Genomic DNA, 72,089 nt, shown 5'->3' with positions numbered 1-72,089 from the left:
TTCCCAATTTGGGAAAAAGAAGTTCAGTAATTACCAAAATAGAATCAGTTTTAGATGGACAATCACATGCATACACTTTGTCAATCAGCCATATCAAAATAAAAAAAATAGCAATGGGTTGGCTCGAATGAATATCTAGGGCCTGCCACTTGTGATTAGGCCCGTGAGACCTTATATGGCACATGAAGGTTTCTTTTTAATTTACCTTCCTGGCTTTTCTTTAACATCTGTACACTCACTTTATCACAAAGAAATGCATGAAATATACAGATGTGTTATGTAATGACCATTTTTAATGTTACTCCTAATGTCTAGTGCCCTATGGATTTACACACATCCTACATGCCTATATGTAGCTCAACAATGGATGCAATGTAGGGCCCAAATCCTATAATGCAAATTGTAGATATGAATAGTGTGCATATGTGGATTCAAGATCTGCCCAATATAAATACCAGATTCACATGAGTTAATGAGATAATAAAAAGAAATGAGAATCAACATACAAGCACACTATACATTCACATCTTCCTATGACAATTAAGGCCCAAGCCAGGGTGTAAGAGAGAGAGACACACAGGGAGAGAGGGATTAGATGGCTTGTATTCTAAATGGATGGGGGCTAGTCTGGCTAGAAGTCAGTTAAAGTTGAACAAGATAGCAGTAGAACTCATTATCAGCCCCCCCCCCCAATAACTATGCTTTTCTCAACCCCCCCCCCCCCCCTTCCCTCTTGAATCCACCACTCTTCAGCCAAATTCTAAAGTTTTCTCTTCTCATTCCCTTCCCCATGAACCCATTTCACAAGTGCAATTGATGCAAGGCCTAATCTAATGTGTACTATATATTGTGATGGGTGCTATACACGATTTACAGCTAGCAGCGCTCGTCGGTATACGAAAACACACAACATGCAAGCAACCCCAGTCCCAGACCCAGTGACACGCACAGCGGCTACACAGCCTAGCCTAGGTACACAAACACAGAGTTACTAATAACAACTTGTTACCTGTTATACCCCCATGTAGCCTTGTATATAGCCATGAAGTTCAGTTTTTGGACCTCTTGATGATTGAAACATGTATACTAGTGAAATCACCTGCTACTGAAGAGTTGGGCAGGTATTTAGTACTAGGGAATTCCCCATGTAATAGGCTATGGTCAAGGTACTTACAGGTCTCACAGGCCTAATTCATTCCCCATAGACTCATGTGTTAAATTGGCACTTTAAAAAATTCATAAGAAATAAGGATGAAATTCGGTGGTCGAATGTTTACTACCAGTGGATAGGATTTATATCTGGCAATCCATATCTGACCAGAAAAGGGTCCCTCGACCGGCTCATTTTAAAAATAAATTGGCGTGTTTGAAGACACCGTCGGGTGGAGCAGATTCATCACCTCAAACAGCAAAATAGCCCTAATCCTTCCGCCAGTCAAAATATAGTCCAAAATTGGTGATATTTCTTCCCAATTTGGGAAAAAGAAGTTCAGTAATTACCAAAAATAGAATCAGTTTTAGATGGACAATCACATGCATACACTTTGTCAATCAGCCATATCAAAATAAAAAAAATAGCAATGGGTTGGCTCGAATGAATATCTAGGGCCTGCCACTTGTGATTAGGCCCGTGAGACCTTATATGGCACATGAAGGTTTCTTTTTAATTTACCTTCCTGGCTTTTCTTTAACATCTGTACACTCACTTTATCACAAAGAAATGCATGAAATATACAGATGTGTTATGTAATGACCATTTCTAATGTTACTCCTAATGTCTAGTGCCCTATGGATTTACACACATCCTACATGCCTATATGTAGCTCAACAATGGATGCAATGTAGGGCCCAAATCCTATAATGCAAATTGTAGATATGAATAGTGTGCATATGTGGATTCAAGATCTGCCCAATATAAATACCAGATTCACATGAGTTAATGAGATAATAAAAAGAAATGAGAATCAACATACAAGCACACTATACATTCACATCTTCCTATGACAATTAAGGGCCCAAGCCAGGGTGTAAGAGAGAGAGACACACAGGGAGAGAGGGGATTAGATGGCTTGTATTCTAAATGGATGGGGGCTAGTCTGGCTAGAAGTCAGTTAAAGTTGAACAAGATAGCAGTAGAACTCATTATCAGCCCCCCCCCCCAATAACTATGCTTTTCTCAACCCCCCCCCCCCCCCTTCCCTCTTGAATCCACCACTCTTCAGCCAAATTCTAAAGTTTTCTCTTCTCATTCCCTTCCCCATGAACCCATTTCACAAGTGCAATTGATGCAAGGCCTAATCTAATGTGTACTATATATTGTGATGGGTGCTATACACGATTTACAGCTAGCAGCGCTCGTCGGTATACGAAAACACACAACATGCAAGCAACCCCAGTCCCAGACCCAGTGACACGCACAGCGGCTACACAGCCTAGCCTAGGTACACAAACACAGAGTTACTAATAACAACTTGTTACCTGTTATACCCCCATGTAGCCTTGTATATAGCCATGAAGTTCAGTTTTTGGACCTCTTGATGATTGAAACATGTATACTAGTGAAATCACCTGCTACTGAAGAGTTGGGCAGGTATTTAGTACTAGGGAATTCCCCATGTAATAGGCTATGGTCAAGGTACTTACAGGTCTCACAGGCCTAATTCATTCCCCATAGACTCATGTGTTAAATTGGCACTTTAAAAAATTCATAAGAAATAAGGATGAAATTCGGTGGTCGAATGTTTACTACCAGTGGATAGGATTTATATCTGGCAATCCATATCTGACCAGAAAAGGGTCCCTCGACCGGCTCATTTTAAAAATAAATTGGCGTGTTTGAAGACACCGTCGGGTGGAGCAGATTCATCACCTCAAACAGCAAAATAGCCCTAATCCTTCCGCCAGTCAAAATATAGTCCAAAATTGGTGATATTTCTTCCCAATTTGGGAAAAAGAAGTTCAGTAATTACCAAAAATAGAATCAGTTTTAGATGGACAATCACATGCATACACTTTGTCAATCAGCCATATCAAAATAAAAAAAATAGCAATGGGTTGGCTCGAATGAATATCTAGGGCCTGCCACTTGTGATTAGGCCCGTGAGACCTTATATGGCACATGAAGGTTTCTTTTTAATTTACCTTCCTGGCTTTTCTTTAACATCTGTACACTCACTTTATCACAAAGAAATGCATGAAATATACAGATGTGTTATGTAATGACCATTTCTAATGTTACTCCTAATGTCTAGTGCCCTATGGATTTACACACATCCTACATGCCTATATGTAGCTCAACAATGGATGCAATGTAGGGCCCAAATCCTATAATGCAAATTGTAGATATGAATAGTGTGCATATGTGGATTCAAGATCTGCCCAATATAAATACCAGATTCACATGAGTTAATGAGATAATAAAAAGAAATGAGAATCAACATACAAGCACACTATACATTCACATCTTCCTATGACAATTAAGGGCCCAAGCCAGGGTGTAAGAGAGAGAGACACACAGGGAGAGAGGGATTAGATGGCTTGTATTCTAAATGGATGGGGGCTAGTCTGGCTAGAAGTCAGTTAAAGTTGAACAAGATAGCAGTAGAACTCATTATCAGCCCCCCCCCCCAATAACTATGCTTTTCTCAACCCCCCCCCCCCCTTCCCTCTTGAATCCACCACTCTTCAGCCAAATTCTAAAGTTTTCTCTTCTCATTCCCTTCCCCATGAACCCATTTCACAAGTGCAATTGATGCAAGGCCTAATCTAATGTGTACTATATATTGTGATGGGTGCTATACACGATTTACAGCTAGCAGCGCTCGTCGGTATACGAAAACACACAACATGCAAGCAACCCCAGTCCCAGACCCAGTGACACGCACAGCGGCTACACAGCCTAGCCTAGGTACACAAACACAGAGTTACTAATAACAACTTGTTACCTGTTATACCCCCATGTAGCCTTGTATATAGCCATGAAGTTCAGTTTTTGGACCTCTTGATGATTGAAACATGTATACTAGTGAAATCACCTGCTACTGAAGAGTTGGGCAGGTATTTAGTACTAGGGAATTCCCCATGTAATAGGCTATGGTCAAGGTACTTACAGGTCTCACAGGCCTAATTCATTCCCCATAGACTCATGTGTTAAATTGGCACTTTAAAAAATTCATAAGAAATAAGGATGAAATTCGGTGGTCGAATGTTTACTACCAGTGGATAGGATTTATATCTGGCAATCCATATCTGACCAGAAAAGGGTCCCTCGACCGGCTCATTTTAAAAATAAATTGGCGTGTTTGAAGACACCGTCGGGTGGAGCAGATTCATCACCTCAAACAGCAAAATAGCCCTAATCCTTCCGCCAGTCAAAATATAGTCCAAAATTGGTGATATTTCTTCCCAATTTGGGAAAAGGAAGTTCAGTAATTACCAAAAATAGAATCAGTTTTAGATGGACAATCACATGCATACACTTTGTCAATCAGCCATATCAAAATAAAAAAAATAGCAATGGGTTGGCTCGAATGAATATCTAGGGCCTGCCACTTGTGATTAGGCCCGTGAGACCTTATATGGCACATGAAGGTTTCTTTTTAATTTACCTTCCTGGCTTTTCTTTAACATCTGTACACTCACTTTATCACAAAGAAATGCATGAAATATACAGATGTGTTATGTAATGACCATTTCTAATGTTACTCCTAATGTCTAGTGCCCTATGGATTTACACACATCCTACATGCCTATATGTAGCTCAACAATGGATGCAATGTAGGGCCCAAATCCTATAATGCAAATTGTAGATATGAATAGTGTGCATATGTGGATTCAAGATCTGCCCAATATAAATACCAGATTCACATGAGTTAATGAGATAATAAAAAGAAATGAGAATCAACATACAAGCACACTATACATTCACATCTTCCTATGACAATTAAGGGCCCAAGCCAGGGTGTAAGAGAGAGAGACACACAGGGAGAGAGGGGATTAGATGGCTTGTATTCTAAATGGATGGGGGCTAGTCTGGCTAGAAGTCAGTTAAAGTTGAACAAGATAGCAGTAGAACTCATTATCAGCCCCCCCCCCAATAACTATGCTTTTCTCAACCCCCCCCCCCCCCTTCCCTCTTGAATCCACCACTCTTCAGCCAAATTCTAAAGTTTTCTCTTCTCATTCCCTTCCCCATGAACCCATTTCACAAGTGCAATTGATGCAAGGCCTAATCTAATGTGTACTATATATTGTGATGGGTGCTATACACGATTTACAGCTAGCAGCGCTCGTCGGTATACGAAAACACACAACATGCAAGCAACCCCAGTCCCAGACCCAGTGACACGCACAGCGGCTACACAGCCTAGCCTAGGTACACAAACACAGAGTTACTAATAACAACTTGTTACCTGTTATACCCCCATGTAGCCTTGTATATAGCCATGAAGTTCAGTTTTTGGACCTCTTGATGATTGAAACATGTATACTAGTGAAATCACCTGCTACTGAAGAGTTGGGCAGGTATTTAGTACTAGGGAATTCCCCATGTAATAGGCTATGGTCAAGGTACTTACAGGTCTCACAGGCCTAATTCATTCCCCATAGACTCATGTGTTAAATTGGCACTTTAAAAAATTCATAAGAAATAAGGATGAAATTCGGTGGTCGAATGTTTACTACCAGTGGATAGGATTTATATCTGGCAATCCATATCTGACCAGAAAAGGGTCCCTCGACCGGCTCATTTTAAAAATAAATTGGCGTGTTTGAAGACACCGTCGGGTGGAGCAGATTCATCACCTCAAACAGCAAAATAGCCCTAATCCTTCCGCCAGTCAAAATATAGTCCAAAATTGGTGATATTTCTTCCCAATTTGGGAAAAGGAAGTTCAGTAATTACCAAAAATAGAATCAGTGTTAGATGGACAATCATATGCATACACTTTGTCAATCAGCCATATCAAAATAAAAAAAATAGCAATGGGTTGGCTCGAATGAATATCTAGGGCCTGCCACTTGTGATTAGGCCCGTGAGACCTTATATGGCACATGAAGGTTTCTTTTTAATTTACCTTCCTGGCTTTTCTTTAACATCTGTACACTCACTTTATCACAAAGAAATGCATGAAATATACAGATGTGTTATGTAATGACCAATTTTAATGTTACTCCTAATGTCTAGTGCCCTATGGATTTACACACATCCTACATGCCTATATGTAGCTCAACAATGGATGCAATGTAGGGCCCAAATCCTATAATGCAAATTGTAGATATGAATAGTGTGCATATGTGGATTCAAGATCTGCCCAATATAAATACCAGATTCACATGAGTTAATGAGATAATAAAAAGAAATGAGAATCAACATACAAGCACACTATACATTCACATCTTCCTATGACAATTAAGGGCCCAAGCCAGGGTGTAAGAGAGAGAGACACACAGGGAGAGAGGGGATTAGATGGCTTGTATTCTAAATGGATGGGGGCTAGTCTGGCTAGAAGTCAGTTAAAGTTGAACAAGATAGCAGTAGAACTCATTATCAGCCCCCCCCCCCAATAACTATGCTTTTCTCAACCCCCCCCCCCCCCTTCCCTCTTGAATCCACCACTCTTCAGCCAAATTCTAAAGTTTTCTCTTCTCATTCCCTTCCCCATGAACCCATTTCACAAGTGCAATTGATGCAAGGCCTAATCTAATGTGTACTATATATTGTGATGGGTGCTATACACGATTTACAGCTAGCAGCGCTCGTCGGTATACGAAAACACACAACATGCAAGCAACCCCAGTCCCAGACCCAGTGACACGCACAGCGGCTACACAGCCTAGCCTAGGTACACAAACACAGAGTTACTAATAACAACTTGTTACCTGTTATACCCCCATGTAGCCTTGTATATAGCCATGAAGTTCAGTTTTTGGACCTCTTGATGATTGAAACATGTATACTAGTGAAATCACCTGCTACTGAAGAGTTGGGCAGGTATTTAGTACTAGGGAATTCCCCATGTAATAGGCTATGGTCAAGGTACTTACAGGTCTCACAGGCCTAATTCATTCCCCATAGACTCATGTGTTAAATTGGCACTTTAAAAAATTCATAAGAAATAAGGATGAAATTCGGTGGTCGAATGTTTACTACCAGTGGATAGGATTTATATCTGGCAATCCATATCTGACCAGAAAAGGGTCCCTCGACCGGCTCATTTTAAAAATAAATTGGCGTGTTTGAAGACACCGTCGGGTGGAGCAGATTCATCACCTCAAACAGCAAAATAGCCCTAATCCTTCCGCCAGTCAAAATATAGTCCAAAATTGGTGATATTTCTTCCCAATTTGGGAAAAGAAGTTCAGTAATTACCAAAAATAGAATCAGTTTTAGATGGACAATCACATGCATACACTTTGTCAATCAGCCATATCAAAATAAAAAAAATAGCAATGGGTTGGCTCGAATGAATATCTAGGGCCTGCCACTTGTGATTAGGCCCGTGAGACCTTATATGGCACATGAAGGTTTCTTTTTAATTTACCTTCCTGGCTTTTCTTTAACATCTGTACACTCACTTTATCACAAAGAAATGCATGAAATATACAGATGTGTTATGTAATGACCATTTTTAATGTTACTCCTAATGTCTAGTGCCCTATGGATTTACACACATCCTACATGCCTATATGTAGCTCAACAATGGATGCAATGTAGGGCCCAAATCCTATAATGCAAATTGTAGATATGAATAGTGTGCATATGTGGATTCAAGATCTGCCCAATATAAATACCAGATTCACATGAGTTAATGAGATAATAAAAAGAAATGAGAATCAACATACAAGCACACTATACATTCACATCTTCCTATGACAATTAAGGGCCCAAGCCAGGGTGTAAGAGAGAGAGACACACAGGGAGAGAGGGGATTAGATGGCTTGTATTCTAAATGGATGGGGGCTAGTCTGGCTAGAAGTCAGTTAAAGTTGAACAAGATAGCAGTAGAACTCATTATCAGCCCCCCCCCCAAATAACTATGCTTTTCTCAACCCCCCCCCCCCCCTTCCCTCTTGAATCCACCACTCTTCAGCCAAATTCTAAAGTTTTCTCTTCTCATTCCCTTCCCCATGAACCCATTTCACAAGTGCAATTGATGCAAGGCCTAATCTAATGTGTACTATATATTGTGATGGGTGCTATACACGATTTACAGCTAGCAGCGCTCGTCGGTATACGAAAACACACAACATGCAAGCAACCCCAGTCCCAGACCCAGTGACACGCACAGCGGCTACACAGCCTAGCCTAGGTACACAAACACAGAGTTACTAATAACAACTTGTTACCTGTTATACCCCCATGTAGCCTTGTATATAGCCATGAAGTTCAGTTTTTGGACCTCTTGATGATTGAAACATGTATACTAGTGAAATCACCTGCTACTGAAGAGTTGGGCAGGTATTTAGTACTAGGGAATTCCCCATGTAATAGGCTATGGTCAAGGTACTTACAGGTCTCACAGGCCTAATTCATTCCCCATAGACTCATGTGTTAAATTGGCACTTTAAAAAATTCATAAGAAATAAGGATGAAATTCGGTGGTCGAATGTTTACTACCAGTGGATAGGATTTATATCTGGCAATCCATATCTGACCAGAAAAGGGTCCCTCGACCGGCTCATTTTAAAAATAAATTGGCGTGTTTGAAGACACCGTCGGGTGGAGCAGATTCATCACCTCAAACAGCAAAATAGCCCTAATCCTTCCGCCAGTCAAAATATAGTCCAAAATTGGTGATATTTCTTCCCAATTTGGGAAAAAGAAGTTCAGTAATTACCAAAAATAGAATCAGTTTTAGATGGACAATCACATGCATACACTTTGTCAATCAGCCATATCAAAATAAAAAAAATAGCAATGGGTTGGCTCGAATGAATATCTAGGGCCTGCCACTTGTGATTAGGCCCGTGAGACCTTATATGGCACATGAAGGTTTCTTTTTAATTTACCTTCCTGGCTTTTCTTTAACATCTGTACACTCACTTTATCACAAAGAAATGCATGAAATATACAGATGTGTTATGTAATGACCATTTTTAATGTTACTCCTAATGTCTAGTGCCCTATGGATTTACACACATCCTACATGCCTATATGTAGCTCAACAATGGATGCAATGTAGGGCCCAAATCCTATAATGCAAATTGTAGATATGAATAGTGTGCATATGTGGATTCAAGATCTGCCCAATATAAATACCAGATTCACATGAGTTAATGAGATAATAAAAAGAAATGAGAATCAACATACAAGCACACTATACATTCACATCTTCCTATGACAATTAAGGGCCCAAGCCAGGGTGTAAGAGAGAGAGACACACAGGGAGAGAGGGGATTAGATGGCTTGTATTCTAAATGGATGGGGGCTAGTCTGGCTAGAAGTCAGTTAAAGTTGAACAAGATAGCAGTAGAACTCATTATCAGCCCCCCCCCCAATAACTATGCTTTTCTCAACCCCCCCCCCCCCTTCCCTCTTGAATCCACCACTCTTCAGCCAAATTCTAAAGTTTTCTCTTCTCATTCCCTTCCCCATGAACCCATTTCACAAGTGCAATTGATGCAAGGCCTAATCTAATGTGTACTATATATTGTGATGGGTGCTATACACGATTTACAGCTAGCAGCGCTCGTCGGTATACGAAAACACACAACATGCAAGCAACCCCAGTCCCAGACCCAGTGACACGCACAGCGGCTACACAGCCTAGCCTAGGTACACAAACACAGAGTTACTAATAACAACTTGTTACCTGTTATACCCCCATGTAGCCTTGTATATAGCCATGAAGTTCAGTTTTTGGACCTCTTGATGATTGAAACATGTATACTAGTGAAATCACCTGCTACTGAAGAGTTGGGCAGGTATTTAGTACTAGGGAATTCCCCATGTAATAGGCTATGGTCAAGGTACTTACAGGTCTCACAGGCCTAATTCATTCCCCATAGACTCATGTGTTAAATTGGCACTTTAAAAAATTCATAAGAAATAAGGATGAAATTCGGTGGTCGAATGTTTACTACCAGTGGATAGGATTTATATCTGGCAATCCATATCTGACCAGAAAAGGGTCCCTCGACCGGCTCATTTTAAAAATAAATTGGCGTGTTTGAAGACACCGTCGGGTGGAGCAGATTCATCACCTCAAACAGCAAAATAGCCCTAATCCTTCCGCCAGTCAAAATATAGTCCAAAATTGGTGATATTTCTTCCCAATTTGGGAAAAGGAAGTTCAGTAATTACCAAAAATAGAATCAGTTTTAGATGGACAATCACATGCATACACTTTGTCAATCAGCCATATCAAAATAAAAAAAATAGCAATGGGTTGGCTCGAATGAATATCTAGGGCCTGCCACTTGTGATTAGGCCCGTGAGACCTTATATGGCACATGAAGGTTTCTTTTTAATTTACCTTCCTGGCTTTTCTTTAACATCTGTACACTCACTTTATCACAAAGAAATGCATGAAATATACAGATGTGTTATGTAATGACCAATTTTAATGTTACTCCTAATGTCTAGTGCCCTATGGATTTACACACATCCTACATGCCTATATGTAGCTCAACAATGGATGCAATGTAGGGCCCAAATCCTATAATGCAAATTGTAGATATGAATAGTGTGCATATGTGGATTCAAGATCTGCCCACAATATAAATACCAGATTCACATGAGTTAATGAGATAATAAAAAGAAATGAGAATCAACATACAAGCACACTATACATTCACATCTTCCTATGACAATTAAGGGCCCAAGCCAGGGTGTAAGAGAGAGAGACACACAGGGAGAGAGGGGATTAGATGGCTTGTATTCTAAATGGATGGGGGCTAGTCTGGCTAGAAGTCAGTTAAAGTTGAACAAGATAGCAGTAGAACTCATTATCAGCCCCCCCCCCAATAACTATGCTTTTCTCAACCCCCCCCCCCCCCCTTCCCTCTTGAATCCACCACTCTTCAGCCAAATTCTAAAGTTTTCTCTTCTCATTCCCTTCCCCATGAACCCATTTCACAAGTGCAATTGATGCAAGGCCTAATCTAATGTGTACTATATATTGTGATGGGTGCTATACACGATTTACAGCTAGCAGCGCTCGTCGGTATACGAAAACACACAACATGCAAGCAACCCCAGTCCCAGACCCAGTGACACGCACAGCGGCTACACAGCCTAGCCTAGGTACACAAACACAGAGTTACTAATAACAACTTGTTACCTGTTATACCCCCATGTAGCCTTGTATATAGCCATGAAGTTCAGTTTTTGGACCTCTTGATGATTGAAACATGTATACTAGTGAAATCACCTGCTACTGAAGAGTTGGGCAGGTATTTAGTACTAGGGAATTCCCCATGTAATAGGCTATGGTCAAGGTACTTACAGGTCTCACAGGCCTAATTCATTCCCCATAGACTCATGTGTTAAATTGGCACTTTAAAAAATTCATAAGAAATAAGGATGAAATTCGGGGGTCGAATGTTTACTACCAGTGGATAGGATTTATATCTGGCAATCCATATCTGACCAGAAAAGGGTCCCTCGACCGGCTCATTTTAAAAATAAATTGGCGTGTTTGAAGACACCGTCGGGTGGAGCAGATTCATCACCTCAAACAGCAAAATAGCCCTAATCCTTCCGCCAGTCAAAATATAGTCCAAAATTGGTGATATTTCTTCCCAATTTGGGAAAAGGAAGTTCAGTAATTACCAAAAATAGAATCAGTGTTAGATGGACAATCACATGCATACACTTTGTCAATCAGCCATATCAAAATAAAAAAAATAGCAATGGGTTGGCTCGAATGAATATCTAGGGCCTGCCACTTGTGATTAGGCCCGTGAGACCTTATATGGCACATGAAGGTTTCTTTTTAATTTACCTTCCTGGCTTTTCTTTAACATCTGTACACTCACTTTATCACAAAGAAATGCATGAAATATACAGATGTGTTATGTAATGACCATTTTTAATGTTACTCCTAATGTCTAGTGCCCTATGGATTTACACACATCCTACATGCCTATATGTAGCTCAACAATGGATGCAATGTAGGGCCCAAATCCTATAATGCAAATTGTAGATATGAATAGTGTGCATATGTGGATTCAAGATCTGCCCAATATAAATACCAGATTCACATGAGTTAATGAGATAATAAAAAGAAATGAGAATCAACATACAAGCACACTATACATTCACATCTTCCTATGACAATTAAGGGCCCAAGCCAGGGTGTAAGAGAGAGAGACACACAGGGAGAGAGGGGATTAGATGGCTTGTATTCTAAATGGATGGGGGCTAGTCTGGCTAGAAGTCAGTTAAAGTTGAACAAGATAGCAGTAGAACTCATTATCAGCCCCCCCCCAATAACTATGCTTTTCTCAACCCCCCCCCCCCCCCTCCCTCTTGAATCCACCACTCTTCAGCCAAATTCTAAAGTTTTCTCTTCTCATTCCCTTCCCCATGAACCCATTTCACAAGTGCAATTGATGCAAGGCCTAATCTAATGTGTACTATATATTGTGATGGGTGCTATACACGATTTACAGCTAGCAGCGCTCGTCGGTATACGAAAACACACAACATGCAAGCAACCCCAGTCCCAGACCCAGTGACACGCACAGCGGCTACACAGCCTAGCCTAGGTACACAAACACAGAGTTACTAATAACAACTTGTTACCTGTTATACCCCCATGTAGCCTTGTATATAGCCATGAAGTTCAGTTTTTGGACCTCTTGATGATTGAAACATGTATACTAGTGAAATCACCTGCTACTGAAGAGTTGGGCAGGTATTTAGTACTAGGGAATTCCCCATGTAATAGGCTATGGTCAAGGTACTTACAGGTCTCACAGGCCTAATTCATTCCCCATAGACTCATGTGTTAAATTGGCACTTTAAAAAATTCATAAGAAATAAGGATGAAATTCGGTGGTCGAATGTTTACTACCAGTGGATAGGATTTATATCTGGCAATCCATATCTGACCAGAAAAGGGTCCCTCGACCGCTCATTTTAAAAATAAATTGGCGTGTTTGAAGACACCGTCGGGTGGAGCAGATTCATCACCTCAAACAGCAAAATAGCCCTAATCCTTCCGCCAGTCAAAATATAGTCCAAAATTGGTGATATTTCTTCCCAATTTGGGAAAAGAAGTTCAGTAATTACCAAAAATAGAATCAGTGTTAGATGGACAATCATATGCATACACTTTGTCAATCAGCCATATCAAAATAAAAAAAATAGCAATGGGTTGGCTCGAATGAATATCTAGGGCCTGCCACTTGTGATTAGGCCCGTGAGACCTTATATGGCACATGAAGGTTTCTTTTAATTTACCTTCCTGGCTTTTCTTTAACATCTGTACACTCACTTTATCACAAAGAAATGCATGAAATATACAGATGTGTTATGTAATGACCATTTTTAATGTTACTCCTAATGTCTAGTGCCCTATGGATTTACACACATCCTACATGCCTATATGTAGCTCAACAATGGATGCAATGTAGGGCCCAAATCCTATAATGCAAATTGTAGATATGAATAGTGTGCATATGTGGATTCAAGATCTGCCCAATATAAATACCAGATTCACATGAGTTAATGAGATAATAAAAAGAAATGAGAATCAACATACAAGCACACTATACATTCACATCTTCCTATGACAATTAAGGGCCCAAGCCAGGGTGTAAGAGAGAGAGACACACAGGGAGAGAGGGGATTAGATGGCTTGTATTCTAAATGGATGGGGGCTAGTCTGGCTAGAAGTCAGTTAAAGTTGAACAAGATAGCAGTAGAACTCATTATCAGCCCCCCCCCCAATAACTATGCTTTTCTCAACCCCCCCCCCCCCCTTCCCTCTTGAATCCACCACTCTTCAGCCAAATTCTAAAGTTTTCTCTTCTCATTCCCTTCCCCATGAACCCATTTCACAAGTGCAATTGATGCAAGGCCTAATCTAATGTGTACTATATATTGTGATGGGTGCTATACACGATTTACAGCTAGCAGCGCTCGTCGGTATACGAAAACACACAACATGCAAGCAACCCCAGTCCCAGACCCAGTGACACGCACAGCGGCTACACAGCCTAGCCTAGGTACACAAACACAGAGTTACTAATAACAACTTGTTACCTGTTATACCCCCATGTAGCCTTGTATATAGCCATGAAGTTCAGTTTTTGGACCTCTTGATGATTGAAACATGTATACTAGTGAAATCACCTGCTACTGAAGAGTTGGGCAGGTATTTAGTACTAGGGAATTCCCCATGTAATAGGCTATGGTCAAGGTACTTACAGGTCTCACAGGCCTAATTCATTCCCCATAGACTCATGTGTTAAATTGGCACTTTAAAAAATTCATAAGAAATAAGGATGAAATTCGGTGGTCGAATGTTTACTACCAGTGGATAGGATTTATATCTGGCAATCCATATCTGACCAGAAAAGGGTCCCTCGACCGGCTCATTTTAAAAATAAATTGGCGTGTTTGAAGACACCGTCGGGTGGAGCAGATTCATCACCTCAAACAGCAAAATAGCCCTAATCCTTCCGCCAGTCAAAATATAGTCCAAAATTGGTGATATTTCTTCCCAATTTGGGAAAAGAAGTTCAGTAATTACCAAAAATAGAATCAGTTTTAGATGGACAATCATATGCATACACTTTGTCAATCAGCCATATCAAAATAAAAAAAATAGCAATGGGTTGGCTCGAATGAATATCTAGGGCCTGCCACTTGTGATTAGGCCCGTGAGACCTTATATGGCACATGAAGGTTTCTTTTTAATTTACCTTCCTGGCTTTTCTTTAACATCTGTACACTCACTTTATCACAAAGAAATGCATGAAATATACAGATGTGTTATGTAATGACCATTTTTAATGTTACTCCTAATGTCTAGTGCCCTATGGATTTACACACATCCTACATGCCTATATGTAGCTCAACAATGGATGCAATGTAGGGCCCAAATCCTATAATGCAAATTGTAGATATGAATAGTGTGCATATGTGGATTCAAGATCTGCCCAATATAAATACCAGATTCACATGAGTTAATGAGATAATAAAAAGAAATGAGAATCAACATACAAGCACACTATACATTCACATCTTCCTATGACAATTAAGGGCCCAAGCCAGGGTGTAAGAGAGAGAGACACACAGGGAGAGAGGGGATTAGATGGCTTGTATTCTAAATGGATGGGGGCTAGTCTGGCTAGAAGTCAGTTAAAGTTGAACAAGATAGCAGTAGAACTCATTATCAGCCCCCCCCCAATAACTATGCTTTTCTCAACCCCCCCCCCCCCTTCCCTCTTGAATCCACCACTCTTCAGCCAAATTCTAAAGTTTTCTCTTCTCATTCCCTTCCCATGAACCCATTTCACAAGTGCAATTGATGCAAGGCCTAATCTAATGTGTACTATATATTGTGATGGGTGCTATACACGATTTACAGCTAGCAGCGCTCGTCGGTATACGAAAACACACAACATGCAAGCAACCCCAGTCCCAGACCCAGTGACACGCACAGCGGCTACACAGCCTAGCCTAGGTACACAAACACAGAGTTACTAATAACAACTTGTTACCTGTTATACCCCCATGTAGCCTTGTATATAGCCATGAAGTTCAGTTTTTGGACCTCTTGATGATTGAAACATGTATACTAGTGAAATCACCTGCTACTGAAGAGTTGGGCAGGTATTTAGTACTAGGGAATTCCCCATGTAATAGGCTATGGTCAAGGTACTTACAGGTCTCACAGGCCTAATTCATTCCCCATAGACTCATGTGTTAAATTGGCACTTTAAAAAATTCATAAGAAATAAGGATGAAATTCGGTGGTCGAATGTTTACTACCAGTGGATAGGATTTATATCTGGCAATCCATATCTGACCAGAAAAGGGTCCCTCGACCGGCTCATTTTAAAAATAAATTGGCGTGTTTGAAGACACCGTCGGGTGGAGCAGATTCATCACCTCAAACAGCAAAATAGCCCTAATCCTTCCGCCAGTCAAAATATAGTCCAAAATTGGTGATATTTCTTCCCAATTTGGGAAAAGAAGTTCAGTAATTACCAAAAATAGAATCAGTTTTAGATGGACAATCACATGCATACACTTTGTCAATCAGCCATATCAAAATAAAAAAAATAGCAATGGGTTGGCTCGAATGAATATCTAGGGCCTGCCACTTGTGATTAGGCCCGTGAGACCGGTATATGGCACATGACTGCATGCATGTGCCGCGCTGCTGAAACGTAAACAACATACCGTAATCGGCTGATGTCCTCAGTGGTTACCTTACAAAATGTGTTAGTTGTGACAAAGAGGTTAACCCTATTCTAGTGCCCTATAAAAGTGCCACCGAGATGTTAGATAATTATCTGGGAGTCGACATCTTGATAGCAAAAGATCAGATGACGAGATCCTGGATCTCATCATGTTGACATCTTGTAAAAGAGATGATGAGATGACAAGATACCGGATTCATCATGTCAACATCTTTTAGAAGAGATGATGAGATGACAAGATCCCGGATCTCGTCATGTCGTCACCTTATAGAAGAATGATGAGATGACAAGATCCCGGATCTCGTCATGTCGTCATCTTATAGAAGAGATGATGAGATGACAAGATCCAGGATCTCATCATGTCAACATCTTTAGAAGAGATGATGAGATGACAAGATCCCGGATCTCGTCATGTCGACATCTTTTAGAAGAAAAGATCTTCGAATATCTTGTCATCTTCATCTCTTCTACATCTCTTCACAAGATGTCAACATGATGTCATCTCATTCTCTTCTCATCATCTCTTCACAAGTGTCAACATGATGAGATCCGTGATCTCGTCATCTACTTTTATATCAAGATGTGCTATCAAGATGTCGAGATAAGATAATATCTCAACATCGGTTTCACTTTTAAGCTTCCATACTATTCTGACTTGGCTTTTTGAAAACACGTGTTGACTGGGGGTTTGCTGAGGAATGAGGGTCTACATCTAATGTTTCTGCCCAGTTTCATTAACACATCCTTTGTATTTAATCCTATATTTTAACAGATTGGGCTACCTGCTACTCAACGCTCCAAATTCAAACTGTGCTAGTGCTCTGTTTGTACACAGTTGAACAGTGCATGGTTAGTATTTTGACGTAAAATGTAATATTTATATTGAATGATTGATGCCGCAGTAAATCTAAATTCCAACATATGATGAAGTTGTGGTTGAGGTCAGATAATCAACTCAGTGCTAAGTTCAAAACCCAAAATTAAAATTGTCTTAAATAGATTTGCTATTAACCCTTTTATTTAAAGGCAACTTTGATCAGATTTTCTTCTGCAAATTTGCAACACTGGCTACACATTTTTATTTGACATGACATCTAACACAAAACTCTGTTGTACATATGTAGATGTTAATTAAAAATGTAGATATGAATACAACAGTGTAAAAATGGTTTATCGCTTCAAACAGCCAATACTGTATATCTGTAACAGACATACGGGACCTTTTTTATGCATTATAACATGCCTTCTCAAATATTATGATCTTTTCATCTGTATACTGTTGTAGCATATCTTGCTTTTAATTAACATGATTATATTTTATACATTGTGTGTTATATTTTTATGAAAAAGACATAATATAACATACACGTATCAATTTATTTGAATGAAATTAAATATTGTATAATAATCAGTGAAGATGCCCATACAACTTTTAAAAGACACAATAATTCCATAAGATATACATTTACAGTGTACTTTCTGAGATTTTTATCAATCATTTCATGCATAAATATTTGCATCCAATATAAATAAAAGATATCTAAAACCTCAAAAAAAAAACTTTAATTAAAAAGCCCATGTAAGCCACACAAATCTTATCTTTTTATCACAATTAACATCTAAAACCTTTTCTCTCTCTCTCGCTCTTTTGTATTCTTTAATTTCTCTATCTCTCTCTTCATCTCTCTCTCTGATTTTCCCACTGTCTCTCACATTCATTTTCCCAATGTCTCTCTCATTTTCCCCACTCTCTCTCTCATTCATTTTCCCACTGTCATTCTCTCTTCTCATTTTCCCCGTGTGGATCTCTTTCATTTTCCCCTCTGTCTCTCTGTCATTCATTTTCCCCTCTCTCTCTCATTTTCCCATTCTCTGTCTCTCATTTTCCTCACTGTCTGTCTCACTCATTTTCCCCACCACTGTTTCTGTCTCACTCATTTTATCACCCCCCCCCCCCCCCTTTCCTCTCACTCTCACTTCTTTTCGCCATCCTGCCATACTTATATATGATTGAGCAACCTTTAATTTAAAAAGTACAAACAACCGCAGTTAAAGTACATTGTAAGGTACATGTGCAATTATTTCTGATACATGTAATATAACATTTTTATACACAACAATTGCCTCTTGACTGCTTACTGAATACACCGTGTTCTAATTATTGAAATTCTTCCTCCAGTTCAACCCAGATGCTTAACTTAATTGAACCTCCTATCTATATTAAAGTCTGCTATGAATCAGTTGTCTAAATATAGTTCTAATAAACTGCTTCGCTTTCAGTGTGAATAGGCAGTGTAGCTGTACATAGCAAAAATGTCACCCCTCCCCTACCACTTTGATAAAGAAACTTGACTCCTACCTAGCTGCCAAATTGCTGCTACATAAAAAGGCCACGTTTGCCAGCTCAATTTAGTCGCTAGTAAACATGTGTGATGGCCATTTTCAAGCTAAATATTTGTTTCAGATGTGTATTGTTTCACATACATTCATGGGCAATTGAGCCAATTGTCAGTAATTCATGTGAAATCTGAGCCAAGGATCAGAAATGTGAGGTAATGGAAGAGAGAAAGCTGGGTTGTATTGTATACCTGATTTTTTACATTTAATTGAGAATAAAAGAGACCTTCCGAATACATCCCCAATCCAAAACATACCAAATTGTGTCCTTTTATCAAGAACATTATTCATTGGCGATCAGTTGTTGGTGCCACAGCAGCCAAATTACTAACGTGTACATAGTGTAGTCACATAACATCTAACGTCAGGGGCAATCTCGTGTTTTTTTTTTTTTTTGGGGGGGGGGTAACTTGTTTTTCAGAAGGATAAAGTGGTCTGAATTACTAGCCAAGGATAGTACCTTGGACTAATCCATTGCGTGCCTTGACACACCGTTGACATGATTTTGTAACTCGTGCTAGGCTTGAAGCAAGATCCAAGACCTATTTGTTATTTGATTGTTAAAGTGTCACTATGTACACCGCGCGACTAACCATATAACACGTATCTCCGACAATAAGAGTACAAAATTACATAAACGGCATAACTATTTATGAAATCTCGTTTTCCTCTTTACTAGTTGAAGGTACTAATTTGTTAATATCCCATTAATGAAATATTGAGAATTTCGTCTTGCTACTATTAAATCAATGAACAGAATGAACTAAGTAATTGACGTATTTGGTATTAAGCACTATTTCTATTGAAACAAGACCAATAGGTTTTTGGACGAGAGGCCTGAGTTCTTTTCTTATTAAAAGAGCACCGTGAGAGGGCCCGATAAAAGAAACGATATCAAATTCAAATTCTAACGATTGGACAAGGATACAATGGCACCTACACCTATGTTAATATAATATTAAGAATATCAAGGAACAGATTGAATCTAAGAATTGATGTAGTTGGTAATTACTTACTTACTTACGCCTATCGCCCCTCCTGGGACATAGGCCGTCAACCAAGTTTCTCCAGGTAGAGCGGTCATGAGCCAGCGTCTCCAGATCTTTCCATGTGCTGCCCATCCTCTTAACATCTGCCTCCATGTCTCTCCGCCATGAGTTACGAGGCCTTCCCTCTTCCTTTTTCCTTGAGGACTCCAAGTCAATGCCTGTCTATTAATATTAGGCACGTTAGGCATTGGTTTCCGTAGGGTGTGGCCAATCCACCGCCATCGTCTCTGCACGAGCTCTGCCTCAATGGGTTGCTGATGAGCAATCTCCCACAAGCCTTGGTTACTAATTACCTCAGGCCAGAAAATTCTGAGGATACGCCTAAGACAAGTATTGACGAAGGTCTGTATTTTCCTAATAATGGTAACAGTAGTTCTCCATGTTTCTGCACCATATAGGAGGACCGGTTTGACAACTGTGTTGAAGATGCGTATTTTAATGTTCCATGGTAGTTTTGTAGATTGCCATACGTTATTTAGCTGATGGAATGCTCTCCTTGCTTTCCCTATCCTTATTCTTACATCTGCATCTGTCCCACCTTGTTTATCCACGTTACTTCCCAGATATGTAATGCTTTCAACCTCTTCCAGTGATTTATCTTCCAACCTGATGGCGGATTGATTTGAGGAATTGATTCGTAAAATCTTGCTCTTTGTTTGGTTAACATTTAGTCCAAGGCAACCTGACTTATATCTCTAATGATGTCAGTTTTATCTTGCATCTCCTGGTGAGTGTGTGAGAGCAAGGCGATGTAATCTGCAAAATCAAGATCATCCAGTTGCTGCCATAGAGTCCACTGGATTCCATTCCTCTTGTGAGTGGTGGAGGACTTCATAATCCAGTCAATGGCCAATAAGAAGAGAAAGGGTGAGAGGAGACACCCTTGTCTTACTCCTGTCTTCACATTAAATGCATCTGTTAGCTGCCCTGCATGAATTACCCTGCATGACAATCCCTCGTATGAATTCCTTACAAGATTGGTAACTTTTTGTGGTATCCCATAATGTCTCATAAGCTTCCACAGTGTTTGTCGGTTAACGGTTTCAAACGCCTTTTCATAATCAATGAAATTAACATAAAGGGAAGAGTTCCATTCCAGTGACTGCTCCAGGATTATGCGCAGAGTGGCAATTTGATCAGCACATGATCTACCTGATCGAAATCCTGCTTGTTCGTCTCTCAGGTGTGGGTCAACAGCGTCCTACATCCTGTTGAGAAGTATTCTGTTGAAAACCTTCCCAGGCGTTGACAGTAAAATTATTCCTCTGTAGTTTGAACACTGACTTAAGTCCCCCTTCTTAGGTAGCTTAACTAGATATCCCTCTTTCCAGTCTGACGGGATGCTTTCCTCCTTCCAAATACTCTCAAATAAAAGATATAGCATGTCCACACTGGCTACCAAGTTGGCCTTCAGTGCTTCTGCTGGAATGCCATCTGGTCCAGCAGATTTTCCATTTTTCAGCTGATTTATGGCCCTTCGAATCTCTCCTTTGGAAGGTACACTACAGTCAATGTCCAAATCATGGTTAGCTGGGTGTATGTCTGGTGGGTCATGTGGATCTGGCCTATTCAGTAGTTCCTCAAAATGTTCTGCCCATCTTTTCTTCTGACCCTCTCCGTCAAGGATAGGTTGTCCGTCCTTGTCTTTAATTGGTCTCTCTGACTTATTAAATTTCCCTGACATTTTTCTGATTAATGAATAAAGTTCTCTTAAGTTTCCTCTTTTAGATGCAGTTTCAGCTTCATCTGCAAGACCTTCAATGAACTTTACTTTGTCTTGTTTTATCCTCTGTCGCACAGACTTGTTAGCCTCCCTATACTCTGTCTGCGCTTTGGATTTCAGAGCTCTAGTGCGGCTATTGTTGATTGCTGCTTTCTTTTCCCTCCTTTCCTCCAATTTCTTCAGGGTATCCTTTGTGATCCACTCCTTGCGGTTTTGTTTTACAGGACCTAATACTTCCTTACACGTCTTTGTGTAGGTCTCCTTGATTCCTTTCCATGTCCCTTCAACTGTTTTCTCCTCTAATGTATCCTGGAGTACTTCAAATCTATTGGAAAGGTTGATCTTGAATTCTTTGAGTTTCATTGCCTCCTTTAACAAAGGAGTATTGTATCTTTGGCGTTTTGCATTCTGCCCTGCATAGTCCCTCCTAAGTTTTAACCTTACTTGTGATACAAGGAGATGATGGTCTGAAGCCACATCTCCTCCCTCCTTGTTCGAACATCTTGCAAAAAACTACGGAACTTCTTGATTACACATACATGGTCTATTTGATTCTCAGTTGCCAAATCTGGTGAAACCCAAGTAGCTTTGTGTATGCTCTTATGTTGGAAAAAGCTCCCTCCAATAACAAACTTATTTGCAGCACAGAAATTCGCAAACCTTTCCCCATTGTCATTCATCTCTCCCAAACCTTGTTTGCCCATGACTTGTTCAAAACTGGTGTTGTCACATCCAATCTTGGCATTGAAATCCCCCATCAGAATTGTAATGTTTCTTCTCTTTCTATTCTGCACTATTGTGTGAAGTTGATTGTAGAAGCTTTCCTTGTCTTCATCTGTCCCATTATTTGTAGGAGCATAACATTGGATTACATCCATATTGATCCTCTGCTTATCAGTTCTGAAGGATGCCACAATGATCCTTGGACCATGGGCTTCCCAACCAATAAGTGCTCCCTGGGCTTGTCGCGACAACATTAGTGCAACTCCCTGCGTATGTGTGGCTTCATCCTCTATGAGTCCCGAATACAAAAGTAGCTCTCCAGTAGATAATTTAAACTGACCAGCACCTAGCCATCTACATTCGCTTATCCCTAAGATAGACAGGTTGTATCTTCTCATTTCACTTGCAACTTGCAATGATTTCCCTGCTTCATACATGGTTCTTACATTCCATGTCCCTACATTTGTTGTGGTCCTGGTTGATACAACGGTTATCGGCCTTGCAGCTTCCAGAGACTGGCTTTCACTACACGGCGCCATGAACTCTCAAGTCGGAGATCCGTCCTTCCCCAGGTCCATTCTGTTTAAGTTTCTTGTTGACGTTTTCGTAGCAATCACATTTTTTTACAGGGTAGGGTCGCTAACCCGACGCCCAACCCTCCTCCTTTTCCGGGCTTGGGACCGGCATGGTGGTGTGTGCAAACCAAGGCGGAGTCTAGATGGTAATTAGCAATACTTTTATTGAGACAAGACTAATTGGCATTTTTCATACGGACAAAGGCTGGAGAGTTTTTTTTTCTTTCTTTAGAAAAATGATAAACATCACCATTAGAGGGCCCGATAAATGAAACGATACCAAATTCAAATTATAACGATTGGACAAGGATGCAATGGCCCCCTAATAATATTCATGACAGCATCTGGGTCGAGAGTGGCAAAGTGTGGATTAACGTCTTGCCTGAGGACACTAGACCACGGTGGGATTCGAACACACGACCCTCTATTTTCACGGCGAGAGTCAGAACCACTACACCACGGCTCTTCCCGATACTTCTGATACCCGAGTTATGAGATTCAAATTATTGACACTTTCAAAAATCGATAGACGGATGTTAAGATGTTAGAATGTTTTGATAGCTATCTAATTTCTAAACTTAATGATGGATCCACCCCCTTCTCTTTAGAGGCATAGCAGGATCAAGACCAATTTACCCCCCCCCCCCCCATTGCTGCATAAATATGTTATTTCAGTTTGAATAATTATGCTACATATTTTAAGCTTGAAACAGTAATTATTAATTCCTTGGTGTGATTAGTAAACCATTTAACCTTTTGAGGTGCCACGACCATCTACTATCATATATATCAATTTTCTTCTTTGTCTTTTCTACACCTACTACATACTAGCCTCGTACAATGTGTGAGTGACTACTACTACTAGTAGTAATAGTAGTAGTAGAAGTAGTAGTAGTTGTAGTAGTAGTAGTACTTCTTTTCTTCTCTTCTTCTTCTAATTGTTCTTATTATTTTTCTTAGTATTACTAATATTACTATTATCATTTTCTTCATATTTTCTTCTTTTTGTTCTCCTTCTTTTTATTTTTTTTTCTTCTTCTTCATCTTCTTCTTGTACTTCTTCTTTTATTTTTATTTTTCTTCCTCTACTATTTAATTTAGAAGGGCTTGAAGTTGAATCTTGAATCACTAGACTTATACTTACATGTCATTCGAACCTTCAGCCAGTAACTTAATAGCATTAACTTCTTATGCAATGTTGTAGGTTTGGATATATAATTTCAAGTCAACTTAGTCATTTTACCTTACTGTCACTGAAATACTTGATATAATTATGGCCGTTATGTAACAACATTATTCAACATTTTGTAAACAGTTAAGGACTGTCTTCAAGAGAAATCTATACTTGAATGAGCCGAATGACCCAACGAGAGATGGCCTAAAAAGATATCGAAATAGACAAGAAAACAAACCAAACGTGCATGGTGGGCATGGTGGTGAGGCTACTGCTAAAGAACAATTGTCACAAATATTTCATATATTTGTTTACTGATAAACAAAGTACCTTGCATGTTGTAATCTAGTTTCATTTCATTATTATTGTATTCATGAAATGCAGAAGTTTGCATATGGCATTACTTTATCAAACTATGTATTCAAGCATGTCAAATGATTCAGTTGTGAGCGTGCAGTGATTCTACATGCCACGTCATTTTATAAGTTCATTGGCACAACTATCAAAAATAGACTCCATGTTTGTTGCAAGATTTACTTAATACAAGTTGTACCTTTGAACTATTTTTTTCTACATATTGTCAACTATCGGAGATTTAACCGACTCGGCTAAACCTGTGACTTACGAAGGTAAGAACATCACTTTTGTGTTAGTTCGATGTAGTGTTTTCGTGTTTTTGATGTGATGGAATGATAGTTGTAATTGTCAAGAGTGCGTGATTTTGGTCACAAAAAGAAACACATTTTCTGTAGCAACGAATATCAGAAGATAATTTATGAGGTAAAAAGTTAAGGTACGCGTACTTAGAACTTTAAATGCAAGTGAACAGTAACCATGGTAACCCCACTACCCCCCTGGCTTTCTCTCTCTCTCTCTCTCTCTTTCGCATACTATTTATTTTGGCAAGGCAGTTTTTGCTGATAAAAAAATATTGTATTATCTATTATGCCTCTTGCTTTTTGCGATATCGAATCTCTCTCTCTCTTCCTTTTCTTTACAGCTCACATCCTTATCTTCCTTTAAATTATTTTCCCAATGGCGTCTGAATTAAGCTCAGTACAAGAGGGCGCTGTTTGTGAAGAAGCCGACTGTGAATCGATTACTGACGTCACCTTCTACGTGAAGGAGAAGAAGAAACTCTGTCATGACTGCGCCTTGAAAAAAGAATGCATCGGAATGTCACGAAGAGGTGCACCTAATCTGTTCTGTGCGAAACATGAGAAAGTAATGGATATGTACTGTAAGACGCATGGCGAAGTTTTATGTCTTTCTTGCGCTATGATAGATCATCATGAAAAACCTTGCGTACAGCAGGACATAGAGGACGCACTACGGGAAAACAAAGCAAAGCTCACCATCCTTCAGAAAGCAGCGATGGACAAGTTGGAGCTATTACGAGTTTATGGAATTGAGATTCATCAGTGTAAACAAGTCCAAGATGAACATTTGAAAACTATTCAGAATGGGGTATCCGAAATCGAAGAGGAGATCGAAAGAGACAGAGCCAAGGAAAAAGAAGATGCTGATAAAATCAACAAGGAGGTTGAAGGGGAAAATGAGCAACATCAAGAGGAGATTCGAAAGCTCCAGGATAAAATTAACCAGAACAACGCGAAGAGAGAGGAGCGACATAATGAAAATCGTTTAAAACGCAGAGAAGAGACGAAAACCGTTAATTGATAAACAGCGTATTCTTAAGAATGACATTCAGAAGATCGCTCAAGAGATCGAGAGAAAGATTGGAGAGCTTGAGAAATCATGGCAAGACGACACCAAATCAGCAGAGAAAGCAAAAGAGACACTGGACAGAATTCTTGAAGACGATAACAATATTGTCACAGATGGACACTGTGTGCATGCATCGGTGAGTGAGGAACTAAAGAAGCAACTGAATGAGGGTGAGGTGAAAGAAATAAATCGTGTTGTATCAGGTGTGAGGTTTGTGAAGGGTGTTGGGAGAGAGAAGTATGATGGAAGAATTGATGGGTATGATGGAGAGTGGAAGCTCATTGATACAATCAATGTCACAGATAAAATCAAATACCCGCGCATTGTTGGATGTATAGATGAAGAAAAGGTGATTATCACAGATTGGAAGATTGATGGACACACCTACATGTTAGATTTGAACAGTAAATCCACACAGAGAGTGATCAACAGTAGTGATACGTCCATTATATACTCATGTGCAACGCTGAATGGCGATAAGATAGTATGTGGAAGAATCACCACAGGTTGTACAGGAGACAGTCTACCTGGGTGCATCAGTGTATACGACAGACAGTGGAATCATATCAATGACGTCACAATACCAAGAAACACGACGCGTACTGATGTAGGGGTGCGCGTTGCAATCGATCAGGATGGGATGATCATCGCTGTTGAAGTGGGTCAGTCTATGATATACGTCATCAACCCAGCTAATGATAAGATTATCAATACCATCAAGTGTAAAGAGGAGATAGTAATGCGCGGTGTGCTGTCATCAGGTCACATCGTCGCTCAACCCAGAATAGCAGATCGCAGAGCACTCATCATTGACAGAGAGGGTGATCATAGGGAAATCCCCCACAGTGATGTCATCTTGAATGTGTGTGTTGATCGTATGACAGACGACCTCTACGTCGTGACATCAGATGATGAGTACAAGACGTGTGTGATTGATCAGGTGATGAGTGAGGGTGATATGAAGAAGAGAAGAGTAGCATCATTCCCTTTATCAACTAGACTGAATAGAAATAATAGATTCAATCACCTTGTCTTATCTCGAATAATGATGACGTCATCAGGGAATAGGATTGCATGTGATGGAGATAATATTCTCATATTCAAAAAGCGATTCATCTTCTAGATCCATGACAGATGATAATACCGAACAAACAAATGATATTGGGAATGTTGCTACATCTTACCATTATATGCTTTCAAAATGAAAAGAAAAACAACGATGGAAACGCATTGTAATCCATGGTTTGATTGTTGGTAAGCTTCATAGTCATATTGAAAACCTATCAGGGTTAACGCTCTTTTATTGTACACGTTGTTACAGAATTATCTTATACCAGACTAAGCCGTCGCTTTGTTGGCGTAAGTAAACATTAGTATTAAGTGTGTCTGCATAGAAGCTCTAAATTACTGTACCCGTGCATATTTCATTTGAGTTCAGTTCCATATGTTAAATTGAACAGTTAGAATGTTCCTCAATATGTAATCATACTAGGAACCACGGTCTTATCATGCCAATGAATCAGTAGTTGTTACTCTAAATAAATGTTCAGTGGTATCTTGATTCAGTAATGAAATTTAAAATTACACGAAGCGCTATATTCCTTTATAGATTGAAACTGTGTACTTTTGACTCCTTTGAAAGCGCGTTATACATGTTATATGAGACCATAATTGTTCTCATAATAATGTTGCGATTTGGATCGTGCTCACGTTTGCTGTATCTCTATGCGCATTACATCTAAGCATTGCTTGCTTGTTTGTATATTTTCACTTCCAACATCAGATCAAGATATCCCAACAAAGTATTTTTATGTGGCTACATACGAAACAGCCCCTGGAATGATCTCGATCATGACATGATATAATCACCTGGATTTACCGAGAGAGGGAGCTGTTACAATTATTACGATACATTTTGGTAAATTGCACTTTGAACTCTTACCAAAAAATTATACATAATTATGATAATATATAAGCAGTAGTGTATAACTTCACAATTGGGAATTCGTAGCCAGTATAGTAACCAGTATAGTGCACATTTACCAAACGGGATCTGTTGTTGCAAGAATGCGCATTTGAAAATGATTTATTACATTTTGGTCACGTATTTAGGATAAGAGTGAACTGGAAATTTAATTAAAATGATGACTGGTTTGATTTTGAATGTCCATGTGTATAAAGATTAAATTGCTTTTAATGAACAGTTGCATATTTATGATATTTTTTTAATACGTTCAATTCAAGTAGGCATATGTCAGTGACTGTTTTGCTTGCTAGAATGTTTATTAAATTTATGTTCAATTACTATTTAGTTGCATGCAGGCGCAATAAAATGATAACTTCAATTTGTTAGATTTCTTTAATTTTTATCCCACCGAAAATGGTCTTAATAATGGTTAGTGTAATCGAGACTGTTTTGCCTACATCAGTCTTTTCTTCTTAAGAATCTAAACAAATTCTGCAAAACAGTAACAGAAAATTTGTCGCTGATTGCTGGACGGTTTTCATGTCAACACATTCAGATATAATGATCAATTAATTCGCTTTAAAAAAAGATCAGTTAGATGTTTGTGGTAGACTGGTGTAAATACGTTTATTTCAATACTATATCGGGCAGTGACTGTGTTGCTGTAAAGTTATGTTCAATCATATATGAGAGGAAATTATATGTTGTCAGGCGCATTATTACGATCACCTAAAGAACTGATATTGGTTAGATTCGTATCGTTTTCCGTGCTTACAGAAATTATTTCCATCAATTCTTTGTTCATTCCAGATTGTTTAGAATACATCTTTTTATCTCAAGAACCTAAATGAACTTGATGTAAGAAAGATTATCAAACATTATTCAGAATTTGTTAGCGATGTAAGCGATAGTTTTTTTTACGCGATTCATACAATCATATTTTTTTGTTTCATGTATCATATCAATATTAACCAAAAGTTATAGAAGATCCTTTTTATATACTACAGCTATATTATTGAATATCTGAATCTATTGTTTAAAAAAACACCATGAAAACATTTTCAGAGACATGCATTTTTTGTTTTTTACAAGGATATTGCTTTACTTATATTTCCATTTACTCTAACCTATTACATTTACCAGGTGATTCTGCTATAGTCAAAAAATATATTGATTGCTAGTATATTTTTTGAAACACATGGACTATATTGTAGATGATTTTGCTTGAAGGGAATTATTCTGCCGCAATTGGTGTATAAACTGCTGTAAATATGGTTTTTGTTTTCAAAAAAACGCCTCAGACTCTTTATCTTGTCTAACTGAATATATATCTTAAATTTATAAACTTCATTCGTTTGACACGAATATTTTGTTTTATAATACATCCAATTCAATTCAATCTTTCTATCGCAAATGAAATAAATATACAAAGAAACATCAAGTGTGAGAAAATACAAAATCAAATGCGTGGCTTCCCATGAGGTTATGAAAAAAACCCTGTAAGGCTGGGTCGCCAAAACATGACATCATGAAATATTGTGTATGAAATTTGAATTTTCCAATATGTATAAACCAGTAAGAAAATGATGTAGTATTTCTATACTGTGACTATGATGATTATACATGTAATCACATAGGGGTCCTGAAAAGTTTGGTTTGTAATCGATTTAATTCGTTTCGTGTTTCGTACTAACAGGTGGGTGTTTCATAAAGCTGTTCGTAAGTTAAGAGCGACTTTAAGAACGACTGGTGATCCTTTCTTTTGGTAAATGTTATACACCATTGGCGATGGTTTAGCGCGTAAGAAAGGTTCACCAGTCGTCTTTGAGTCACTCTTAACTTACCTTACATGCGAACAGCTTTATGAAACGGCCCCCTGAAATGATTTTGTATTAATACTTAGGAGTATAACATGAAAATAGGATGTTGCGCTATAGTCTGCAAAAGGGGTTGTAAACGCTTTCTGAGACCGTCTATTGTTTTTATGAATTATATTTTTCTATGAACCATGAGTTAGCAAAATATTGCATATTACATTACACTAAATCATTTCAATACAAACCTGTATATTTGTATTACCAAAGGAGATTTTTAAAGTAAATTTGAGATGTTAGCGATAATTAGAGTATATTTTTTTTCAAACACAAATCCAAACACCTTTTTTTTGTTATTATTTTCATACAATATGATTAACCGGAAGGTAGCCGAGTTATTGATCATTAGCATGTTCTTCATGCACTTAACTTTTACATCTGTTTAATCTGCTTTCAAAAGATTTTCTAAATAAAGTTAGAATATTAGTGAAAGTTGGAAAATACGTCTTTTGAACGTATTATCCGGTGTTCTTTCTTTTTTGGCTGTTTTAAATGTATCGTTTTCATATACTTTATATTAGATAATTTTGATATCTAAATCTGCTTAAACATGTTAAAGGAAAAGTCCACCCCAACAAATAATAGATTTACGTAAAATGAGAAAAAAATCAAACAAGTCAATTTCGTTCGAGCTGGTAAAATGTCAAACAATAATAAAAGAGAAAAAGTGGGTGAGGGATATCATCGACTCTCTCGTTTGTTATTATTTACATGTATAAGCATATGACTGTTTTCGGGAAAAACTGAGAAATTGTAAGCATGTCGTACGTTTTTTTTTCAATCAGATTTTGATAAAATTTGTAAGCGTTATGCTTGCTTGACTTTTCTATATTGATTCAAATTTTTATTTTGGGTGGGCTTGACCTTTAAAAACAATTGAGAAAAATAAAATTGGGTGTCTATCATTGCGAAGCTTGGTTTTCCGTTTTAATAAATTTCATCGCTCCTCACGGAATCCTCTAAGACTAATTATTTCAGAAGTTAATGTGACCAATAAGAATCAACTGCAGACTTGTTCGAGAGTTTAATAACAAAAAACAAAGGTCATGACGGGAATGTAAATTTCATGCCATCCTTTAATTCTTCGTTCATTCTCTTCTGTGTAATCTGACATGAAGCAATTGCTAATAATTCCGTGAAAACTGTAAGGATAAACAAAATGATAGGAAAGTAATAAGTATGATAGCAATAAACCTGTACATCATAAATTAAATATTCTAACTGAATATAAATCATAATCTGTTTCAAGATACATTAACTAGCACCTGAGAAATTCATGTACTTTATATTCTCCTATCATCAATTACAATTAATACACAATAGCAATATCAAGTCAATCCAACCAGATTAAAATCAACCTTTTTTGCATTATAAAATTTGTATTTCTTAAATAAATGAATCAATGTTTCTACTGACCTCTTTGCCTCTTGAAATCTTCTTAATTAGGGCAATCCCATGTAGGATGCTTTAGATTTATGTTGATTCAAAAACTCAAACAGAATCTCCAGAACTGATTCCAATATCACATTACCTCAGTTTGCCAAGAGATGGCGCTAACAAAAGAAAATCTCAGACAAGGCATACATAGCACACATACTATACATGCAAAGTGTAAATACATAGAAAAATGTGTGTGTGCTCACTCAAGTAGTCTGACCCACAGACCCCATGAAATTTTCCAGTTTTAACACAATAAATCATTTGATGGCTTTTCAGATAAATAAAATATACAAAATTATCTTCAAAGCAGCTTTCATTACATGGCTCCTTTAAATTACTTTAATTTACCAAAATGCTTGTTCAGAAAGCTGTACTTCATTAGCTTCAGTATATAAAGTAAATGCATTTCATTACTGCTACACTAGCAAAGAACGGCCTGATATATCTTACAGCAGAAATAAACGTCAAATATTACGCACTGATACTACAATTTCCATTTTTTTTTTTTTTGTTTCCATCACTACAAATTTTATAATTTCTTTTAATAAAAAAGGCACAAGAAAAATAACTATTCGGTGCCCAACGTTAACATTACTTCTAAATTCAGCATTTTATCAAGTCGACAGAATTTGTTATGTTCAAATCAAAACCTGAATTTACGACACTGTATGATTCCGTAATTAAAAAGTGCTACGACTACACAGTTTATCACTTCAATTAAATACTGCTTGTTGAAGATATGATGCAAATACATTCTATTTCTCTACTTACACTATACTACCAACATATCATAGAACATTAGACAATCCAAGGAGTTCCTTGGGCAACTGTAATAGTCCAAAAGGTGAACTGTTGATATCATTAAATCATCATAGTGTAATTATATTATTAAGGTGATATGATTCATAAAATTCACTTACATACAAAAAAAATTCAATACTTTGGACAAAACCTTTGTCAATCATTTGAAAACGCTATATACATGTATTACAGATACCTTCATTAGATGCACATTGCAAGTGGAACGAATCTATGACATATTAGCAATTGAAAAGGAAGCACTATGTATTATATGCCACAGTATAACTAGTCTCAATATTCAGACCTGATTAAGAGCAATTCACAATTTTGTTGTCTTGTACTATACATGTAGATCATTGTGAGTTCAAAGTACAAGATCATATACACCACTGAACATGAACATGTAGTCTGAATTTCAGACCTTAAATTGAATAAGTTACTCTTAGAGAAATTCAAATTTATGTCAAATGTTCATCCTCCTTCAACCATAAATGTTCATACAGTCTTCTCTGTAGATTCGAAATGCATCATTGTCCAATCGGAGTATTGGAGTCAAAAGTACGTTCTCAAATATGGATGTCCTTCGGTTTTCGCAAAAAAAAAAAGGAGAACCTTTCCTCTGATTCACATTTTGACTATTTTCTGAGTTCGCTTTATACAAATATCAATTAATAACATATTTAAATAAAGGATAGCAAATCAAATTATGAAGTTTGCGAAAATCCTAATTAAATGTCTATAGGCTCTTTGGCTGGGAATTTACACTTGGTCTTCTTGCGCGATCAAAAGAACCAGTTTATGAATTGGGCGGTCGAGATGACACAGTGGAGAATCACGCTTTCCTTGATTGTTCAGTTTCGAATTACCTATTGCAATTTTCACTTTGCGAACATGAGTGTCACCGGAGGCATACGTTTCAACAATTCTACCCAGAGACCACATATTTCTGGGAACATTCTCATCTTTGATTAACACGATATCACCAATCCTCATGTCGCGCTGTGGAACAGTCCATTTATTTCTTGATTGGAGTTGACTAAGGAATTCCTTTCTCCAACGAGACCAAAACTCATTTGCTAGATGTTGAACTCTTCTCCAGCGTTCTTTGCGTATAAGTCCTCCCGATGAAAACTACCAGGCAGAGGAAGTATTACCCTTGATTTTTGAGTCAACAATAGATTTGGAGTTATGGGCTCTAGGTGAGATGGATCGTTCAGGAATTCTACAGACAGTGGACGACTATTCACAATAGCTGCTGCCTCACATAGCAATGTTCGCAGTGAGTCGTCGTCCAGTTGCTGACTATTTTTACACAGCAATGCTTCCAAGACTCTACGAACAGTACGTATTTGCCTCTCCCAAGCTCCTCCCATGTGGCTTGAGTAGGGGAAGTTGAAGGCGAAGTCAAAGTAATCGCATCCTTCTCTAAGCAAATGCTGTTTAACTTTCTCATGATTCATCTCCTTCCAGGCCTTCATGAGTTCATTCTCGGCACCAACAAAATTTGTCCCTCTGTCCGACCTCAGTTGACGAACAGGACCACGAACAGAGATGAAACGTCGAAGGGCATTAATGAAAGCATCAGTGGACAATGAGTTTAGTACTTCTATGTGGATTGCACGTGAAGACATACAAGTAAAGAGAAGGCCATATCTCTTTACCTCCTTTCTGCCTTCTCTGATCACCCATGGTCCAAAGCAATCCATACCACAGTAAGAAAATGGCGGTTCAGAGGCTAGACGATCCTTTGGTAGGTCCGCCATCTTTTGTATCTGAGTTGGTCGTCGTAGTTTCCGACAGGTAACACATCGAGAGATGAGCTTGGATACAAGATTACTGCAACCTAATATCCAATAACCATGGGATCTGATACAGTTAGTAGTCATACCTCTTCCCTGATGAGCAACCGCTTCGTGACAATGAGATACAATCAGATCTGCAACATGACTTTGAGGTATGATTGCGGGATGTTTGTTTGTGAACGAGGTTTCAGACCTTCTCAAGCGACCTCCTACTCTCAGGATGTTCTCACCATCTAGAAATGGGTCGAGTTGATGTAGACGGCTAGTAGTCTTAGAATGACGTCTCTTCTCACGAGATGTCTGAGTGGAATCGTTCATAACTTCCTGTCTTTGAATTTCATCATGGAATGCTTTTCTTTGTATATGCCTTATTATCTCCTTTTCTGCTTGGAGAAGTAATTCGGCAGACATAGGTTCAATTATTATCTTCTTAGCATCGCTCCTCTGGTTAGCTCTCTGATGCTTCTGTTCACACCGTCTTCGCAAGTAGGACTTTAGTCTGAGACAATTTGCTACAGCCCTTCTGGTTTGATGCCAACTGGAAAAGCGGTCTAGTCGTTCCAGCTCAAACTCATCATTCTTCTTGAAAGCAGCATGAGCTTGAGTTAGCTTCACTTCAGGGTCATTAGGAAGCATTTCACCGTCATTCTTACTTTCTACAGTTGGAATTTCCTTCTCCCACAGGAATTTGGGACCAGTTAACCATCTCGATTGCTCTATCTGATTGACAGCGAGTCCTCTTGAAGCTGTATCAGCAGGGTTAATCCTGGTGTCAATATGATGCCACTGTGAAGGCAGTGACTCGTCTCTGATCTGACTCACTGTATTGGCTACAAAAACATGATATCGTCTTGCTTCATTCTTAATGTAGCCTAAAACTACTCTGCTATCAGTCCAAAGGAAATGCTTGGCATTTACAAAATCGAGTTCATTTTGCAGAAAGGAACTCATTTTCACAGATAGCAGGGCTGCCGTTAACTCTAGTCGGGGCACGGTTACTGTCTTAATAGGAGTGACCCTCGATTTTCCCATCACCAGAGTACAGTGCACCTTGTCTTCTTGATTTGTAAGTCTCAGGTATGTGCACTGCCCATAACCGGCGTTACTAGCATCACTGAAGTGATGAAGTTGGACATCTTTGATTTCTCCAAAGTCTTTTGGTTTGTAGCATCTATCGATGGAGATGTACTGAAGTTGGAGAATGTCGGTCTTCCACTGCTCCCACTTAGCTTTGAGTGCATCAGATAAGGGGTCGTCCCATTCAGCAGAAGTTCGACATAATTCTTGGAGAATCAGCTTCGCAGGAAGTATTATAGGAGCTAATAGTCCTAGAGAATCATACACTGGCATGACTGTAGACAGGATTCCTCTGCGAGTCAGTGGTTTATCCTGAAAGTTGATCCTGAATTGAAATTTATCTGATTCAATGCACCATTGAACTCCGAGAGCTTTTTCCACAGTCAAAGTGTCTTGCAAAAGATTCAATTCCTTGAGGTCATTTCCTCTGTCATCAACTGGAACTGATTGCATTACCTTTCTGGAGTTGGATACGATCTTATGTAGGTGAAGACGTCCACGTTCACATATCTTTCTCGTCTTCATGATGAGATCAATGGCTTCATCTTCGGTTGATACAGATTTCAACCCATCATCTACGTAGAAGTCATTCTGTATGAAATCTGATGCATCTTGTCCAAACTCATCTGCATAGTCCTTTGCAATCTGCTTCAATGCAAAGTTCGAACAGCCAGGCGAAGATGCGGCACCAAAAAGATGAACGTTCATCTGGCAGTCACTAAGTCGGCGACTAACATCTCCATTTAACCACCATAGAAACCGGAGGTAATTTCTGTGCTCTTTGTTTACCTGGAATTGGTGGAACATTTCCTTCACGTCACACATGAAGGCCGTGACTTCTTTCCTGAATCGACAAAGAACACCGGTGAGGGTATTAGTCATGTCCGGTCCTGTTAACAAGTGAGCATTCAATGAAGTTCCTCTAAACTGCGAGCTACAGTCAAAAACAACTCTCAACTTGTTGGGCTGTTCACTCCATGATGGGGAATGTACCATACTTTACCCTCTTCTCCAGACTCTGATGCGACCTCTGCATAGTTGCTATTGAAGAGGGTATTCATTTGTTTTGTGTATTGTTCATGATATTCAGGATCCTTCTTAAACTTTGCCTTGAGGTGATTGAGTCTTTTCTCAGCAAGGACCCTATTATTTGGAAGAGTAGGGTTATCGTCACGGAATGGCAGGGGCATCTCATAATGACCACTTTCAGACACGTGAACTTGATGCTCCATTATCTCTAGAAATCTCAAGTCATTCCTCGAATATGGCCTTTGTCTTTTCTCTGATGCAAAGTCTGCTTCTAAAAGACGTATGACTTGAGATGGAGTAATCTCCTCCTTAATCCTTGATTGATGGCTGAAGGTAACTGTGGTTGGATGACCATCTATTTGCAATTCTTCTGGAATAACGTGCACCATAACGCGATGACTGATTCCAATATGATCATGCGCACTGTCATGATAGTTGGGTTCCATTGTACCGACAACACTCCATCCAAGATCAGTTTGTAATCCAAATGGTCCACCATCATTAGGGGAGCTTAACACAGCTCGCGGAGTGAGGGCCCTTGCACAATCATAGCCAATGAGAAGTCCAATCTCACAATCTTGAAGGGGGATCAAATGTTTGGCTATGTCGTTAAGATGAGGGTGCGCCTTAGCAATGTCTGGCGTTGGTATGTGTTCTCGATTTGCCGGCATAATATTCCGAGTGTAAGTTGGGGGCAAACAAATTTCTTCTCGTCCATTGAATGCTCGAACCTTAAGTCCACTGATCTTTTCACTCGAAATTCTCTCATTGGCCAGCGTCATGGTCGAAAGAAGCAAGTTGACTGCTATTCCTTCAATGCCCATTGCTTCCTTAGTCCTATCTAAAATGAAGCTAGTGTCTGACTGAGTGTCCAGCATAGCATACACTAACCTCTCCCCAGGTACTGATTCATGCGAGAGCCACACAGGAACTATAGTAGACGTCTTTAGAGATTTGTGATTGTCCTTCATGGTTGAAGCATGAGATCTTGTGGTTTGAGTTTCCTCAGCTTCATTCTTTATTTCAGCTCTCTTAGATTGTTGTCTTTCTGTCCAGTTTTCATCATGCAGAACGGTGGGGTGACGTCTTTTGCATGTTGAACATGATGACCTCTTCTTACAATTCTTAGATAGATGACCGGACCTTAAACATCCGAAGCACAGACCATGATCGAAAACAAATTTGGTTCGGTGATCTAATGTCTGTGACATGAAGGATTTACAAGTAGCAAGATGATGTTCTCCCTTACAGTAAGTGCAAAGGGGTTTCCATTTTCCTTTCCCTCCATTTGCTTGCTGTCCCTGCACACTGGTCGATAATGTTCTCACATTAGAAGACTGCTGTCTCCTATCTTTCAAGGACGTCTGATTAGAAGTGATCGGATCACAAGCGATATCTGCCTCATCGCTGATGAATGCCGTGAAGACAGAAAAGGGAGGAAAGGATCCTCTGTCTTGCCGCCATTTGACTACATTCCTGCCCCATCTTGTGATTAGCCAATCAGGCAGTTTGCTCATCATTTTTTTGTTCTCTCTTTCATCATCCAAATGATGTAAGTGATGGACATATCTGGCTGCTGTACAACACTGGTGAAGAAAATCTCCAAATCTCCGAAGACCTAAATAGTCCTTGGGGCTGATTTTAGGCCAGTCATCAAGTTTGTCCCGGAAGGCATTTGAAATAACAAAGGGATTTCCATACCTCTCTTGTAACACCTTCATGGCTTCCACATATGCAGCGTCATCTCCTAGCATGGAGTATCCTTTCACTAACACCAATGGTGCACCTTTAAGATACTTCAGCAGGAAGTAAAATCTCTCTCCGGCTGGAATACCGCGATGTTCAATGAGAGCATCATAGCTTCGCTTCCATGATGTGTATTCTAGTGGATTACCATCGAAAACTCCAGGCTCAGGTATTGGAAGTCTGTTCAAGCGAAGAAGTTCCGTCAAACTACTAGCAAGGGCAACTTCTTCTTTATGATGGCTTGATGTATGCGTATTCTTGTGTGACGCTGCTTCAGGATCATCGGTTGGTTCCTCGATCCTTCTCGTCGTGGTAATGTCCCTTTCCTTTGGAGAATTTACCTTCCTTGAATCATCTACCCAATCCTGGCACAGCTTTCGTGAAGTTGACGAGACGGACAAGTGAGAAGTTCCTTTATGTGAAGACATTTCGCCTCGTAGTGCAAGAAGCATCTTTAAAGTGTCCTTCATCAAGGAAGAATGTTCCTCTTCAATTTCATCCAATTTCTCCTCACTGCCATCGTTAACATTCATGGATGAAGACAATTCAGCTAAACTCTCCTGCACTGAGATGACATTGTCCATGGCTGCTTGCAAATTATCACGGCCATCTTTAATCACCGAAGATTCAACATCATCTTCAACTAGAAGCTCTCTAAGTTTGTTAGAAAGCCTTCTCCATTTAGTAATAGAACTTTTCCAGACTTTAAGCTTAGCATCCAACTGATGTTGAAGTCCCTTCTCAGTTGGCTTCCGTGTTCTTACACTTGCATCACCACCGCCATTAGCTGTGACTTGCTTAGATTCAACAGGCTCAGACATCTTGAATCTTCTTTGGTAATGATGATAAATCTTTGTAAAGAGTTTTCACTGTAACTGGAGACTTGTTCGAGAGTTTAATAACAAAAAACAAAGGTCACGACGGGAATGTAAATTTCATGCCATCCTTTAATTCTTCGTTCATTCTCTTCTGTGTAATCTGACATGAAGCAATTGCTAATAATTCCGTGAAAACTGTAAGGATAAACAAAATGATAGGAAATTAATAAGTATGAGAGCAATAAACCTTTACATCATAAATTAAATATTCTACCTGAATATAAATCATAATCCTGTTTCAAGATACATTAACTAGCACCTGAGAAATTCATGTACTTTATATTCTCCTATCATCAATTACAATTAATACACAATAGCAATATCAAGTCAATCCAACCAGATTAAAATCAACCTTTTTTGCATTATAAAATTTGTATTTCTTAAATAAATGAATCAATGTTTCTACTGACCTCTTTGCCTCTTGAAATCTTCTTAATTAGGGCAATCCCATGTAGGATGCTTTAGATTTATGTTGATTCAAAAACTCAAACAGAATCTCCAGAGCTGATTCCAATATCACATTACCTCAGTTTGCCAAGAGATGGCGCTAACAAAAGAAAATCTCAGACAAGGCATACATAGCACACATACTATACATGCAAAGTGTAAATACATAGAAAAATGTGTGTGTGCTCACTCAAGTAGTCTGACCCACAGACCCCATGAAATTTTCCAGTTTTAACACAATAAATCATTTGATGGCTTTTCAGATAAATAAAATATACAAAATTATCTTCAAAGCAGCTTTCATTACAGCTTGGTTTTCCGCTTTAATAAATTTCATCGCTCCTCACGGAATCCTCTAAGACTAATTATTTCAGAAGTTAATGTGACCAATAAGAATCAGCAAAGAGGTAAAGAGAGGGGGAGAGACGGGAAAACAAGTCACAGGCAGTGAAAGAGACAGAAAAGGAAGGGAAACAGGTGGGGGGGAGGGAGAGTAAGAAATAGAGACACATGAAACAAAATAGAGGGGAGAGGGAGAGAGAGAGATGAAGAATCGGACGAATTTATTCAAAGAACGAGACAGAAATAAAGTAAACTAGGGAGATGGCAAATTAACATTCAGAGACAGAGAAGGAACACCAGAGAGAGAGGGGGATAATGAGAGAATGTGACAAGCAGAAAGGTGAGAGAGACGGGGGATGGCAAATAAACATTTAGAGACAGAAAAGGAATACCAGCGAGATAGAAAGAGAGAGGGAGTGGGACAGTAAGAGAACGGGACAAGCAGAAAGGGGAGAGAGAGACAGGAGAGGGGGGTTGTAGTGAAGTTGACGTATTTTTATTCTCCGATAATCATCAAACCCACTTGGTCTACCATCAATGTGGTCTGGTATTAGTTTGGTACAACCATCCCTTGGTCTTAAATGTCATTTAGTCTAATGCCCAGATTGGGTATCGCTTTCATTAAGTCTATTGTACTTGCCTAATGGAAATGTGATCCATAATTAATTCATATAATGATATACCATAAATGCTGTTAGATCAAGTGGATATATAAGACGATATGGGAATGGCCAAACTCGACATTATACAAAGTGCTCAATTGGCTAAATAATAACTCAGCCCAGAATGGTTATTTATAGGACTAGTAATAACACAATTGAAGTACGAAACGCCTTGCAACTTGATTATGTGCTAAAATGATAGCGAAACCCATTGCTTTTTTTTTTGCTTTCATGAATTTCGTGAACAGTAGCGGAAACCCCAAACAATAATACATTTTGGGGAAGCAAGGTAAAACCCCATGATTCTTCATACTGTATTGTGACAAAGTCTAACCTGAATAGGATAGTCTGTGACGTGAGTAATGTTTGTATAAGAAAAATTAGATCACATATTCCAGGGTATTTATTCTCTTCATGCTAGATGATTTTCAATAAAAGCATTTATCTTTCACAATAGAAGCCGCACAATCTCGTGATTTCAAGAGTAAAAATACTGTGAATGATTTGAGAGACGATGAGAGAGAGAGAGGGTGGGAGAGATGGGAGGTGGAGGTGAGTGAGAGAAGAGGGGAGGGAACTAGAAAGCGAGAAATGCATTCATTGAATTATAAGTACTAGATAATAAATGATTGAAAGAGGATAATTGAGAGAGAGAGAAGGGGAGAGAGATGAAAAGAGAGAGGGAGAGAGGGTGGGAGAGATGGGAGGTGGAGGTGACCGAGAGAAGAGGGGAGGGAACTAGAAAGCGAGAAATGCATTCATTGAATTATAAGTACCAGATAATAAATGACTGAAAGAGGATAATTGAAAGAGAGAGAAGGGGAGAGAGATGAAAAGAGAGAGGGAGAGAGGGTGGGAGAGATGGGAGGTGGAGGTGACCGAGAGAAGAGGGTAGGGAGCTAGAAAGCGAGAAATGCATTCATTGAATTATAAGTACTAGATAATAAATAAAGTCTCACCATGGTATGTAAATCAAAACTATGAATCTTTCATTATTTTATCATTTCGCAACCCATTCCATCCCTCTTCCATCTATAAGCGTTCAAACCATTCTCTGACATACAGGTCCAACAAAAGATACGAAAATAAAAAAGGGGGGCTCTTAATATAAATTCTACTCTTTTCATACATGGATAGCCTTCTCAGCATGTAATCTTTAGAATTTAGATTCGGGCATGTATGGAAGCTTAAAAGTGCCACCGAGATGTTGAGATAATTATCTCGGGAAGTCGACATCTTGATAGCAAAAGATAAGATGACGAGATCCTGGATCTCATCATGTTGACATCTTGTAGAAGAGATGATGATATGACAAGATCCCGGATCTCATCATGTTGACATCTTGTAGAAGAGATGATGAGATGATGAGATGATGAGATGATCTTGTCATCTCAACATCTCTTCTTAAGATGTTGACATGATGAGATCCAGGATCTTGTCATCTCATCATCTCTTCTACAAGATGTCAACATGATGAGATCCAGGATCTTGTCATCTCATCATCTCTTCTACAAGATGTCAACATGATGAGATCCGGGATCTTGTCATCTCATCATCTCTTCCAAAAGATGTCAACATGATGAGATCCAGGATCTTGTCATCTCATCATCTCTTCTAAGAGATGTCAACATGATGAGATCCGGGATCTTGTCATCTCAACATCTCTTCTAAGAGATGTCAACATGATGAGATCCGGGATCTTGTCATCTCATCATCTCTTCTAAAAGATGTTGACATGATGAGATCCAGGATCTTGTCATCTCATCATCTCTTCTAAAAGATGTCGACATGATGAGATCCAGGATCTCGTCATCTTATCTTTTGCTATCAAGATGTCGACTTCCCGAGATAATTATCTCAACATCTCGGTGGCACTTTTAAGCTTCCATAGGCATGCATATATTTATTTCAAAACATCGCTAACAACTTCACACCACGTTCCCCGTTCATAAACCATTTATGCTCTTTACTAGTGATTTAGGAGCAATTTCGTTAATGGTATCTGCAGGCTAATCACTGATATAAATGAAGATTACAGCGCCATCTATCTAGAAATAATTTATACCGAGGCGTATTGTTATTGTAATTATGAAACTGGCTTTAGCCCGAGGTGCCTTTCAGCGCTCAGTGCCTTCAAGAAATTAATCCTGCCGGGTACCAATTCACCTCACCTGGGTTGAGTACAGCACAATGTGGGTAAATTTCTTGCGGAAGGAATACACGTCATTGCTGGGTTTTGAACCCACGTCCCTCTAATTGAAAGACGAGAGTCGTAACCACTAGACGACAACGCCCCCCCCCCCTCAGAAGAATAGAGGAAGAGGAACCATGCAAAGAGAAGGAGGGAAGAGAAAGGGGCAAAAAAGACTGTAATTAAAAATAGTTGACTGGACAACCCCAATTCTGTCAGCACTTAGGTGCAGTTACCCGCCTTTCCCTCACCAGTTAATTGCCATGACGGCCACCCCCCCCCCCCTCCTTCGGATTTTCATATTCTACCGTCAGTCCACTAATTTACCTCCTACATGTCCTACCAAGATTACGACAAAGTCCAAAGGGCAATGCACAAAAATCATATTCGATGATATAAATATTTATTCTATTTTGATGTATTATATTTATACGTGAAGAGTATACACAACTTTGGCATTAACAGTGAATAAGGTTTTGTATACCTACATGAAATGTAAGCAAATTGATCAAACAAACGTCCAAGTTCAATATTCAGGTTGGGCTACATGATTACATATTTCATCGTGACAGTATATGGACCTGTTAAAAGCCTTTACTTTTTCAACAGGAGTTGGAAGAACCAACTACCCGCAATTTTATAGGATTTACATTAAAAAGGGTAAGATTAAATCTAAAGCGTATACGTTATTAGAAATTAGAATAATTGTAGTTGAGACTGCTGTAATAGCAATAACATGCCTTTATCGCCATCTATCTAGAAATGTACCATTCCGAGGCTCACAAGAGAAAATAAAGAATGAGACAGTTTGGATGAGTAAACTAGTACCAAGAACTGTTAGAGAATAGAAGACTTTTATGTTAAATTTGAAAATCTCCAATGATAAAATGATTTATTTTTTAATTTAATAGTTAATAAGAGAAGATGCTCCTGCAAAGAAAGCTCGCTTACCATAATCTACACTCGTTGTTGTATCAGAGAAAGTCTATTCACTATTAAGTGTTAATCGTTTGGGTCTTACGAAGAGGCTGGCGTCATGATCTGAGCTGATGGTGTGTACAAGGCATGGCAAGATCTTAAAAACATGTTGGTGCAACTCCATTTAAAGCTTTCCAAGTGAATATTGGCATATACTACCGTAACTACATGTAATAAACTCGATTGTTAAACTATAATGAGACTATATTTCGGTGCAAGTTTTATTGATATGAAAAAATGAAATATCCAAACACGAAACAATTAAAAAGGATGTAGTAATGACAATATTTCACCCCCATCCCCCCCCCCTTTCTCTCTCTCTCTCTCACTTTCTCTCCCTCTCACGCACACCCTTCGCCTCTTATTATACCGAAAGTACGTGCAAGACCTCGCACATCCGGAAAGGGAGAAGACGTTACATTCATATCTGAATTTTTTATCCATCCCTTTTAAATTCATTTTCGTCCCTTTTACCGATTTTTGCTGCGCTCTTGGATATACACCTTTTTTTGTTTCCGATTTATCTTATCCTTTTCCGTATCCCTTCTGTAGGTTAATACCTTGATCACTATGGCGTCTAAATTCAGCTCAGTAGAGGGCTCTGTTTGTGAAGAAGCTGACTGTGAATCGATTACTGACGTCACGTTCTATGTGAAGGAGAAGAAGAAGCTCTGTCATGACTGCGCCTTGAAAAAAGAATGCATCGGAATAGCACGAAGAGGTGTACCTAATGTCTTATGTAAGGAACATGACGAATTAATACGTTTGTACTGCAGAACACATAACGTACCATTATGTTATTCATGTGCATTGACAGATCATCGCCGACAACAATGCGTTCAAGAGGATATCATGATCGCACTGAAGAAAAATAGAGAAGATCTCAGCATCCTAAAGAATAGGGCGATTGATAAATCAGAGTTATGTCGCGTCTATGGAAATGAGATTCATAAGACCAGACAAGCCAAAGACGAACATCTACAAACTATTCAGAATGATGTTGATTCCGAAATCGAAAACGCGATCGAAAGAGACAGAGCGAGGGAAAGGGAAGATGTTGATCAAATCAACAAGAAGATTGATGGGGAAAATAAAAAACTTCAGAAGGAGATTCGAAAGCTCCAGGATAAAATTCAAAAGAACAATGAGAAGAGAGAGAAGCGGCATGAAGAAAATCGTTCAATTGCAGAGAAAAGACGGAAGCCGATTACTGATAAACAACGCATTCTTCAGAATGACATTCAGAAAATCGCTCAAGAGATCGATAGAAAGATTGGAGAGCTTGAGAAATCATGGCAAGACGGTACCAAATCAACGGAGAATGCAAAACGGGCACTGGACAGAATTCTTGAAGACGATAAAAATATTGTAATAGATGGACATCGTGTGCATGCATCAGTGAGTGAGGAACTAAAGAAGCAACTGAATGATGGTGAGGTGAAAGAAATAAATCGTGTTGTATCAGGTGTGAGGTTTGTGAAGGGTGTTGGGAGAGAAACGTATGATGGAAGAATTGATGGGTATGATGGAGAGTGGAAGCTCATTGATACAATCAATGTCAGAGATAAAATCACATTCCCGTGCATTGTGGGATGTTTAGATGAAGATAAGGTGATGATCAGAGATGCACTGATTAGTGAAGGATATACCTACATGTACATGTTAGATTTGAACAGTAAAACCACACAGAGAGTGATCAACGGTAGTGATACATCATGTATAATCTCATGTGCAGTACTGAATGATGACAAGATAGTATGTGGTAGATACATCAAAGGTTGTACAGGAGACAGTCTACCTGGGTGCATCAGTGTATACGACAGACAGTGGAATCACATCAATGACGTCACAATACCAAGAAACACGACGCGTACTGATGTAGGGGTGTACGTTGCAATCGATCAGGATGGGATGATCATCGCTGCTGAAGTTGGTCAGTCTGTGATATACGTCATCAACCCAGCTAATGATGAGATTATCAATACCATCACGTGTAAAGAGAAGATAGTAATGTACGATGTGCTGTCATCAGGTCACATCATCGCTCGACCTTCACCACCTGATCGCAGAGCGCTCATCATTGACAGAGTGGGTGATCACAGGGAAATCCCCCACAGTGATGTCATCTTGAATGTGTGTGTTGATCGTATGACAGACGACCTCTACGTCGTGACATCAGATGATGAGTGCAAGACGTGTGTGATTGATCAGGTGATGAGTGAGGGTGATATGAAGAAGAGAAGAGTAGCATCATTCCCTTTATCAACTAGACTGGATAGAAATAAGAGATTCAATCACCTTGTCGGATCTCGAGTGATGATGACGTCATCAGGGAATATGATTGCATGTGATGGAGATAATGTTCTCATATTCAAAAAGCGATTCATCCTCTAGAGTCTAGATCCATGACAGATAATAATACCGAACAAAGATATTGGGAATGTTGCTACATCTTACCAATATATGCTTTCAAAAAAAAAACACAATGGAAACGCAAGATTCATTGTAATTCCTGGTTTCTTTGTGGGTAAGCTTCATAGTCATATTGGAAACCTATCAAAGATATGCTCTTTTCTTGTACGTTGTGTCAGAATATTTTATACCAGACTATACGCCGTTGATTTCTTGGCATGAGTAAACGTTAACACTACAAATATCTGCATAGCAGCTCTTTACTGTACCCGCGTAATTTGAGTTCAGTTCCATATGTAGTACTGAACAGTTAAAATTTTCCCTATTATGTACTCATGCCGGTTAAAAAAAAATATCCATCGCGTGTATCATAGCTACCAAGGTCTTATCAAATAGCTCTATGGTCTTATCATGCTAATGAAACAGTAGTTGTTACTGTAAATAAATGTTCAGTAATATCTTGATTCAGTAATGAAAATTAACATTACATGAAGCGTTATACCCCTTTATAGATTGAAATTGTACCTTTGACTCCTTTCAACGCGTTATATAGTCCAGGATAGGCCCCATAGAAACTTGACCAAACCTTGTTTTTTTATATATACAATATTTTTTGATGGTTTCTTGTCAATTCGAGGGTGCTGATTACGAATCTGGATGATGCCACTCGTGTAACCTTGAGCATTTTCCGCAAATTGGCAAAATCCAATATGGCCGCCAAAATATGCAAATTACCCATAAAATCCTAAAATTGTCCGCACATTGGCTATGAAATGCATGGAAGCGTGTGGCAGGAGTAAAATACACTCTGAAAAAATAATTTTTGACAAAATATTTATTTTCTGATATTCAAAATGGCCGCCATATTCCATTGTATACTCTATTATGTACAATATGAATAGGGAAAACTAATTTTTACAAAAAATGAGCACTAAACCGCAAAAAATCGCGATATATGAACGAAGTAATATTATGCAAATCATCATTACTAAGGAGATACATCATTTATTATGTCATAAATGGGAACATTTCTGCATTTTGATGTCTAAAATGGCCGCCACTGGCCCAAACAGTATTGCGTACAATGGTAATGGGGGCCAAAAAATTCACGAGAGTGATCACTAAAATGCATATTATTAAGATTAAACGAGTGGAATAGTGACTAAAAACATAATTATTAACGAAATATATTATTAATGTGCCATGTATGTGATGAATGTTGTATTTAGATATTCAAAATGGCTGCCAAAGGCCCTAAAAGCATTATCCACAATGAGAAAGTGGGGCAAAGAAATCACAAGAGTGATCACTAAAATGCATATTATATGTGATAAATTCATGGGATACTGTTTAAAAACGTATTTTCTAACGAAATACATCATTCAGGTTCAAAGTTTGTGTTAAATACTGTATTTTTACTTTCAAAATGGCCGCCAGAGACATTAACAGTCTTATGCACAATGCAAAGTGGGAAACCAATATTCACAAGAGTGAGCACCATAAATGCAGATATTAGAGATCTATGAGTAAAATATTGTCTGAAAGCATAATTTCTATTAAGAGATATCATTTACTATGCCAGATAGGTGATAGATACTGTGATTGGAATGTCAAAATGGCCGCTACAGGCCCAAACAGTATTGCGTACAATGGTAATGGGGGCCAAAAAATTCACAAGAGTGATCACTAAAATGCATATTATTAAGATTAAACGAGTGGAATAGTGACTAAAAACATAATTATTAACGAAATATATTATTAATATGCCATGTATGTGATGAATGTTGTATTTAGATACTCAAAATGGCTGCCAAAGGCCCTCAAAGCATTATCCACAATGAGAAAGTGGGGCAAAGAAATCACAAGAGTGATCACTAAAATGCATATTATATGTGATAAATTCATGGGATACTGTTTAAAAACGTATTTTCTAACAAAATACATCATTCAGGTTCAAAGTTTGTGTTAAATACTGTTTTTCTACTTTCAAAATGGCCGCCAGAGACATTAACAGTCTTATGCACAATGCAAAGTGGGAAACCAATATTCACAAGAGTGAGCACCATAAATGCAGATATTAGAGATCTATGAGTAAAATATTGTATGAAAGCATAATTTCTATTAAGAGATATCATTTACTATGCCGGATAGGTGATAGATACTGTTATTGGAAAGTCAAAATGGCCGCTACAGGCCCTACGATATTATACACAATGTGAATGGGAACAAATTATTTCAGCATAATTTGGCTTTGCTTGGCCAATTTGGGATGTATGAGTGAAATATCGTCTGAAAACATGATTTATAACAAAATATATGATATCTTATGTAATTTATGTGATGAATGCTGTATTTTGACATTCAAAATGGCCGCCATAATCCCTATATTTATCATGTACAATGCGAATGGAGAAACTAATTTTCACAAGAGTGAGAATCATGACATGCATATGACTGTGATATACGAGTAAAAATATTGTCTTAAACATGATTTCTAACTAAATACATCACATATTGGTTGTGGAGGTTGTGAATCCAAAATGGCTGCAATAGGTCCTAAAAGTATTATGTACATTGTAACATTAGACATATAATTTTGACAGAATTTGGCTTTGTTTGACTCTAAATATTGTCTATTATTGTGAATTCTGATGCAAGGGTGAAATATTGTCTAACACCATGGTTTCTAACGAGATATATCATAATGTTGTGTATTTAAGGTGATAAACACTGCATTTTTAAATTGAAAATTGTCAACATAAGCCCTTATCGTATAATATACAATTTTAGTGTAGACAAATAATGTTCACAAAAAGGGCATATGGCAGCCATTTTGTATGTTGAAATACAGTATTTATCACATAAATTACATAAGAGATGATATATTTTGTCATAAATCATGTTTTCAGACGATATTTCACTCATACATCACCATTTGGCCAAGCAAAGCCAAATTCTGATGAAATAATTTGTTCCCATTCACATTGTGCATAATATCTTAAGGGCCTGTAGCGGCCATTTTGATTTTCCAATAACAGTTTTTATCACCTAACTGGCAGAATAAATGATATCTCTTAATAGAAATCATGCTTTCAATATTTTACTCATAGATCACTAATATCTGCATTTATGGTGCTCACTCTTGTGAATATTGGTTTCCCACTTTGCATTGTGCATAAGACTGTTAATGTCTCTGGCGGCCATTTTGAAAGTAAAAATACAGTATTTCACACAAACTTTGAACCTGAATGATGTATTTTGTTAGAAAATACGTTTTTAAACAGTATCCCATGAATTTATCACATATAATATGCATTTTAGTGATCACTCTTGTGATTTCTTTGCCCCACTTTCTCATTGTGGATAATGCTTTTAGGGCCTTTGGCAGCCATTTTGAATATCTAAATACAACATTCATCACATACATGGCATATTAATAATATATTTCGTTAATAATTATGTTTTTAGTCACTATTCCACTCGTTTAATCTTAATAATATGCATTTTAGTGATCACTCTTGTGAATTTTTTGGCCCCCATTACCATTGTACGTAATACTGTTTGGGCCAGTGGCGGCCATTTTAGATATCAAAATACAGAAATATTCCCATTTATGATATAATAAATGGTATATCTCTTTGGTAATAATGATTTGCATATATCACTTCGTTCATACATCGCGATTTCTTGGCGGTTTAGTGCTCACTTTTGTGAAAGCTAGTTTTCCATATTCATATCGTACATAATAGAGTATACAATGGACTATGGCGGCCATTTTAAATATGAGGAAAATAAATATTTTGTCAAAAATTGTTTTTTCAGGGAGTATCTCACTCCTGCCACACAATTTCATGCATTTCGTAGCTAATGTGCGGACAATTTTAGGATTTTTATGGGTAATTTGCATATTTTGGCGGCCATATTGGATTTTGCCAATTTGCGGAAAATGCTCAAGGTTACACGAGTGGCATCATTCAGATTCGTAATCAGCACCCTCGAATTGACAAGAAACCATCAAAAAATATTGTATATATAAAAAAAACAAGGTTACGCCTCTTCTATCCTGGACTAATATTAAATCATGATTGTTCTCATAATAATGTTGCGTTTTTAGAGAGGATCGTGGTCATGTTCGCTATACCTAGATACACATTACATCCAAACATTGCTTGCTTGTTTGTTATTTTCACTTCCAACATGAGATCAAGATCCCAACAAAGTATTTTGATGTGGCTACATACGAAACAGCCCCTGAAATGATCTCAAGCATGACATGGTTGTAATTACCTGGATTTACCGAGAGAGGGGGCTGTTACAATGATTACGATACATTTTGGCAAATTGCACTTTGTGCTCTTGCAAAAAACAATGCATTATACATAACTATATAGAAGCAGTAATGTATAACTTCACAATTGAGACTTGGTAACCAAAATATGCCAGTATAGTGTATATTTACCAATGGGATCTGTTGTTACCAGAATGCGCATTTGATGGTGATTTATTACATTGTGGTCACGTATAGCTACGTTTTGTTTTTCTTTGGTCCATTACAGGATAATCTTTCATTATTGCTTTTTAATCTAATTACTATATTGATAGGTGCTTCTGCAAGAGTGAAACGGGAAATCTAATTAAAATGATGGCTGGTTTGATTTTGAATGTCCATGTGTATAAAGATTATTGTGTTTTTAATGAACAGTTGCATATTTATGATAAACCATTCAAGTAGGCCTATGTCAATGGCTGTTTTGCTTGCTAGAATGTTTATAAAATCTATGTTCAATTACGATTTAGTTGCAGGCGCATTAAAACGATAACTGTAATTTGTTGGATTTCTTTCATTTTCATCCTAACGGAAATAGTTATAATAATGCTTTGTGTAATCGAAACTGTTTTGATTACATCTTTTCTTCCCAGGAATCAAAATGAATATGTGCAAGAGTTTAACAGAAGACTTTTTTTGATTGCTGGTCGATTTTTATATCAACAGATTCAGATATATAAAGATTGATTCATTCGCTTTAAAAACATAATCAGTTAGATGTTTGTGGTAGACTGATGTAAATACGTTTATTTCAATACTATATCGGGCAGTGACTGTGTTGCTGTAAATTTATGTTCAATCATTATATGTTGGCAGGCGCATTATATGATCACCTAAATAACTAAAATCGGTTAGATTTGTATCGTTTTCCACGCTTGTAGAAATTATTTTTATCAATTCGTTGTTCATTCGAAATTGGTTTGACGACATCTTTTCATCTGAATAACGTAAATGAACTTGATTGGGAAAGATGATAAAAACTTAATTGGGAATATGGGATGTATGCGATAGTTGTTGTTTTTAAACGGTTTATCCAATCATCTTTTCATGTTTTCATGTATCATATTTTAATATTAACCACAAATTATAGAAGATCATTGTACATACTACAACTAAATCATTTGAATATCTGAATCTACTGTAAAAAAACACCATGAAAACATTTTCAGAGATGTGTATTTTGGGTTCTTTACAAGGATATTGCTTTACTTATATTTCCATTTACTCTAACCTAGTACATTTAACAGGTGATTCTGCTATAGTCAAAAAATATATTGATTGCTAGTATATTTTTTGAAACACATGGACTATATTGTAGATGAATTTGCTTGAAGGGAATTATTCTGCCGCTATTAAACTGATGTAAATACTTTTTTTTTTCTAGTTACCACCTCAGACTCTTTATCTTGCCTAATTTAATTTTCAATTTCAAGTAATGAGCTTCACTTGACAGGTATATTTTGTTTATACATACATGCAATGAAAACATGACATACTGTGTATGAAATTTAAATTTTCAAATACCTTTAAGAAAAGGATTTAGTAATATGAATATGATGAACACATGTAATCACGAGGGGGTCTTGAACAGTTTTGTTTCGAAATCGATTAGATTTGTTTCATTTTTCATGCTACCTGAAATGATTTTATATTGATATAGAACAAAAATAGGATAATAGCGCAATAGTCCTTAAAGTGTTGTAAACGCTTTCTGCGATCATCTTTTTGTTGTTTCCATGTATCATATGAGTTAGCAAAACATTTGTACATAGACGTTTCACTAAATCATTTTAATATTTACCTGTATATCTGCTTTAAATTTGGGATGTTAGCGATAGTTAGATTATAATTTCCTTTTTTTTCAAATGCAAATCTTTTCTTTATATTTTCATTGCTATCTACCGGAAGTTAAAATAAGTTTTTCGAGTTTTTTAAGTTGTTTTTAACGCATCTCTTTCCTATATTTTATACTAGATATTTAGAACATCTATATTTGCTTAAAGGACAGTCCATCTTCAAAAAAGTAGATTTACATAAAATGAGAAAAATTCAACACGTCAAGTTAAGTCAAGATGATTATTGTTGCCAAATCTCTAAATGTTGACAACTGTATGAAGTCAAACAATAACAAAAGAATAGTTGTGGGTAAGGGACATAATTGACTCTCTCATTTGCATATCACTTAGTTAAGCATAAAAATGACTGTTATGAGGGAAGAAAATAGCTAAACTGTAACATGTCATAACTCTCTCATTTTAAATCCGATTTTGATAAAATTTTGGCGCTATTCTTGCTTGGTTTTTCTCCATTGATTTAAATCATTATTTTGGGGATGGGATTGACCTTGAAAAAAAAGGAAAAATGAATATGGGTATTTTGTGATGCTGAGGTTTCCTCTTATATTATATTCCATCGCTTCTCAGAGAATCGTGTAAGACTAATTATTTCTGGAGTTAACACGTGACCAATGAGAATCAACAAGAAGGGAAACATGAAGACGTGAAAGAGACAGAAGTGAAGGAAAAGAAGGGGAGAGACAGAAACAGAGAAACGTGAGATAAATTTATAGAGGGGAGTGGGGATTAAAGGGGAGACAGAGACACAAGAAGTGAAATAAAAAAATGAAGAGAAATAGTGGGGGAGAGAGAGAGAGACAGAAACAGAAAAACGTGACATAAAATTGTAGACTGGGGAGAGGGGATTAAAGAGGAGACAGAGACACAAGAAGTGAAGGAGACAGAAAGGAAGAGAAACAGTAGGAGAGAGGGAGAGACTGAAACAGGGAAAGATTATATAAAATTATAGAGGGGATTCAAGAGGAGACACAGACACAAGAAGTGAAAGAGACAGAAGGAAGAAAAACAGAGGGAGGGAGAGACAAAAACGGAGATACATGACATAAAATTATAGAGTGGAGAGGGGATTAAAGGGGAGACAGACACACAAGAAGTGAAAGAGACAGAAAGGGAGAGAAACAGAGGGAGGGAGGAAGAGACAGAAACAGAGATATGAGAGACAAAATTATAGAGTGGAGAGGGGATTAAAGGGGAGACACAGACACAAGAAGTGAAAGAGACAGAAGGAAGAAAAACAGAGGGAGGGAGAGACAAAAACGGAGATACATGACATAAAATTATAGAGTGGAGAGGGGATTAAAGGGGAAACAGAGACACAAGAAGGGAAAGAGACAGAAAGGAAGAGGAACGTGGGAGAGTGGAAGAGACAAAAACCGAGACACAAGAATTTAGAGGGGAGAGGGAAAGGGGCGATAGAGAGAAAGAGAAATGAGACAGACGGGAGAGGGGGACGGAGGGCAAAAATAAAGATGAAGAATCGAACGAAAAGAAAGTTAGAGAAAGAGAGAGAGAGAGGAAGAGACAAATAGCAAGAGGAGAGTGGGACCGGAATAGAGGGGGGGGGGGGGGGGGGGGGGGGGAGAAGGTTTCAAGATAGGAGGGAAGGTAGCTAGAAATGTTATATTCCGATCATCAATGTGGTCTAATGCCCTGACTGGATAAAGATTTCATATTAATAGTCTATTATTTATTGCACTATGCTAAATGAATATATGATTCATAATTAATTCATTTAATCATATACCCTAAATCACGGTGTTAGACCAAGGCAGTGGATATTATTTAGCCGATACGGGATACAAGTAAATGAGCTAAATGTACTTAGCACATAATGGTTATTATCATAATTGAATCCAGTTTGCTTGAGTCCACGATGGCATGTGTTCTACCTACGTTCAGCAGCACCCATCCATCTTCTCAGGGCATTCTCCCCTTTTTCTTTTCTTTTTCGGGGGGGGGGGGAATGGGGAAGGGTGGAGATATTTTAGGACGGGTTGTTTTGTCCTATACAAACTATATTTTTTTATAACTTCATATTTATTTTGTGAGTATTATTTCTCTCTCATTTATTTTTTCCTCATTTGATTACATATATCTGTATTTTTACTTATTGGTTGTGTTATCTATTTTTTGACGGGCCCACATTGTACAGGCATTGCTTTTTAGTGAGTCCCTCCATTTCCATCTTAATCTAATTTCTATTGAAAAATAGTATACTTATTTAAAACCTCCAATGTGTTGCCCAAATTGTGTGAGTGATTTTTTCACAACATCATGATGTATTATTACTTTTGTTTCTTTGCAAGGGATAAAAATACTTATATTTATATATGGTATACAATTTGTTTTAGTTTGATGGAAGTGAAATAAATAAAAATGAAATAAAATTGAAATTGAAATATTAAATCTGAGTCTTGCCTAAGAAAGTGCTGTAATTGATATAAACAATGGATATCCGCCAATGTCATAATTTTTTTCTCAATACAGTAATTTTGCACAATGGCGCTTTACAATTAAAGAGGACCCCTCAGAATTGTCAAGACATTGAGGCATGTAACATAAAATATTATTTTAGAAAACACTTTGAACATACATTAGTTTTAGGTGTTGATGTTGTTGGCTGTCCATAGCTGAAGTTAATCAGATCACACGCAACTCTTTATTAAACGGGGCCAGTTTATAGATGAACTATAGGAATACATGTATTGATGAATATTGATTTGATTTCACTGGTTTGAGTGAATCTAATTCATCTGCATAATTATTACAACCGACATACATGTAATTAACTCAAAATGTTTTTAAAATACAGTAAATGAGATAAAACAGATTAGTAAGGATAGTAGACCAACTAGTAATTACCAATTGATGGTCGAGCTAAAAAAAATAAACCTCTTAAGACGGAAGCACTTTTCTGCGCATGCTTATGATCATAGTGACGTAGATTTTTTTTCATTCAGGATTGGTAGGCATATTGGTTGCTTAAGATTTTTTTTTTGATTTATTTCATTTCTTTTCTTTCCATTTTTCACATACAAATAAAAAATGCACAAATACAAATACATGAATACAATTAATTACAATACAATTTCAGGAACGCCGATAATTATCAATCCATTCGATTTCTCTAGCGTTGATAAAGAAATTCCATACTCTCATCTCAGATCACTGAAACGCATCTTTATCATTACAGAATGAGGAGTGTTTTAAATTTTATATTTGAACAATAGCATTTTATTCAACGATTTACAAGGGTGACACTTTCTGTTATGTTTTAACCAATAGCAATTAGTGAGAGATCGCTTTTTGACAAGTCCCCTAAATTAATCTTTATTTGATACTCCGAAAATGAGTTTTCAAGAGGGAAAATGGGCCTACCGCCAAAAATATATGCAAGAAATTTAGGGACAAGGAACGCGTTCCACTATGCCTCCTGCTCTCCACGAATTTGCACCTGAATACACTGAGAAATATTGGGTATTTTTTTCCGCCTCGAGGGAAGTTATGTGTCCAACCAGTTTGGGGAAGTATTTTGCCCAATGTGGGAAGCATAATTATTGTCCAGTAAGGTTTAAAAAATGAAGCAATTACTTTATAGCCAGAATTGTCATCACACTGGATAAATAAAAATGTTCCAACGAATGTTGGTTGGACACAATTACCCTCATGAAGCGCTCTTACCCAATATATTTTAGAGTGTACGCAAATTATATGGATACAAAAAGTGAAGTCTGAAATACTTTGTTACTTGATTGTGGGGCATATATTAACGGATGTCACTGGTATTTTTTTGCTTTCATAGCGGAAGCACATACACAATATTATACAGTTTGGGAAATCTAGGTAGTAAATCCCGCATTATTCTTCATGCTGTACTGAGTCAGTCAAACTGAATAGGATAGAGTATGACGTCATTAATGTTTTTACAGGGAAAATCAGATCACAGAGCCCAGGTCGTTTATACTATACATACTTAGAGGGTTTTCAATTTTCAATAAAAAATCATTCATAATTTTACAATAGAAGCTTCTCAGTCACGCGATTTCATAAGTAAACTTAGTGAATGATTTGAGATGACGATGAGAGAGAGAGAGGGGGGGGGGGGGGGAGCGAGAGGGAGGGGTGGAGGTGATTTAAAACAAAACAGATCGGGGAATTTTAGAGAGCATGACGTGATACATGTATATTTGAATCTTTGGTCATAAAAAAATAGCTGTTGGAAATAACAGTGGGTTAACTTATTTGACAATTTATTCACACTGTTAAAATGTTCAATTTCAACCAGGTTAAAGATATTTTACACATCAACGGTGTTACTGTTCACAGCGTGTTAACATATAATATACTACGTTAATATGTGATTCTCACAGATGATTTTACTTTTTTCCACACTGTGAAGATACTGTGTCATTCACGGTGAAGAGAGGGTGTGTGTGGGAGAGTTTGTGTGTTGTGTGTGATTGAAAGAGAGAATGGGAAAGGGAGATGTCAGATTTTGAAAAAAAAACATGCCAATATTCAATATAAGAGACCATAAAAAGTCTGTGAAGGTTAATCAGGTGATGGGGGGGGGGGGTAGTTGGCGAAAAAATCAATTGTATAATATGTTAATGTACATGTTTGTTTGTTTGCGGCAGCCTGCTTGAGTACGATGTGCGATGATAATGTTGAAGTGTGATTTTAGCAAATCATTTTTTGATATTGATTGTCATATTGTGAGGTCTCCATTGAGGTTCAGGGCTTATAGTTTACTTGTCATTAGTGTACCAGTCAGGGGCGGATCCAGGATTTTCCAAGGGGGGCCGGGGGGCACATTTTCCCGAGGAAAATTCGACAAGCAAAACCAAAAAAAAAAAAGTTTTCAACCGAAGCCCACGAAAAATTGGTGCTGGTATTTCTGGGAATTTCATTCCATCATTATTTGCTTCAGTTGTTGATGTTTGTAGACTTTTGTCGGCAACACAACAAAATAAAGTTATAATAAAACCTTTAATTTATTCTTGATGAAATTAAAAAAAAAGCATACATGTAGAAAACTGGGGCATGTGTGTGCGTGTGGATGTGTTTGCTGTTTGTGTGAGAAATAATTGGTGATGGGGTGAGAGAAGGGTCTGTTTCGGCTGCCATGTGCATTATATTCTTAATGGCATTCGGCCTGTTATACTGAGCCTTTCATACGCCCTTCAGAGGTGATTATGTGTTTACATTGTGTTAAACCGAGTATTTTTTAATAACATGACTAGAGTATGATGACACCCACTCATTATGTCATTAGTATTCAACATTCCGGCCGGGGATCGAACTCCGGACTTTCTATGTATAGCCAGGCGCCTTAAACCACTCGGCCACGGCACCTCCACACACACAACCCTCTCTCACAAACACACTCACATACTCCGTCACACAGACACTCATACATGCAGGCACACCCTTGACTGTTTTCTCTTCAATCTAACAAAAAGCCAATAACTTTGCCAATAATATTATAAACATTATAAGGCAACTTTCACAAGCTCGATTTATCGCGTTCGATCATGCGTGATGTTATTTTGAAATATATTTGATTTCAGATATTTACATTGTCATCACATACGTACATGGGTAGTCTGAGCTAATGATCAGAAATAGGAGTCAAGGGAAGAGAAGAAGAGTAATGAAAGAGACTGGAAAGCTGGGTTGTATTATACCTGATTTTTTGTTTTTGAATTGACAATAAAAGAGACCAATTACACCCCCAATGCGAAATATACCAAATCGTGTCCCTTTATCAAGAACATTATTGATTGGGAAGTTGTTGGTACCGCGGCAGCAAAATGGCTAACGTGTACATGGTGTAGTCAGATCGTCGAAGCACAATCCCATTTTTTTTAGGAGGGTGGTGATTAAAGTGGTCTGAATTCTGAGCCTAGCAAGGAACCACGGACTAATCCATTGCGTGCCTTTTTTTAAGATAAAAAATCACCGTGAGAGGGCCCGATAAAGGAGACGATACCAAATTCAAATTCTAACGGTTGGAAAATGATGCAATGGCCCCCAATAATAATCATGAAAGCTTTTTTATATAGCGCTTTACACCATATCCGGGCATCGGATCTTTACATGCCCGCATACAATGTATGCACCTTCTCCACTCCCGGGGGAGCATTCCAACAATAGTTCCAAGACTCAATTGCTAGACATACTACATAGGCTTTCGCTTCAGAACTACGGTCATGACGGTAACGGGTACCCATTTAGCACCTGGGTCGAGAGTGGCAAAGTGTGGATTAACACCTTGCTAAAGGACGCTAGACCGCGGTGGGATTCGAACACACGACCCTCTGTTTTCAAGGCGAGAGCCAGGACCACTACACCACGGCTCTTCCCTATACACTTAATTGTGATTGTACTCAAGACTAGATGATACTCGAGTTATGAGATCGAATTATTGACCCTTTCAAAATGCGATAGACGGGCATTAGAATGTTAAAATTATTTGATAGCTATCTCAATTTCTAAGCTTAATGATAATAATAATAATAAAAACAATAATAATTTAATTATATTTATTAAATTAAATTTATATGATAGATCCACCCCTTCTCTTTGGAGGCAAGCGGACTTTTGACCAATTTTAACCCCTCCCCGTTGCTACATGAGCATTATATTTTATTTTGAATGACTATGCTACATCTTATAAGCTTGATATTGTAATTATTAATTCCTTGGTGTATATTATTACAACAAAACAAAAAAATCCCTTATGGGGTTAAGGTGTCACGACCATCTACTATCACTTATATTCTTTTATATAAATTATATTTCCTTCTTTTCTTATACTTCTGCTCATATTTCTACTACTACTACTACTACTACTACTACTACTACTACTACTACTACTACTACTACTACTACTACTACTACTACTACTACTACTACTACTACTACTACTACCACTACTTCTACTACTACTACTACTACTACTACTACTACTACTACTACTACTACTACTACTACTACTACTACTACTACTACTTATACTACTACTACTACTACGAATACTATACTACTACTGCTACTACTTCTACTACTTCTACCATGACTACTAATATTACTACTTCTACTACTTTTACTGATACTTCTACTTCGCATTCTTCTTTTTCTTCGATTCCTAGCTGGTGTAATTACTTAACCCTTCTTTTCGAATTCCCTTATACATGTAAGCTGTCACGACCATCTTTTGCCATTGTATATAAATATTCTTCCTTTTTCTACTCATTTTTCTTTCTTTTTTTCTTTTCATTTTCTTATTCATGTTGTTTCTTCTTATTATTTTCCTTCTTTTTTTATTCTTCTTCTTCTCCTTTGTATTCCTCAACTCCTCGATCATCATTCTTCCTTCTTTCCTTCTTCTACTGTTTAATTAAGAAGTGCTTAAATGCTGTAGGTTTGGGTATACTTCCCAATATCAAGTGAACTAAGACGTTTTACTTCACTGTCGTTAAAATAATAATAATTATTATTAATAATAATTGGCATTTATATAATCTACGACCGTTCAAAGCGCTTCACAAATATTATTACCCGGTCACATGATTCATAGCATTCCAAGCAGCCTGTTGGGCGTAAACTTCCTAATAACCAACCACAATGACGGTTGTTTCCTACCGGTAACCAATTAGCACCTGGGTGAGAGGCAGGCGCGGCTCCAGGAGGGGGCCGAGCCGACCCCGCCCCCTATTTTTTGACAACCTGCAGAAAAAAAGTCTCTTTACCTTGATGGAAACTACGAAAAACAGAAAGAAAAGTAAGAAAGAGGTATTTTACCCATGATGTGTAATTTACGACCGGCCCGACCCCGAAAGGATACCAAAAAAAAGGTGAGGGGAAGAATTGGAAAATAGACTTTATATAGTTTTTTTCGCTCGCGCTTGCATTGCCTGTGTAATGAATCCCATTAAAGAGGGTTAAATGACACTAATATATAACCAATATATATACAATATATCCAGTTCTGATATCAATTTGCACACATTTTTTTAAGCTCGCACATCAATTAAGCTTTCATTATTTTGTTTGATTTACACAAATTGTTAATGTGTATCAAAATGTTCAGCTCGCGCTGCGCGCTCGCATTGTTTGATTTGTGAGAAACCTATTCTCTTTGGAAATTCTTACCAAAGTTTGTCAAAATGCTCCTTTATCATGTCAGTATATAAAAAAATTAAGCTCATGCTTCGCGCTGGCATTTAATTGTTTGAGACACACGGCTTGTTTATTTAAATAAAAACGCGCTTAGACTGGTCATTTTTTTCAGGTCGGAATATCAGAAATATTAAACTCGCGCTTCGCACTCTCATTATTTAATTGGTGATACTTGTATCCTTTTCATTAATCACCAAGAACAGTCCTAATTGAGTCACTTTTCACGTTACTATATGATAGAATTTCGGCTCGCGCTTCGCGCTCGCATTGTTTAGTCGGATACTTATCTTTGTTCATGATTATAAAAACTGCTCTGAATCTTCAGTTCTAAGGACATAAAATATCAAAGATTTTTAGCTCGCGCTTCGCGCTCGCATTATATATTAAGACCACATGAGATACCTTGTATCTCATGTTTATAGCAATAAAAACTAATACTTAAAACTTCAGTCTTTAGTCAGGACTACCCTCTGAACCCCCCCCCCAAAAAAAGCCAGATTGTAGCGGCCAATCGAGAAAAATGTTGATCAAAATATTTTTCGACCCCCCCCCCCCTATTGGCGAAAGCTGGATCCGCCCCTGAGAGTGGTACATACATGATAATGATACATATATAATCATGTCCGTAATGTATCAACGTAATTAAATTATTTGTAAACAGTATTGTATTCATGAGAAACCTATACTCATTGAATGAGCCAAGTGACTTATAGAGAGATGGTCTAAAACGTATCAAAACAGACAAGAAATTAAGCCAAACATGGTGGACATGGTGGTGAGGCTACTGCTAAAGAAAATCGTCAAAATATTTCATACATTTCTTTACTGATAAATAACGTACCTTGCATGTTGTAATCTAGTTTCATTTCATTATTATTATATTCATGAAGTGCAGCAGTGCCTTACATTCATTTCTTTGCTCATGGCATTACTTTATCAAACTATGTATTCAAGCATGTCAAATGATTCAGTTGTGAGCGTGCTGTGATTCTACATGCCACGTCACTAGATAAGTTCATTGGCACAACTATCATAATAGACTCCATGTTTGTTGCAAGAATTAGGTACATCCTAGTTGAACTGATATTTTGTTTCTACAAATTGTCAATTATCGGAGATTTAACCGACTCGGCTAAACCTGTGACTTACAAAGGTAAGAACATCACTTTTGTCATGTTTGTGTTAGTGTGATAGTGTTTTCGTGTTTTTCATGTGATGGAATGATAATTGTAAAGAGTGTGTGATTTTAGTCACATTTACATGTTTTTGTAACAAGCACATTTTTTGTAAGAACGAATATCAGAAGACAATCTATGAGTTAAAAATTAAGGCACGCGTACTTAGAACTTTAAATGTAAGTGAACAGTAACCCCCACCCCCGGGGGTGGGGCACTTACATTGACGAGTGAACACCATGCGCGACCAAAAAACACGTAAAAAGGATCTCTTTTACAAGATAGGGCATGTTACGTACGTAACGTGAAAAGGGTGTCAAAAACACAAAAATATTGAAAAAAGGGTATCTATTTCGCTCGGAAAAAATATACGTGTTTAGGGTCAGATTAGCGGGGATGATAAAACAAAATCAAAATGTTTTATGAAGGATGTCCTTTTTGCCCCAAAACTACGTATTTAGAGTCCGATTTGCGCGAGGTGTGGAAGGTCAGGCCGTACTAAACCAAAATATTAGTGTGTAAAGGTAAAACCAACGACCGACGGACCCATGACATAATCTGTTTAGGGGTTCATTTAAAGGAATACTTGCCAAGAGTATCGTTTTGTTTCCAATATGTGTTAAGGGGTGCATTTTCAGAATATGGAAAATACATCGCTGTATTTGTTTAGGGGCTCAATTCTGGGAATACTTGCCAATAATACAATAGCATTTGTTTGCAATACTTCTTAAGGGTAGGGTTTCACACGCCAATACTCGTTAAGGGGTGCATTTTCAGAATATGGAAAATACGTGTTTAGGGTGCTTTTCAAGACCCCGTGGTCGCGCATGGTATCCGCTCGTCAATGGAAGTGGCCCCTCTGGGCAGTAACCCCGCCCCCCACATCCTCTTTCCCTAGCTTTCCCCCTCTCTTTCTCTTTCGCATGATATTTATTTCTGCAAGGGAGTTTTTCTGATAAAAACATGTTGTACTATCTATTATGCCTCTTGCTTTTTGCGATATCAAATATCTCTCTCTTCCTTTTCCTTACAGCTCCCATCCTTATCTTCCTTCAAATTATTTTCACGATGGCGTCTAAGTTCAGCTCAGTAGTAGAGGGCGCTGTTTGTGAAGAAGCCGACTGTGAATCGATTACTGACGTCACGTTCTATGTGAAGGAGAAGAAGAAGCTCTGCCATGACTGCGCCTTGAAAAAAGAATGCATCGGAATAGCACGAAGAGGTGCACCTAATCTCTTCTGTGAAAAACACGAGAAAATCATGGACTTGTACTGCAGAACACATAACGTACCATTATGTTATTCATGTGCATTGACAGATCATCGCCGAGAACAGTGCGTTCAAGAGGATATCATGATCGCACTGAAGAAAAATAGAGAAGATCTCAGCATCCTAAAGAATAGAGCGATTGATAAATCAGAGTTATGTCGCATCTATGGGAATGAGATTCATAAGACCAGACAAGCCAAAGACGAACATCTACAAACTATTCAGAATGATGTTGATTCCGAAATCGAAAACGCGATCGAAAGAGACACAGCCAGGGAAAGGGAAGATGCTGATAAAATCGACAAGGACATTGCTGGGGAAAATGAACAACTTCAGAAGGAGATTCGAAAGCTCCAGGATAAAATTGAAAAGAACAATGAGAAGAGAGAGAAGCGGCATGAAGAAAATCGTTCGATTGCAGAGAAAAGACGAAAGCCGATAATTGATAAACAACGCATTCTTCATGGTGACATTCAGAACATCGCTCAAAAGATCGAGAGAAAGATTGGAGAGCTTGAGAAATCATGGCAAGACAACACGAAAGCAACAAAAAGAGCAAAAGAGACACTGGACAGAATTCTTGAAGACGATAAAAATATTGTCACAGATGGACATCTTGTGAATGCATCAGTGAGTGAGGAACTAAAGAAGCAACTGAACGAGGGTGAGGTGAAAGAAATAAAACGTGTTGTATCAGGTGTGAGGTTTGTAAAGGGTGTTGGGAGAGAGAAGTATGATGGAAGAATTGATGAGTATGATGGAGAGTGGAAGCTCATTGATACAATCAATGTCAGAGATAAAATCACATTCCCGTACATTGTTGGATGTATAGATGAAGATAAGGTGATGATCACAGATTATAATATATTTGTTGAAGGACATACCTACATGTTTGATTTGAACAGTAAAACCACACAGAGAGTGATCAACGGTAGTGGTACATCATATATAATCTCATGTGCAGCACTGAATGATGGCAAGATAGTATGTGGTAGAGACATCACAGGTTGTACAGGAGACAGTCTACCTGGGTGCATCAGTGTATACGACAGACAGTGGAATCACATCAATGACGTCACAATACCAAGAAACACGACGCGTACTGATGCAGGGGTGCGCGTTGCAATCGATCAGGATGGGATGATCATCGCTGCTGAAAACGGTCAGTCTATGATATACGTCATCAACCCAGTTAATGATGAGATTATCAATACCATCACGTGTAAAGAGAAGATAGTAATGTACGATGTGCTGTCATCAGGTCACATCATCGCTCTACCCTCACCAAAAGATCGCAGAGCACTCATCATTGACAGAGAGGGTAATCATAGGGAAATCCCCCACAGTGATGTCATCTTGAATGTGTGTGTTGATCGTATGACAGACGACCTCTACGTCGTGACATCAAATGATGAGTACAAGACGTGTGTGATTGATCAGGTGATGAGTGAGGGTGATATGAAGAAGAGAAGAGTAGCATCATTCCCTTTATCAACTAGACTGAATAAAAATAATAGATTCAATCACCTTGTCTTATCTCGAATAATGATGACGTCATCTGGGAATATAATTGCATGTGATGGAGATAATATTCTCATATTCAAAAAGCGATTCATCCTCTAGATCCATGACAGATAATAATACCGAACAAACAAATGATATTGGGAATGTTGCTACATCTTACCATTATATGCTTTCAAATTGAAAAGAAAAAAAATGAAAACGCATGATTCATTGTAATCCATGGTTTCTTTGTGGGTAAGCTTCATAGTCATATTGAAAACCTATCAGGGATATGCTCTTTTATTGTACACGTTGTGTCAGAATATCTTATACCAGACTACGCCGTCGCTTTGTTGGCGTGAGTAAACATTAATATTAAGTGTGTCTGCATAGCAGCTCTAAATTACTGTACCCGTGCATATTTTATTTGAGTTCAGTTCCATATGTTAAATTGAACAGTTAGAATGTTCCTCATTTATGTAATCATGCCGGTTAAAAACATCATCCTTTTAATAGTCCATCGCGTGTTTTATAGCTACCACGGTCTTATCCTGCTAATGAAACAGTAGTTGTTACTCTAAATAATTGTTCAGTGATATCTTGATTCAGTAATGAAAATTACATTACATGAAACGCTATACCCCTTTATAGATATTTGAAATTGTACCTTTGACTCCTTTCAACGCGTTATATTAAATTATAATTGTTCTCATAATAATGTTGCGATTTTAGAGAGGATTGCGTGGTCACGTTCGCTATACCTCGATGCGCATTACATCTAAGCATTGCTTGCTTGTATATTTTCACTTCCAATATCAGATCGACATAAACCAACGAAGTATTTTGATGTGGCTACATACGAAACAGCCCCTTGAATGATCTCGAGCATGACATGATTATAATTACCTGGATTTACCGAGAGAGGGGGCTGTTACAATTATTACGATACATTTGGGTAAATTGCACTTTGTGTCTTGCAAAAAAAGTAGGTGGCCTACATTGTGCATAACATATAAGCAGTAGTGTATAACTTTACAATCGGGAATTGGTAATTAAAATGTACCAGTGTAGTATTCATTTACTAAACGGGATCTGCTGTTACTAGAATGCACATTTGATGGTGATTTATTACATTATGGTCACGTATAGCAACGTTATGTTTTCTTCGGTCCACTTAGAGGATAATGTTATGCTTATTGTTTTTTAATCTAATTACTATATTAATAGATGATTCTACGAGAGTGAAACGGGATGTTTAATTAATATGATGACTGGTTTGATTTTGAATATCCATGTGTATAAAGATTAGAATTGTATTTAATGAACAGTTACATGTTTATTATAAACTTATAATAATTTCGATTCAATTAGGCCTATGTCAATGACAGTTTTGCTTGCTATAAAGTTAAAGATATTTATGTTCAATTACGATTTATTTGCATGGGCGTTATAATGAAAACTGCAATTTGTTGGATTTCTTTAATGTTTATCCAAACGGAAATGGTTTTAATGTTTTGGGTTATTGAGAGTGTTTTGAATACATCTTTTCTTGTTAAGAATCTAAATGAATTTCTGGAAAAGTTTAACAGAAAATTTGTCGTTGATTGCTGCTCGGCTTTTATATAAAAAAATTGGGTTTATAAAGATTGATCTATTCGCTTTAATAAACATGTTTGTGGTAGACTGATGTAAATACGTTTATTTCAATGCTATATCTGGCAGTGACTGTTGTGCTGGAAGTTTATGTTCAGTTATGTATGAATGACACGGACGGAGGAAAATTGTGTATTCGCAGGCGCATTTATTCTAATCACCCAAAGATCTAAAATCGGTTAGATTTCTTTTCTTTTTCATGCGTACTGAAGTTATTTCCATCGATGATTTGTTTATTCAAGATCGTTTTGACTACATCTTTTCATCTAAAACATGTACATGTAAGTTAACTTGATTGGGAAAGACGATCAAAACTTAATTGGGAATCTGGGATGTTTGCGGTAGTTGTTGTTTTATACAAGATTTATCCATGTATCTTATTTGTAGTTTTCATCTTTCCCATTTTACTATTAACCAAAAATGATAAAAGATCATTTGTAAATACTACAACTATATCATTGAAATATCTTAATCTACTTTAAAATAAAAAAAAAACATTGAAACATTTTTAGAGCTATGTATTATTTGGTTTGTTACGAGGATAATGATTTACTTATACTTTTATTTACTCTCACTTAGTGCATTTAAAAGGTGATTCTGCTATAGTCTAAAAGAATTTATTGATTGCTTGTATATTTTTTTGAAACACAGTGCCTATATTGTAGATGCATTTGATTGAAGGAGATTATTCTGCCACAATTGGTGGATAAACTGCTGTAAATATGGTTTTTGTTTTCTAAATACCGCCTCAGACTCTCTATCTTGTCTAACTGAATATATAATTCAAATTTATAAACTTCATTCATTTAACAGGAATATTTTGTTTTATAATACATTCAATTCAATTCAATCTTTAAATCGCAAATAAAATGAAATAAACAAAGAAACATCAAGTGTGAGTAGATACACAATCTATTCCGTGGCTTTCCATGAGGTTATGTAAAAACATGTAAGGCTGGATCGCTCAAACATGACAGTATGAAACATCAATGAAATTTGAATTTTCAAATATGTATAAAACACTAAGAAAATGATGTAGTATTTTTATACTGTGACTATGATGATCATACATGTAATCACATAGGGGTCCTGAAAAGTTTCGTTTGTAATCGATTTAATTCGTTTCATGTTTCGTACAAACAGGTGGGTGTTTCAAAAACCTGTTCGTAAGATAAGAGCGACTTTGAGAACGACTGGTGATCCTTTCTTTTGGTAAATGTTAAACACCATTGGCGATGGTTTAGCGCGTAAGAAAGGTTCACCAGTCGTTCTTAGAGTCACTCTTAACTTACGTTACATACAAACAGCTTTATGAAACGGCCCCCTGAAATGATTTTGTATTAATACTTAGGAGTATAAAATGAAAGTAGGATGTTAGCATGGTTAGCGCAATAGTCTAAAAAAGGGGGGGGGGGTTGTAAACGCTTTCTGAGATCGTCTATTGTTGTTTTTATGAATTATATTTTACTGTTAACCATGAGTTAGTAAAATATTTGCATATTACATTACACTAAATCATTTCAATACTAACCTGTATATTTGTATTACCAAAGGAGATTTTTAAAGTAAATTTAGGATGTTAGCTAATTGGAATATATATTTTCAAACACAAATCCAAACACCTTTTTTATTATTATTTTCATACATTATCTTTACTATTAACCGGGAGGTAACCGATTTACTGATCATTAGCATATTCTTCATACTACTTAACTTTAACATCTTATTAATCTGCTTTCAAAAGATTTTCTAAATAAAGTTAGAATATAAGTGAAGGTTTGAAAATAAGTTTTTCGAACGTATTATCCGATCTTTTTCTTTTTTTCTTTGTTTTTTTACATGTATTTTTTTTCATATACTTTATACTAGATAATAATATCTAAATCTGCTTAAAGGAAAAGTCCACCCCCCCCCAAAAAAAAAGAAGTAGATTTACATAAAATGAGAAAAAGCAAACAGGTCAATTTCGTTTAAGCTGGTTAATGTTGTCACATATGTAAACATTGAAAATTGTAAAAGGTCGAATAATAATGATAAAAAACTAAAAGTGGGTGAGGGATATCATTGACTCTCTCATTTGCATATCACTGAGTTATTATTGACGCATATGACTGTTTTCGGGAAAACTGAGAAACTGTAACATGTCATATTACCTTTTTTTTATTTTCAATCCGATTTTGATAAAATTTGTAAGCGTTATGCTGGCTTGACTTTTCTGTATTGATTCAAATTATTACTTTGGGTGGGCTTGACCTTTAAAAAACAATTGATAAAATGAAAATGGGTGTCTATCATTGCCATGCTTGGGTTTCCGCTTTAATAAATTTCATCGCTCCTCAAGGAATCCTGTCAGACTAATTATTTGAGAAGTTAATGTGTGACCAAGAACATGAATAATAATCAGCAAGAAGAGAGACTTGCAGTGAGGTAAAGAGAGAGGGAGAGAGACAGGGTGACAGAGACATAAGCAGTAAAAGAGACAGAAAAGGAAGGGAAACGGGGGGAGAGGGGAAGAGAGGGAGAGACAGAAATAGAGACACATGTAACAAACTATAGGGGAGAGGGAAGGGGGGACAGAGAGAGAGAGAGATGAAGAATCGGACGAATTTATTCAAGGAAAGAGACAAAAAGAAAGTAAAATAGGGAGAGCGGAGGTGGCAAATGAACATTTAGAGACAGAGAAGGAGCACCAGAGAGATGGAGAGAGGGGGGGGGGGATAATGAGAGATGTGACAAGCAGAAAGGGGAGAGAGACAGGGGAGAAGGCAAATGAACATTCAGAGACAGAGAAGGAACACCAGGGAGATATATAGAGGGGGGGGGGGGGGTAGTGAGAGAATGTGACAAGCAGAAAGGGGAGATAGACATGAAGGGGGGGGAGTTGTAGTAAAGTTGTCGTATTTTTATTCTCGGATCATCATCTAACCCACTTGAAGGTCTACCATCAATGTGGTCTAGTATTAACTTTGTTACAACCATCCCTTGGTCTTAAATGTCATTTAGTCTAATGCCCAGATTAGGTATAGTTTTCATTAAGTCTGTTGTACTTACATAATGGAAATGTGATCCATAATTAATTCATATAATGATATACCATAAATGCTGTTAGATCTAGTGGATATATAAGACGATATGGGAATGGCCAAACTTGACATTACACAAAGTGCGCAATTGGCTGAATAATAACTCAGCCCAGAATGTTTATTTATACGGACTAGTGATAAAACATTGAAGTATGAAACGCCTTGCAACTTGATTATGTGTTAAAATGATAACGAAATCCATTTTTTTTTTGCTCTCATGAATCTCGTAAACAGTAGCGGAAACCCCAAACAAGTATACATTTTGGGAAACTAGGTAAAAACCCATGATTTTTATTTTAGTCAAACCACAATATGATAGTCTCTGACGTGAGTAATGTTTGTATAAGAAAAAATAGATCAGATATTCCAGGGTATTTATTCTCTTCATGCTAGATGATTTTCATGTTTCAATAAAAGCATTCATCTCTCACAATAGAAGCCGCACAATCTCATGATTTTAAGAGTAAAAACACAGTGAATGAATGAATGAAGAGAGAAAGAAAGAAAGAAAGGTTGAGAGAGGTCGGAGGTCAATGTGACTGAGTAAGAGAGAAGAGAGGAGGGAACTAGAAAGCGAGAAATACATTGATTGAATTATAAGTAATGGATAATATAATGTTTGAAAGAGGATAATTGAGAGAGAGAGAGGGGGAGAGAGCGCGGGAAAGAATGGTGTCAGAAGAGAGATAGTGCATATTCATTACAATTTCCATGATAATAATCTTTAAAGTATGAAAGACATTGCTTATTGCAAGATGGCGATTGAGAGGGATTAAAAGTCTGCATATGAAGAGCTCACTTGTAAAAGGGGTTAGGTCAATTGTTCATCACATTTGATTTTTATATCTCAATGTATAGATGGTTAGTAGCTCTATAAGACGATACCAAAGAAAAGTTTAAATTCCTAGTAAAAAGTGAACTAAAATGGCAAAGAAAAATAACTTCTTTTTTTTCAAAAGGGGTTAGGTCCATTTCAGCTTAGTTGCAAAATGGGTTAGGTCGACACATATATATTTTTCTTGGAAAAGAATATCTTAGAAAACATGAAGACAGGTACATTTCTTTTATACCCAATTTTTATGTTCTCATGGTGGGGTATCATGGAAACTCAGTTTCGCATAAAAATATTGCAATATGGGGAATGAAAACAAATTGATTTTCTTGGAGTGGACCTAACCCCTTTTGCATCCAAACTCTTCTGAAGAACTCATTTGTGAAAAGTGGTTAGGTCCATTTTTCGTAAATTTTATGGTTTTCTGTCACTAAACCTCTACATTTTTAGTCACTCTGATGATACCAAAGAAAATTTGAAATTCAAATGAAATCGTACATGAAAGTGGCAAAGAAAAAATAACTTCTTTAATCAAAAGAGATTGGATTCATTTCAGTTTACTTGCCAAGGGGGTTAGGTCCACAATGTTGTTTAAAAAATATGTATAAAAAATCGAAGACAGGTAGATTTGCTTTTTATACCCAATCTTATGGTCACATGATAGGGTAGTACATCATGACAATTTAGTTTCTCACAAGGATATTGCAATAAGTGAGAATAAAAACATGTTTTTCTCGGAATGGTCCAAAGAGAACCTAACCCCTTTTGCAACTAAACTCTTCAAATATTAAATAATAAAATAATGAATGAGACCAAGTGGTCGTAGACGATAGTTGATGATATCTCCCCAAACAGACATCCTTAGTTAAAGCGCTTTAGTTCATTCAACACACCACTAACTATCCATAGGCTCATGTGCTAAACATGAGAATTGATAAAATCACAAAAATAAGTGTTTATACGGACAGGATTCATACCTTTGTTACTTAGAAATAATAAAATATCCTTCATTTTCTAATCATACGATGGTATGTTTTTCAGTTCGGGGAAATAACAACGTCCCTATTAAATACTGAAATGATCAAGTAATACTACCTTACTTATCTGAAGCAGTAATAATCATAATTCATCTTAATGTGATAATATTTCTCAGAAGTGTATCATGGATTTTACATGAATTTATTTATATGAATGACGTCATTTTACGGAAGCGGGTGAGGGGAACTCCCCTGCATGACCGGAACCTAGTGGCGTGCGGCCTTCACCTCCGGTAGAGCATTCCTCTGCGCATGTCTTTGAGTGTAGTGACGTCAATCTTTCATTCGGGATTGGTATTGGTTGGTCCCTTTAAAAATAAGACATTGAGAACGTGAAAAGTTATTATCAAATATATCATACGAAGCGTAGATCACGAATTGCCCTATTTTTATCTCAGTTCACTGGTCAGAATGCATCTTCATCATTACAGATGACTTAACCGTCGTTAAGAATGAACAAAACTTAGTTTAATTGTTAATTTATATTCAAACGATAACAATTTTCAACAATTTGAACGGGAGGCACTTTGTTGTTGTGTTCTTAAACAATAAAATCAGTGAGGAATTGCTATTTGACAAGCTTCGGAAGTGATTTTTAAAGAAGGAAACATATAGGCCTAGGCATGGAAATAATTATTTGTATGAATGAAACTTTAGGTCGTTCCCCTATGCCTGTCACCTCCCCCCCCCCTTCCGTGCCTGGATACGGACTAGTGATAGAACATTGAAGTCTAAAACGCTTTGCAACTTGATTATGTGCCACTGTGATCCATTGCTTATGGTTCTTGGAGGGGATTCACACGCTCGCATTCTGTGTCATTCGATTGATTAATCGAATGACGCAGTTTGAGCGTGTGAATGCAAAATAGCGTAATTTGAAATGCGCAAATCACATGATGGTATCGAGGTGTTTTCCAGTGATGACATTCCAGAATGACGGAGCGAAATGATGCTTTGATTCCAAAACTTAATTCTGGGGGCGGAGCTTACTGTGACCTGTCAACAACGTCCGCAGAAAACCCAGCTATTTTCTGCTCTGTTGACAAATTTTAGCGATTCACGAGTGATTGACGGAGTGCCAAAAATAAGCCACACCTCTTCTTATCGGTGCGAATCGTGAAGCCGCAGAATTCCCGAATCCTTCTGAGCCATGTGAACGGAAGATGATTCTAGTGTCAAATACAATTCGGCATTGTAATTAGGTATTCAAATGACGCAAAATGCCAGCGTGTAAAATCAGGGCACTGGGAATGTTTTTTATGGGAAGGGGTGCTGAGTAAGTAAATTAGACAAGTAAAAAAAAAGCAGATTTTTTTCTCGAAATCAGCAAAGGTCGTTTCGGTCCCAAGAAAATTGACAAGCCCAAAAAAAAAACAAGTATAATGCCTCTGGCGCTCTCACCTGCATCACGCGATCCAATATAGCTCAGTGCTGACTTTGAAAACTACTATAACTCGCACAAGATGTACAGTGATACTTGGTTACTCTTATTTTCACGTTTTATGAATTAGACCAATACACTTCCAGAGATATGATGATAATTCAACAAATACCCCCAACGTGGCCAAAGTTCAATGACCTTACATGACCTTTGACCTTGATCATGTGACCTGAAACTCGCACAGGATGTTCATTGATACTAGATAATCCTTATGTCCAAGTTTCATGAGTCAGATCAATAAACTTTCAAGGTTATGTTGGTAATTCAACAGATACCCCCATTATGGCCAAAGTTTATTGACCTATGACCTTAGTCATGTCACCTAAAATGCGCAC

General features: G+C 37.6%; 5 protein-coding genes across 5 annotated transcripts; 3 read left to right on the top strand and 2 right to left on the bottom strand.

The window, feature by feature from the left end:
• Positions 1-25,056: 25,056 nt before the first annotated feature.
• Positions 25,057-26,872, top strand: LOC121426595. The gene is made up of 2 exons (XM_041622951.1): positions 25,057-25,692; positions 25,733-26,872. The coding sequence occupies exons 1-2, from the start codon at positions 25,057-25,059 to the stop codon at positions 26,870-26,872; spliced, it is 1,776 nt and encodes a 591-aa protein (XP_041478885.1).
• A 6,108-nt stretch (positions 26,873-32,980) lies between these two features.
• LOC121426594 lies at positions 32,981-35,591 on the bottom strand. Its single transcript, XM_041622950.1, has 2 exons — positions 33,095-35,591; positions 32,981-32,985 (listed from the first exon to the last, which is right to left on the bottom strand). The coding sequence occupies exons 1-2, from the start codon at positions 35,589-35,591 to the stop codon at positions 32,981-32,983; spliced, it is 2,502 nt and encodes an 833-aa protein (XP_041478884.1).
• A 71-nt stretch (positions 35,592-35,662) lies between these two features.
• LOC121426591 lies at positions 35,663-39,111 on the bottom strand. Its single transcript, XM_041622945.1, has 2 exons — positions 38,773-39,111; positions 35,663-38,497 (listed from the first exon to the last, which is right to left on the bottom strand). Exon 2 carries the CDS (start codon positions 38,303-38,305, stop codon positions 35,663-35,665), a length of 2,643 nt encoding a protein of 880 aa, XP_041478879.1. The 5' UTR covers positions 38,306-38,497; positions 38,773-39,111.
• Positions 39,112-43,540: 4,429 nt separating this feature from the next.
• On the top strand, positions 43,541-45,376 carry LOC121426820. Its single transcript, XM_041623217.1, has one exon. It carries the CDS (start codon positions 43,553-43,555, stop codon positions 45,374-45,376), a length of 1,824 nt encoding a protein of 607 aa, XP_041479151.1. The 5' UTR covers positions 43,541-43,552.
• A 16,628-nt stretch (positions 45,377-62,004) lies between these two features.
• On the top strand, positions 62,005-63,906 carry LOC121425889. Its single transcript, XM_041621978.1, has one exon. It carries the CDS (start codon positions 62,005-62,007, stop codon positions 63,826-63,828), a length of 1,824 nt encoding a protein of 607 aa, XP_041477912.1. The 3' UTR covers positions 63,829-63,906.
• Positions 63,907-72,089: the final 8,183 nt, after the last annotated feature.

This window comes from Lytechinus variegatus, chromosome 13 (genome assembly GCF_018143015.1).
Source record: "Lytechinus variegatus isolate NC3 chromosome 13, Lvar_3.0, whole genome shotgun sequence".
Taxonomy (NCBI): domain Eukaryota; kingdom Metazoa; phylum Echinodermata; class Echinoidea; order Temnopleuroida; family Toxopneustidae; genus Lytechinus; species Lytechinus variegatus.
This window is presented reverse-complemented; position numbering and strand designations above follow the sequence as displayed.

Bases quoted from the DNA above. Each gene is read 5' to 3' on its own strand.
- LOC121426595 (XM_041622951.1), top strand. From the start codon at position 25,057: ATGGCGTCTGAATTAAGCTCAGTACAAGAGGGCGCTGTTTGTGAAGAA. The intron at 25,693-25,732 runs GTTAATTGATAA...AATGACATTCAG, and splicing joins GCAGAGAAGAGACGAAAACC to AAGATCGCTCAAGAGATCGA.
- LOC121426594 (XM_041622950.1), bottom strand. From the start codon at position 35,591: ATGACTAATACCCTCACCGGTGTTCTTTGTCGATTCAGGAAAGAAGTC.
- LOC121426591 (XM_041622945.1), bottom strand. From the start codon at position 38,305: ATGTCTGAGCCTGTTGAATCTAAGCAAGTCACAGCTAATGGCGGTGGT.
- LOC121426820 (XM_041623217.1), top strand. From the start codon at position 43,553: ATGGCGTCTAAATTCAGCTCAGTAGAGGGCTCTGTTTGTGAAGAAGCT.
- LOC121425889 (XM_041621978.1), top strand. From the start codon at position 62,005: ATGGCGTCTAAGTTCAGCTCAGTAGTAGAGGGCGCTGTTTGTGAAGAA.